Source organism: Xenia sp. Carnegie-2017, unplaced genomic scaffold (genome assembly GCF_021976095.1).
Source record: "Xenia sp. Carnegie-2017 unplaced genomic scaffold, XeniaSp_v1 HiC_scaffold_24, whole genome shotgun sequence".
Taxonomy (NCBI): domain Eukaryota; kingdom Metazoa; phylum Cnidaria; class Anthozoa; order Malacalcyonacea; family Xeniidae; genus Xenia; species Xenia sp. Carnegie-2017.
The window spans coordinates 10,863,189-10,917,332 of NW_025813487.1; the positions used below are offsets into that span (position 1 = coordinate 10,863,189).

Genomic DNA, 54,144 nt, shown 5'->3' on the forward strand with positions numbered 1-54,144 from the left:
ATAAGAATGAATGTATGAAGACTAAATAAGCGGGCTGACTACGCTGGTGCAGGTAGAAGACATTGGCGATTTTGTTTAGAGAGATTTCAAAGATGTCAAAAAGAAAAAAATAACAAATAAACAATAAATATTATTTAAATATGTTAACCTTCGGAATATAGATAGTTTATCAGCACATTCAAGAAACCTGTTAAACGTCGAATAACGATAATTGTGATATCAGTCTTAATCCACATGCATATTTCAGTTGGGCGTACTTGCATAAAAAACATTTTCTAACACGTAATCTCTTGATATCGCGATGGTATATTAACGAAAAGGATGCTACTCTAAGATAATTGAGCAAAATAACTATTCTTTCTGCCTGGTTATTTTAGCATTGGCCAAACTTTAATTTTGTACAGAAAGTAAAGACATATTTTATGAGATAAATCACTTCATCTTTCTGTAAAAGTTGCAAATTTCTTGCACTAGCCAATTCTCCAGACTAGTAGCTAACTTCCATGTATATGTTGTTGGAATTTAAAACTCTTAAATACAACATGCAGCAGAGAGCCAGATACATGAAATTTTTATATTCTAAAAAAGCAAGAATGACTACCAGCAAAAAAGAGAAAAATTGGAAAAAATAAAAAGTCTTTGCTGCTATGGTTTTTAAGATATGAGTGTCCCGGTCATGACACTTACTTATCCGTCGTATTGACTCAATTCACGAATCTAGCATAAAACAAATATATAACCTCCCCTGAAAAAAAGTTAGTAAATTGACCTTTAAATCTTGATTTCTTTAGCCTCATGGCATCAACAAAAAAAAGAAAAATTTATAAAGGAAAACCGCGTAGAAAATTGAGACAATTTTTTCTGGAAGTTTCATTAGAAATGACGGGATAAACTCACAAATGAGAAAGAATTTTAAACATACCTTCGAACTAAATTTGTTTCAATGAAAATCTATAATATTTGTATTCAAAGGATTCGCGAGAGAACCCTCACATACGTTTGCTCCCATTCAAGTGTTTTCTCTCCCATGAAAGTCCTACTTTATCCTCAGTAATCATAAATTATGTAAAATTTGTATAGAGTGTCAAATTTAAAAGGCAGCTTATAAATATATTCCTTCATTCTTTATCCGTTAGCAACGGTAAGCTGTGATATAAGTCCATTTTTTTACACGCGTAGTTTATTCCAAGACAATTTTTGTCCTTATCAAGTAAAAAATATAAATTGTTTGCGATTTCACACATTTTTAAACTGTAGTGCACCTATGACATTAACAACCATAGGATTTTGTGATATCTAAATAGTGAGTTTATAATCTGCCGTTTTTAATTTATATAATCCTTTCTCGCATTCTTTCTCTTTAAATTTAATATTTTTGTTCAATGTTAGCCAGGAGCGGATCCAGAGTGATGCCACTGATGCTAGTGCATCAGTCAGATTTTCAGATATTGCGCAATCTTTGTTATTCCAAGAAACGGTCAAAATTGAAATAAATCGACAAAAATGTATACAGTTAGCCCTGTGCATTTCTAGTGAATTAATTTTGATACTTTTACGTTAAGAAAACCGATATTTATGTATGATTCTAAAATTTAAACGAAATAATACAGAAATGAAAACAGACTCTGTAAAATGGCGCCTTTATCCGACAATATTTAGCAAAATATGACGATTGCTCCGACTAATTTAACAAAAATGTAATTAAAGGCCAAAGATAGCACAGCGGTGAATAAATCCAGAGAGTTCAATGTTTTCACGTCACGTTGGAGCGAAAAGTGCATCAGTGGTGCAACGGTCGTCACTTGTTTCCAACTACCAAAATGACATGACGTCATTCCTTTCGTTCAAATATTCTCGGTTTCCCGTCAGTTTCACTTCGCTGTATGTCCGACAAACTCCTCATTTGAACTGGTAGCGACTATTGAGTTCTATAATAACTGGAGCGGCTATCTCAAGCGTGGCTTTAGATATCGGATGTTGTAAAAAACATGGAGGATTTGAGTTTTTATTTCGTCACAATTTTAGACAATTACCACAAATATAACCACGACCGCACTTATCCCTGAGAACATGGTAACGAGCATCGATGTTCGCCAAATAGCAACAGTATGGCAGACAAATCAATGTACGTGCCTAATGTACGAGACATTAAAGTTAGAACCATTGAACGAAGAGAAGGTCGATACAACCTGAGAGCGTTGCCAAAGTTGGTACATTCAAAAAAACTCACCATACAAGAAAGAACTCTAAAGAAAAGGAGAAACTTCGAAAACTGGTTAAAAACAACAAGAGTTTGGAGAACGTGGCAACTGTAACAACAACACCGAGAAAACAGTGGGGAAAGAAAAACAAACATAATGATTGAGGTGACAGATTGTTTCACTTGCACCATTTATTTAAATAATTGCACGTTGTCCTTGGTTAAATTTTGTGTAAGTGTCCTGTGAAGGCTGTGATCCTATGTAAATGACGTGACGTGTTGTTTATTTTCATAATATCTGTTGTGAAGATCCCTTCTATTTCAAGGGTGCAGATTTTGTTCTATTACTGTTCTATTTAGCTTTTTAAGGAGGGTTGCATGAGTTCTTTTGCTGACAACTCCTCAGTCAGTTAAGTGATGAATGACTTGGTTCATCAAACTAGTCATAAGAAATGTCTTTCTTGTTCCTTAAGCCAACTTGTGAAATTTTGGTGAAAAATGTTATTTACAATAGAACTGTAAATGCGCATTTAATATACACGACAAGTTTTTTTAAAATAGACATGTCATTTGACATCTCATGATGCCATCTTCAGTATCAGTAAAATAATAAGTGGTATAAGGTTTATATAAAAGTAATATGATACATAAATTATAAAAATATAAAGGAAATAAGATAAATTAATGGGGAGCGTCCGAGCGTATTATAAACTAAATACTGTATTGAATTTAAAAACTTGAACATAGAGGTCAGGGTTAGTTTTGTTAAAGTGAAGTGCTTCTTTGATTTTAAGGGAGAATGAGGTGTCGGCAGTGTCAATGATTTTGAAGCAAGAGGGTGAATAGTTGGTTTTACATGAGTGAGATTTAAGAAGGTGTCGGTAGATATGAGAGTTTTTGTCTGTTGTGGTATGTTCCCTGATGGATGGATAATGTGGTATGTCCCTCTCATGGATAAATGGCGCGAAGTTTCGCCAATGTATCGAAAATTACATCCCGCGCAATTGAATTCATATACCACCATAGATTTAATTGAATCAGGGATTGGGTCTTTGAATGAGAAAAGGTTTTTGATTTTGAATGATGTGAAAATTAGTCGAATGTCAATACCTAATGTTTTTAAGTCTGCGTTTGTGTGTGTCGTGAGTAATGTCCGATGTATAGTAATTTGAAGTATAGAGTTGTTATTTTCGAATTTTCATTTGTGTTGGTCGTTGTAGTTGTTTAGCCAGTTTCCTTCATGTGAGCCCATGAAAATGTTAGCAAGTATGGGTGCTAAGGGAGAGCCCATCGTAACACCGTCCGTCTGGTCATAAAATTTTCCATTAAATAAAAAATGCGTCTGTGCTGTTGCTATTGAAAACAGTTGTGTGAGGTCTGTCCTGTTTATACTGAACCTGGGATTGTGAGTGATAATTAGGTCAATTGCTAGGTTGATGGTTTCAGTAAGTGGTATGTGGGTAAAAAGAATCTTTAGTGGAGTGGTCATCTGGTATGAGTGGTGTTAGTAGAGAACTAAGATACTTAGCTAAATTATAATTGTACGAGTTAATTGATGAAACTATCGGTCGTAGTGGAGGCGATTGTTCTGGTTCTCGTTTCTTGTGAAGATTCGGTAATCCATAGAAGCGTGAGGGTTGAGAACCTCTGGGGAACAATTTATCCTCTCTCGACTGGACTATTCTAAACAAAGCTCTGGAAAAAAAACATAACTAAATACCTACAAAAGACAATTACCACACATCGGAAAAAACTAAGTAATCTCACGAGGAACAGAACTCTACCATTCACACACAAGGAGACGCTAACCAATCTATCATTACACAAATCAAAAGACGAAGAACTAGAACTCCTGAAAAATGGCCTTGGGTTCAGCATTAAACCACTACAACTCAACTCAACCGACATTCTGGCAACATTCGAAAAAATCCAGCAAACTATAAAACACAACATTCGCAATCAAGAAGACTAAACGCATCTCAAAACAGAGCTGGCACACATCGCTCACTCGTTCATCTCATCTTATCACCCGACACCAGCTGACCTCAAAAAACATCACATAATTAAAAACATTCGCAACAATCCAAACATTATGATTCTCAAACCGGACAAAGGCAACGGCGTTGTAATCACGGATCGTCAAATGTATCGTAACTCCTCCCTTAAAATAATTAACAGTACAGCAAAGTTTACCCCACTCAAAGAAGACGTCACACTATCACGTGAAGGCAAACTGCAACGACTGTTAAGGAAGCTTCTAAAGAAAGACTCGATTAACAACAAAGTTTATAACGATATCTTCCCCAGAGGTTCTCAACCCTCACGCTTCTATGGATTACCGAAACTTCACAAGAAACGAGAACCAGAACAATCGCCTCCACTACGACCGATAGTTTCATCAATTAACTCGTACAATTATAATTTAGCTAAGTATCTTAGTTCTCTACTAACACCACTCATACCAGATGACCACTCCACTAAAGATTCTTTTTACCCACATACCACTTACTGAAACCATCAACCTAGCAATTGACCTAATTATCACTCACAATCCCAGGTTCAGTACAAACAGACGAAAACATTAAAGTTCATTTTATAAAAATGCAAAACATAACATCATCAGTATAAAAAAATAAAAGTGTAAACAAAAATTTGTTTTGTTAGATTTTTCTGAAAATTCAAAAAATTTCATAAAATTATAAAAAGCCAAAAAAAAGAACAGGAGAAAACGTCCAAATCAACTACATAAACAGTGGCCAATTGTACACGATCACGAAACAAAACCGTAATGCACGTTCTATTTTTCCACACAATATTGTTAGGCGTCAAACGTTATCTCATTGTGTCATTATACTTTTCATATTCTAAGATAACACAGTTCACATAAACATTGCTAAAGGTGTGAAATGTCTCGTTGAAAAAACGACACTCAAACAAAAAATAATAAATAAAAATAGTACGAGTATTGAATATTTCTTCTTTATTCTTTTTTAATGGGATACTTTCAAACTAAAATTTATTTTAAAAGAAAATCTCATATCATTTGCGTTCGAAACGAGTAAACCACCTAGCTGCCTTAGCTCAAAAAGTCTTAATTCGTGGTAATTTCAAACACAAAAAGGATAATTTCAAAAAAATTGATATTGTTTCAGTTTTCATTTTCAGCTGTGATTTAAATTCTTACTTTTTAGACGTAGTTTATTCGAAGACATTTTTTTCTTGGTTAATTTAAAAGAAATGAAAATAGTCTCAACTTAGCACATTTTTTGTTTTAAAACTGTAAAGAACTTACAACATCAATGCTTCATGCAACGTTATGAACTACGCCTTTGTGATATGTGAGTGTTTATATTATGTCATTTTTGACTTGCGTAGGAGTAATTGACTCGCGCTCAATAAATGGGTTCATCCTGTTTTTAACGTAAATCGAATTAATTAATATTAATGAATGAACTAGAATTTAATAAATTTATAACCGATCTGATTGTTAGACCACCTCGTTTACTGAAAAGCGAGCTTTAGCAAGAGAACGACTACGACTACGAGTACAAAGGTTGACCGTGTAAGGGAATGGCACAAGGAAGTTCGTAGTCATTGTTGCGTAGTAAAACGTTGTTTTAGCTGTAAAAAACGAGCTTTTTACAGTGAAAAACACCGCATCTTGAGCAGCTACGGCTCTATTTGTCAATAATAAAATCGAAGAATTGGTAATACTGATGTAGTGAGGGTATTGGACTGCTTAGAGAGAAAATCTTCACTATTTTACCTTTCATCGATGATAAATTAGCAGCACTTTACTGTTTGTGGAAATGGCAAGGAGCTTTTATCATGATACTGAGCTGTGAATATACTTACAATGTTTGTCATGCACGTTGCATGATAAAATCGTTATTTTTTACAACGAAGTCGTCAAAAGAAAAACACTACATAATTCAACAACAACAACATCTCGAATCTTTTATTTTTTAACAACAACTCCCCCCTTCTGTGATAATCCCAAAGTGTCAATCACGTGAAATGCACGCGCTACGTCACAACAAAACAAAATAAAAACAACTGTTCATCACACTCCCGACGTTGATCATATTGATCAATTTATTTCCACGAGTTTTTACTATTTGACTGTCGCAATAGGTCTCCAATCACGGCTGCCGTTCTTCGTTGTCGGGTTTTCATAGAGTTTTCGTCTTTAGACTCAATTCCACTAGTAGTTTTGGGAACCACAATATTTGCTGGAGGCATATTCAACTCAAGTGGTATCAGTTGTTGTATTGGACGACGTAGTTCTGACGATCGACCCTTTGTAGTACTCGCAACACAGACCTTTGCTGCTCGAACAACACCATCCTTACTTACTATGAGCTCGGTAACTCTTGCCAATTTCCACAAAATTCGAGGGGAAAGATCATTTTTTAACACAACAACATCACCGACAGCTATCTTCTCCTTCTGTGCTCCATGAAGTAAGCGTGAAGTCTCTCTGACGCTTAAAAGATATTCCGTTCTCCAACGATTAATAAATTGATCTAACAAACGTTTCTGATATTTCGCCTTTCTGGTTAGAGTTCGATTCGTACTGATGATTTCAAATTGTCGATCACTAGCCGTAAGAGTAATTTGCCGTCCGTAAATTAATTGAGATGGAGTCAGAGGGTAAGAAATTCCTTCTTGGTCATCATAGATATATGTAAGTGGACGATTGTTAATGGTAGCCTCAATTTCTACCAAAATGGTTCTAAGCGCTTCAAAATCCATTGAGGATCGACCGAGAGTTTTCTTTAAACATCTCTTTGTACTTTGTATCATTCGTTCGTAGAATCCTCCTTGCCAAGGTGCCTTTTCAATGATAAATTCCCAATTGACACCCTTGGAAGCCAGTTCGCGTTGTATGTCAGTTGATCTCAGTATATTAGCAACTTCCCTTGAGGCACTTTTGAAGGTCTTGGCATTGTCTGATATTAGTCTAGACGGCAAACCTCTTCGTGAGACAAACCTTCGGAAAGCTTGCAGAAACGATAGCACAGACAAATAACAAACAAGTTCAAGATGAACCGCTCGAGTGGAAGCACAAGTGAACAAACAGATATATACCTTATCCATTCCTTGATTGTTAGTAGCGTATAAGGGGCCTGCAAAGTCAATACCGGTGTTTGAAAAGGGAGGCTCTTCGCTTACTCGACTTGATGGCAAACATGCTTCCTTCGCTGTTGGGAAAGCTTTACCTTCGAATTTCTTGCATTTGATACATCCACGCACAACACCCTTGACGCACTCTCGACCACGCAAGATCCAGTATTTTCCTCGAACGCAATTCAGAGTTTCTCTAATTCCTTCGTGGTGTACTATATTGTGACAGTCGCGTATAATTAATTTCGAAAAGGTATGCTTAGGGGGCAACAAAATGGGCTGTTTTGCACTATCAGGTAACGTAGAGTGGGCAATTCGACCTTCACACCGAATAATCTGATCATCATCGAGAAACAAACCAAGTTGTTGAACTCGTACATTTTTACGACCGGTTCGAATACATTGTAACTCGTCAGAAAACGCGGCTGACTGAATATTTCGGATCCATAATCTCTCAGCTTCGAGTAGCTCATTAGCATTCAACTCAGACGTAACAGAGCATAGTTGCTTTCTTGATTTCTTGATAAACCTTAAAATTTGTGCTGTGACACGAAGTAGTTTGTTCTTCGTACCATATCTATCTTGGTCAATAATCTTCTCCAAGTGGATGCAATTACGGTCAGGAAGCGATGTTAACGTCAAGGAATGTGTTATTGGAAGAGGATTTTGTATTATCTCTGTGTAGCAATGGTCCTCATCCAATTTTGCAGGTTGAAGATCTTCGGGCCAATTTTCTTCAGTATCTTGGAGAAACTGCGGACCATTCCACCAGATTCCAGATTGCACAAGTTCACTTCCGGAACACCCACGAGAAGGCAAGTCGGCTGAGTTTATTACCCCAGGGCAATGTCTCCATTTATAACTACTAGTTAACTTTCTGATTTCGTTTACGCGGTTCTGTACATAAGACTTCCACAGTTTATGATTTCGAATCCAACACAATGTGGTAAATGAATCCGTCCATAAGATAATATCAGTGATACATTTTATTGAAGTCAACGCTTTCACAATCGAATCGACTAATCTTGCTAAGGTAGTTGCGCCTAACAATTCAAGTCGTGGTATGGTCTGTCGTTTGATAGGAGCGACTCTTGTCTTGGCTGCTATTAAATTCACTTCAATTTCACCGTTTTTATGTTCCGTTCGTAGATATACAACTGCGGCAAAGGCAAATTCCGATGCATCGCAAAATCCATGTATCTGATGAATCGGAGATGAATCGTATCCACCATGGAAGTAACAACGCGGTACTCGTATGTCACTTAAAGCCCTTAAGTCGTGAACGAGAGAATTCCAACGTGATAAGGCCTTGCCAGACAGATCTTCATCCCAATTACTGTCAGAAGAGCAGAGGGTTTGAAACAACATCTTCATATTGATAGTAAAGGGTGCAAAAAGGCCAATAGGATCGAATATTTTCGCAGATAGCTTTAAAACTGACCTCTTAGTTGCAGGAAGTGATTTTGCATAATGCACTAGCTCGTCAAGATCATAACACAGCTCGTCACTGTTCTCATCCCAGCTGATTCCTAGAATTTTGATACGGTTCTCTTGCGATGTGGACTTAGGTTGTGGCTCTGTATGAGGCGAAGGAGTTTTTACTAAATTGTCTTCCACCATCGTACTTGATATATGTTTAACATATGATGACCCCTTTTCATTTTCCACCTCAACAAACGGTCGATCTTCATCATTCGCGATAACATTTCGGACATGTTGCGAGTTTGAATGCCATTTTCGAAGCTTGAATCCTCCCTCGCTCATTAATTTTCGAGATCTATGATAGATGTATAGAGCTTCGTCCTCATTAGAAGCTCCTCCAGCGAAATCGTCAACATATAACGACTCGATTAATAAGGAGACTATTTCTGGATCGACATCCCTGTATTTCGAAACGTGGTGACGAATAACAGTAGATAATATTGCAGGACTTGGGGTTAGACCAAATGGTAGGCGTCGGAACTTGTATTCCTTTAGCATCGGTTGAACTTGGTTAATATCGTCAAACCAAAGAAACTTCAGCATCTTTCTGTCTTCGGGAGCAATTTGTATTTGATGAAAAGCCTTTTCGATATCAACAGCAAGCCCAATGGGGAAGCCTCGAAAGTTTATCATAGTGTCAAATAAAAGTGGAACCAAATTTGGTCCCTTTTCAAGGCAATCATTGAGTGACTGCTCTTCCTTAGTAGCTCTTGCCGAACCATCGAAAACCACGCGAAGTTTTGTAGTTTCCTTATCTTCTCGAAGTACGCCATGATGGGGTAGGAAATAACCGGTTTCATGTGCAACAAGAACTGGGTCAATAATTCCTCTTTTCACTTGATCTTTGATAATTGTATCGTATTCTTGCAATAAGGGTTTATCTTTATCGAGACGAGATTTCAACTGTTGTAATCGTTTCAAACACATACCGTAACAGTCTGATTTTGGAATATATTCCCTTTTCCAAGGTAAGTTCACTTCATATCTCCCTTCATCCTCCAGATATTGTATATTCTTCAGAAACTCCTGATCCTGTGATTCGTTGGATTCTTTGATTCCCATTGATTCGATCTCCCAAAACCGTTTCAAGCATTCATGTAATTTGGGTTCTCTCTTGTCAAGCGGAAATTCCTTTGAAAAAGAGTAATCTTCGATGATTAAATTAACGTTTGACAATTTCGAATTAGTTTCACCATCATTCATCTGTCCAGTGATAATCCAGCCAAATTCACTATTAATCGCAACAGGACCACCTTCACCTCTTATAATCTCGCCTGTCATGATATCAAAATAATAATCTGCTCCAATTAGAATGTCGATGTTGCTGTCCGTCTGTCGTCCAGAGAGGATATTGGTATCGGAAAGCTGCAACTCCATCAGATGAGGATAATGATTGAGATCAATTGTCGTTGTTAACGGAGAGCAAATATTTGGGAAGCAAAGAGCTGTTATGATTCGATTTCCATTCTTTCCTTTCAGGGACAAATGAACCAAGTCGCATTTTTGCTTTGTGAAATGTTGGTTGCCAAAGGTATTTAAATTAACAACTTCTTTTCTGATGGGAACTAGTCCAAGCCGGGTTTTTAATGAATTTGTGACATAAGTGCGCTGACTACCGCTGTCCAAAAGCACGCGAACAGGTATAGGAATGGAACCATTCCCACCATTGGCGTATGTAATAGCTGTTTGCAGAAGAACTTGATTACGCGTTTTTGCCGTATTCGTCGTTAAGTAATTATCTCCATCAATCATAGTAGCTGTGCGAACGTTGTTTCCTTCCTTGGTTTCTGGTAGGTTGTTTCCAGTGGGGGAAAGTTTGGGATCATTTGCATTCTTTTGTTGAGGAGGCGTAAAACTTGGCTTAATCACTTCACAAATCGATTGATGATGAGCCCCATGACAACGTCTACAATTCTTCTTTGACTCGCAATTTTTACTGAGATGCCCGATTCGCAGGCATACAAAACAACGATTGTCTCTCCTCAATATACTCTTGCGATCATTCACATCAGTTACTCTATCACACGATGCCGAAAAGTGTGGCTCTTTACAATAAACACATTGAATATGTTTACCTGAAGTATTTTGAGTCGAAAAGGCGTTCACCGTAGGTATTCTGGGTGTTTGGTGCTGACCTCCAGAATTTTTCCATGCTGTGGCTGTGGACTTGATTGCACTCCTTCACTTATCTCCCGTGCCTCGATCTCAGTCTTGATTGTATCCAACAACTCATCAATTTTCCAAACGTCTCCCGACGATTTTCGGGCAATTTGTAGACGAATGTCACTAGGTAATTTAGTCATGATAATCGGGATAAGCATACTACCATATTGTTCAGAAGAAACGCCAAGACTCGATAATCCTCGTACATGAACGCTTACTTTATCGTATATGTATCTTACTTGGCTAGTTCTACCGTTGGCACAAGCTTGAATCTTTAAAATTTCATCCATGTGAGCTGCTATGGTTTGCTGGGTTTCCCGAAGCGATCGTTCAAGATTTTACAGCAGAGTCGTAATTGGCATTAGTTAATGTTAGACCTTTAATGGCCCTCGCTGCGTTTCCCTCGAGAAGCGATTTCAGATAGTTGAATTTGTTTACCTTCGAAATGTTTGGATTACTGTGAATCGCAGAATCATACAGATCCCAAAACGAACTCCACTCCGTAACCTTGCCACCATATTTCGGAAGCTCCAGCTTAGGAAGCTTCGGCATATTTGACTTAAATTGAACCGTCGTCGTAGTGTTGTCACTCGTTACATTTCCTTCGTTTACAAGTTCGATCGTCGCTTGATTACTTGAACCTTCGATTAAACCATAGTTTTCCGTCGCATTTGCCAAATTTTCGTTAGAATTCTCGATACTTTCGTTTTGGCCAGGGTTTGACATGTTCGTCAAATTCGAGTTAGATATGGTATCGTTGACATTCGTATCAACGAGACTGTCATTCTTAGCGCATTTAATATACCTTTCGATTTTTCGTTTTATACTCATAACTCTATCAGAAATTTCTGCCGAGTCCTCGATTTCACCTTGTATTTCATTAACATCACACGTGTTCAATATTTCTTCGTCGAGTTCACTTAATATTTTTAGTTTCCTTTCGAGTTGTTGTGCGATGATTTCGCTACGTTCTACAAGGTCATCATGTGGTGGCTGTGATAACAATTCAACTGACTCTTTCTCGAGTTTTGTACACACTCCGCGATGTCCTCTTCTTCTAGCACGAAGCCTTTCCAATTTTTCCTTGTCTTCAGTCGACATTTTCGTAAGAAACGAATATGGGCGACTTTATTTCGTTAAAGCCGCCCCACGTTGGGCGCCATGTCATGCACTTTGCATGATAAATCGTTTCCTTTAATTTTAACGCAAGCAAAAAAAGGGAACATATTTATTTTAACGAAGTCGTCGCAAGAAGCAAAACAACACATAATTCAACAACAACAACATCTCGAATCTTTTATTTTTTAACAACAACTCCCCCCTTCTGTGATAATCCCAAAGTGTCAATCACGTGAAATGCACGCGCTACGTCACAACAAAACAAAATAAAAACAACTGTTCATCACAATGTTTGTAATAGGACCATTGCGTCAGAACCATTGTGTTAGAACCATAGAACACATTTCTCTATAGCTATGTAATTCTTCAAATTTCTGGAAACGTTGAAATTTTGTGTTGAAAGATTTTGGTCGTTTAAATAGAATGATATATCTTCAGCCTCAATGACTATATTCAATAACTCAGAAAAAGCAATATTTTGGCGCGGTTTTTTTTTGCAAAATTTTAGTCAAAGCTAATTATTGTTTGTGTGAAAAACACATGAATACGCGAAAATTTAGCGATATGAAAAATTAATTTTTTGAAAAATGGCAAATATAGTTACAAAAGACTGGCACTGTCAACAAAACACGGCATCAAATCCCCCTCCGTACCCTCCCCCTTTCTCCCCTGATCATTCCAGTTCATTACATTTCAATATTATATAAAACAAAATAAAACAGATGTTGTCTTGATATTCAAGATGATACAAGAGGTCTTAGATTGTGTAATACTTCGTCTTTATTCCAAAGACATCATCAGACTAATAGTTTACAAAGCAGGCTGTGAAACTTTTATATGTTACGAAGCGGAAGTGACAGTTACGTAATTGAGAGAGCTACAAGACTTATTAATTAGGGAGTATTTTTCAATTTAAAATAGACATAATTTCTTTCGAACCTTTCAACCGCAAAACTACTTGGATCAATTCTTTATTTTTTCGCGCATTTAAGATTTGTTCTAACTAAGCATTATTCAACAAACAAATTCAAACACTTAAGTCTTTTATGTCATGGAATGGTTTCCCTCTTAAAGTCCGGAAATTCTTGATTCACTTACTCAAAACTAAAATTACAGCCATAAATAGCCCCCTAAACAAAATACTGACAACGACCTCCGTAAAATTTTTATTAGAATACCATATCTAGGCAAACAGGGTGAACATTAGTTTTCAATCTTCTTCGTAAAATTCGCCGTAGCTTAAAAATCCCCATGAAACCTATAGCTACATATATGAAACAAAAAAGACATCAATTTTCTGTCCCAAAAAGGACAAAATTCCGAAACTCTCCAAATCAATGTTGTATATGAATTTTAAATGTCCTGGCTGTGGTCAAACGTGCATAGACAAAACTGAACAAAACTTACACACAAGACTAACCCAACATGCTTCTAATTACAACAATTCTAGTGCTATCTCGCAACATTTACTCATTTGTCCAGACGCCAACTACATCTCACACCTTTTCTCACTTGACGTTGACTCCGACCCTTATCTTACACGCGTGCGATTTAATCGTTGTAATCTGATTCCAAGTAGCAGCAAAATCTTATATCGCTGTAATAAATTAATAATAGTCCTAACCAACTTCTCATCTTAGAAGCGCTTTTGATAAAATACAATATGCCACAACTTAATAGGGGTCTCGAAGTCTGTAAGAAATTATGTCTATTTTAAATTTAAAAATACTCCCTAAATGTTGAGCCTTGTAGCTCTGTCAATTACGTAACTGTCACTTCCGCTTCTAAACATATAAAAGTTTCACAGCCTGCTTTGTTAATTATTAGTCTGATAATGTCTTTGGAATAAAGACGAAATCTTACACACTCTGTTGTCTAAAACTCTTGTATCATCTTGAATATCAAGAAAACGAGATGTCTTTATTCGCAATCTGTTTTATTTTGTTTTATTTAAAATTGTCTGCTTGTCCAATATTATATAGATCAGTAGTATTGTCGAATTGAATGCAGGCATGAAACCTGTGCTACCTACACACTTAACAATTATAATTTATTAGTCTTGACCACTCAATGGCCTTGAAACTATGTTAAATGAAAACTTTCATTGGTTTATGCAATTACCTGAAGAAATATTGGAGAAAATCCTAAGCTATTTATGGTTGAAGTTTGATCAAAATAGTGCACGACTTGTGTGCACAACATGGAACCGACTGCTTTTGCAAATCCGTGCAAGGAGAGATCAAATATTCTTGAAATCTGTCGAAATTGGAAATGTTTATTGGAAGAAGTACACCAATGCTTCTCGTATCAATCCTGCCCCACGTTTTTCGCACGCCTCGTGTGTTTTAAATGATAAACTTTGTGTGTTTGGTGGATGTTCGTCTTCAGATACAGTATATAACGACTTTTATGTGTTTTCATTATCTGAACGAAAATGGTCAAAGCTTATCACTTCCGGCTATACGCCACTACCCCGCGAATGTGCGACCTTGGTTAGTTTCTGCAACATGGAATGCAGTTATGTTGTTTTATTTGGTGGCTGCTGTCAGCCACCCAGGTCACTGATGACTGCAAACGGACGATTCTACAATGATCTGCACATTTTGAACTTTGCAGAAAAAAAATGGTTACCGATAATGGATGGTGCATTGAGGCCCTTCGCGCGAGCTGGACATTCGTGTTCTATGGTGGGTGAAAACATGGTGATATTCGGAGGTGCACAAGCTGAAAGGAGGTACAAACATACAAACAAAGACAATTTTTAAATGGTAACTAGAACCATGCAGAGAGGTATTGTATTGTTAATGTGTAGACATACCTAACACACAATGCCCTCATTTAGCAAGTCAAAATTCAGCTTTGTTCTTCAATAGATAATCACTCTATTTTCATTTCAATCAAATCAATGTGTACATTTCAAGAGAAATCATGGCAAGTATTGTAAAAAAGGTGAATTCTTTCCAGGAATAACTCACTGCACTGGGTCAGGTTTATCGACAAGGAAATGTGCTAATAAACTATTATTGTTAATATGGCACAGTGGTAATCTCAGAAAGAATCACTGGAGAAAATCAAAATATTTGTCATAACAGACAGCAGTTTCTGCAAATTATATTTTTGGTTATTTGATAAACTCTCTGTTTGTTCTTCATAACATACCACAATTATGATTTCTAATAAACTTGTCATCTTAATTGTTAGGTAACTGAAACAATTGTTTCATTTGTCCACTTATTATGTGATTATATCATCATTTATTGCACTTTACATCCTTAGATATTCTGATGTTTGCTTATTCAATATAAATAAGAAGAGGTGGTATTTCCCTACTATTACTGGAGCAGGACCTACTGAGCGTTTTGGACATACACAGGTACTTCCATTAACAATGAAGATTACATATATATTGGCTTCAACATTGAACATGTTTATTTATATTTCTGAAATGAAAGTTGTGCTTTCATAGTTACAATATGTTCAGTAGTGTAGCCAGCTGGGCCAGATTAACTAAAAGGAAAGAGTTATAGTTTGATTCAATAATAAAGTGCTCATTACAACAAAAGCTTAATAAAAATACATTCCTTGACTTAACTGCAAATATCAGTATAAACTACAGCCTTAAGAAGTACCATGTTCTCCAATGTACGCACGTTCAGTGAACTAGACCCAGGCACAGCACCTCACAGTCAAACACAAAATATTCAAACTTTCAGGCTGACTGCCCAAGGCCTCCACACATGTTAGTCCTGCACTGGTAGGCAACCCACAAGTTTTGGTCCTGCTATGTAAAATTTCGATCATTTATATTATTAATTTTTTAAGAAGTCTATTGTTTTTACAGTTATTGAACACAGAACAATTACATAGAAGGACCAAATTTGATAGATGCCTTATTCAACCTTTCATGTGGTGTAAGTGATGTTATATTGAACAGGACACATATTGACTGGTTTTGTCTACACATGCTAACAAACACACAACAAATACACAACATTCCTATCAAGTTTCCTCAAACTAATAAAACATGTCAATACTGAACCCTATGAAACAATTGTCACTTAATGACTGGGACCAAAGGAAACAGTGTGTTGTGTTTACCAGAGACCACCATTGTTTCCCCAGGCAAAGCTGAGGGAAAAAGGAGTGACAAGGGAAACAATGTGATTGAGGGTCAAAGAAGCACATTGTTTCCTAAGGTGTCAATAAGTGTTCTATTATATGCCAATTTTAAAATGGAAAATCGATAACAACGTAAATAAACGAAATATTGTCTTTCGTAAAAGAATATATTTCGTAGAAAGAATATGTATTAGCATAGTGTTAAAGAAATTACTTTGGAGAAATTCCCGCGCTTTTTTTATCAAGATCAGCCGCTGACCAAAGTTTGACCAAAGTTTGACCAAAGTTTGCACGTGATGACGAACGTGATTTTTTATTATATACCTGTATATAACGTATTTTCTCTATCGAGCAATCGGGCTACTCTCCACTCAAAACTTCTCTGGATAAGTCTTGTCGAAGGAATTGATCTCCTAATGCCAAGAAAAACTTGACATTCATTACCAAACAGAACGCCCATATATATGTATATACTCAATCTTGAGAAAGAAGAAATCCCCAAAACCTTCATTGTAAAGTAATAAAATACAAAATCGTGGCCAGAGATTTGCCAGGCGGAAAGCGAGTTTTCAATATGAACATAATAGCCCAACATAAGACTTTTAAAAAAGCCATCACAATAATAAAATAAAGAAAGATAAAAGGTCTTTTTAATAATTACGTTTCATCTTTAACTTAAGACATCTTCAGATTATTTGGGATAAATTATATACATAAGGTTTTAAATACAAGCATATATTACAGGGTGTTAAATTACATGTGAGAGGAGTAGGAAGTTTAGATGACGGAATGAAATGAGAAGGGCGGTATATTAAAGAAGGTGAAGGGGGATTGAGTTTCCTTGGGTGTTAAGAGAGGGTTTAAGTTTGGATATAAGAAGGCTTTCATGAATCATAAGGTCATAATTGTCGGAGGAGGAAGAGAGAATTGAGAAGTCATTAAAATCGGAGAGTGAGATGTATTTCTTATATGGGAAAGAATTGCAGATGGTGGTGGACATAAGGAAGGTTTCCCTGTTAAGGGAGAGATTCCCAAGTGTTCCGATATTCTGGTGTGTAAATGACGCGTGGTTTGACACACATACGATGCGGAGCAGCAATGACACTTGCTCATTGCTGCTCCGCATCGGGGAGTTGTTCAAGGTTAACAATTTTCGAACAACTTGACTATAGCTAGTATATTCAACACTAAACTGTCCTCAAACCGACACAAAATACAAATCTTACTTCATTAAACATAAAACAAAACAACAATCTATGACACAGGCACACAGCAATGGTAATTTACGTAATACTGTGCATTGACTTTCCACAAACTTGTACCAAATGCACAAATTAAGACTAAATGAATCTCCAAAACCATTAAAGTTTTGTAATCATGACCTGCAGAGCACACACTAGAATGCGGCTGTTTACTATGTTAGCTGTCACGTCTTTATCAAATTTAGTGAAAATGTGTTTGTATATGCGTTGCTAAGCTATATTTACAATTTTAGGTTACTGTGAGCGATGAAAACATATTGATAATTGGAGGCTGTGGGTATAGAAATACGGTAAGACAGCGCAACCATTCTTGACTTAGTTACTTACGTAAGATACTAGCTCAATCTGATGGTGATAGCTTTGTTCATTGTTTTCACTAAATGTGTATTTATGTTTACACTTTTTTCATGTTCACTGGTTTAACCCATTCCTCTACCTTTCAAACGTTTTTTTCCTCGCTGAAAAACTTACCACAACGACCATTTATATCACTACATTTCAACTCCACTTTTTTACAGGGGCAGATAAATGCTCATTTCACAGGAGGGTGCAGATTTTCCCAGGGGGGTGTGCATCGTTATTATAGCTGTAGTTGGAAGGGCTTTGAGCTATTGTGGATTTTTAGTCTTACAGACGAGTGAACTTGCGTAGTGAAAGTGTTATTACTTTTTAAATATATTTAGCTATATATATATTTTGTTAAAGTGCCCATAACATCAAAAATTTTTCGCGAAATGAAATCTAGGCATAATTTCTAGTATTTTCGCGAAAACAGAAATTCATTTTATCAAATCTTTCAACTTTTATCGTGATTTATATTTGGTATTTGATGGCCCACGGACGTCGTATTTTGTAACAGCAAATCAACTGTCTCTAGCTTTGTTTTTGACATCATGCAAGGGAGTCCGGAGTCGGCAATGTTCTAATGTTATTTGCGGTAGACGAAGTGTGATAAAATTTGACGGCTAATTCATAATTTTTTTCTGATTTTCAATGGAATTTCGTGATAGTCATATTCTTTATAAGTAATACAAACTTATTGCAAAGTTCTAAAGGCGGATTTCCACTTGAGAAAATAATCGCGCGAATCGACTTTATGCGAAGCAAAGTACTTCGATATTCTGACGTTTCATTTTCACACGAAATATTTGGGGTGCGTTTAAAAATGGCGGCAGTCAACAGTCGAAGGCTACTTTTGTTAAGAAATCATTATTTGCGCTTACTGTCGATTCGAAGACGACAAAAGCGAATTTATAAATATAAAAAAAGGTTTTGGGTTCGTCGAGTGTACGAAGAAAGGCAGTAAATGGAGAATTCCATCTTCTTCTAAAAGATCTTATTCAATACGACCATGAATTTTTCTTTCAATGTTTTCGAATGTCTCCGTCGATTTTTGAAGACTTTTTGTCGTGGATAGCACCACAAATTCAGAAAAAGGATATTAGAAATAGAGATTCAATAGGTCCCAGGGAAAGACTTTGTGTTTGCCTGCGCTATCTTATGACAGGAGATGCTTATATGACAATTGCTACCAGTTACAGAATTAGTCCGGCAGTTAAATATGAAAAGTTTTTATTATCCATCTTCAGATTAAAAAGTGCGATGAATTTACATTGATTTTCTGATAAAAATGTTTTCAATCATGCTCCATCTTTTTACATTATATATTTATCATACTATACTAAGAATTACATGTTAACTTTATTATATATTTTTACAAGATCTAGCAATAAAAGATTGTTTATGACGTTTAGTCCGAGATAAAGTACTATAAGTTTTACTATTACGCAGCTCGTGCGAATTTTCTTTTTGGACAAGGTACTAAAAATTTGCATGAATGATCAAGTTCCACTATAATCCTTTTGAACTCTTTGGTAGTTGCTAGTTCACGCTTGCTTTTCAAAGGTATCAAGTAGTTTTTGTCTAGTTGTAAAATTCTTAGACTTCGTGTTTGTACACGTTCATTTTCTTGCTGTAAAAAATGTGGAAGTCCTGCCCAAACAGCCGATGTATACTCTAATACTGGTCTTATTTTTGATGTATATGTTAATAATCCAACATATTAATCCTAACACGGTTTTTTACATGCACATGAAAAACATGTGACTTGGACGAGATTTGAACTCGCACCTTCGGGATACTAGTCCGCCGCTCTACCTGTTGAGCTACCAAGCCCACAGGGATTGGAGTCGAGTCAAATCTTTTAAACTGCGTATGGACGAGAGATTCTCGCCACTATAGCAGTTTACTGGATGGCACCGTGTTTCGACATTATTCCAAAGCCGGCGAGAATCTCTCGTCCATAAGTAGTTTAAAAGAGATTTGACTCGTCTACAATCTCTGTGGGCTTGGTAGCTCAACAGGTAGAGCGGCGGACTAGTATCCCGAAGGTGCGAGTTTAAATCTCGTCCAAGTCACATGTTTTTCATGTGCATGTAAAACCGTGTTAGAATTTATATTATGTATATAATCCAACAACTGAAGGTAATTGACACTTCCTACAATGTCGAAGATGACATAATCTTTATTTGCCTTGCACGTAATTTGATGTACATGTTCAGTAGTTGTTGGATAGTTCGTGAGATGTTCGTGATAATAAACTGAAGACAACCACCACAGACGGTAGCGACAATAATAATGGTCTAGCAGCATATATGCGAGACGGAGCTTTCGCTAATAAAAATCGTTAGCAGGCTACAATCAGCATATAAAAAAATGCTTACACGCGTTAAAAATGATACAAAATCAACGAATTTGTTCGGTGAACGTAAGCGAGTGGTTATAGTAATCTGCGTTATACAACAAGGTCATCTGAATAATAAACAATGTAGCACTTTCTCAAAGTATTTTGATAAACTGATGTTAGCGATCCTTTTATTTCAAACGGCCTGCATACGATTTACTTTCTTTTCATCATGCAACATTGAAAAACGGGGCTTGTAATCTTCAGGCTCCAAATCCTCGAAACGTACACTTTAGCCTTCCAAATGGTTAAAAGACGCGTTTTGTTTCGCCTTTATATCAAAGTCAACTGATATTCTTCGCCGCCCCTTGCCTTTCGTCGCTTGTCGTTTAGGCACAATCTTTGTCAATTTAACAGCCACACAACTATTTGCCATCCGCAAATGTTATTTGTTTCTTATCAAAGTATTGAACGCAAAAGTATGTAAAGAATAATGTAAATATAGACTATAGTCGATGACTCCCTTGGATGACGTCAAAAAACTTACTCGTTTCAGGCTTCTAGCTACCACGGACCTGATCCAGTCAAAAGTCGCTTTTTGCTAAATTTAAAGCGCGATAAAAACTGAAAAACTTGACCAATTGAATTTTTGTTTTCGCAATAATACTAGAAACAATGCCAAGATTCCATTTTGGAAAAAAATTTTGACGTTATTGTCACTTTGATTTGTTTGAGAAGTTATAGATGCTAAATTGTTTACTTGAATAAAAATTCATCACATACGTATTTATATTTCCCAGGAGTTTTCAGACGTTTGGCTTCTTAACGTTAACTGTTGGACGTGGCATGAAGTTGCTGTGAATGACAAAATTTACGAAGCGCCACAACTGTGGTCTCATCCTGCCGTCATGGTCAATACGACTGTCGTGGTTTTCTCCAGGCCCAAACGACCCACCAAGCGCAGCGCTGCCTTATACCTTCAAACTCCTCAAACGCCAATGCTAATGTACTTACTGGATTGTTGCGAGTTGGAAACTAGCCACAGCTGTCGTTGGAAGAATGTGCTAAGCAGCCGCAATCAATCCATTCCAACGACGTCCTTGCATTCGGTAGATGTTGGCGACAACATGATTCTAATTTTTGGTGGACTTGAGGACAGGGAGACCATCCAGACAACCCATAATGCCCTCATTATGGTGTCACCATTTTGGTGAATTGGAAACTTAAATGGTTGTGATATTATGGTGATTTGGTTGGTAATAATAGATTACTTCGTGGTTTGTTCGTTTGTACGATTTTTATGCACTAGTTGAGAAGAATTGAAAATCGTATGTGCAATCAGACGCTGGGAATTTTAGGCATATGATTTTTTTTCACAGTTTTGTTGCGCGTAAATTTGAATACCCGAGTGATAATCGTTTATATTGGGATGGCGATGATATAATTGATACAGGGATAGCGATGATATACGTAGTTCATATAGGGATAGTGATGATGTACGTAGTTGATGTAGGGATAGTGATGATAAATGGTGGAGCCATAGCACAGAGTGATAATGGAACTGAAACTTGCATTGGTAGGATGGTAGGATGGTGGAGCCATAGCACAGAGTGATAATTAAACAGAAAGGTGACAGAATTGTGCCCAGCTTCCTCATGGCAGCCATTATTCCAGCAAGATACTTAAGCTTTTTCACTTGTTTCTAACCACTGCAATAACATGACGTCTTTCGTCTTAAGGAAATCGACAACATTTCAACTTTAGAAATGGTTGATCATTTTAGTGGTTGGGAATATATAAAACCCTAAATATATTGCAGGAATAATGGCAGCCGATATGCGTAGCACAGCATGCGTGAGGGCAAAACATCAAAGGCTCCGACACGAGTGACCTTCTGCATATTCCATATTCTGTGACGATTGAAAATTTTAATCACAATAATAGTCCTCCATTTTCTTTTTGCTCTAGTTTCACTTCCATTTTTAATTTTTCTCTTATATTTTGACGTCCGTTTCTACTTCTTTTTCTTTTTCTCTGCTTTTTTTCTATTATGAAAAATAATGTATGCTCGATGTGTTTTAAAATACTCCCAAAATAGGTATTGTCAAGGTGTTTGGTTGGAATCCAATCAAAGACGAAAAACATTTCATCTGAAACACCTGTTTCATTTGCTTTGTCTCAACGACGATGCCTTTGATCTTTATGATGTGATAAATTCACAGTAACAAATACAATTAGCTACAAACCTCAAAAGTATGAGCTAAATCTCTTAAATGATTTCATCCATTATTTATGTTGGTAGAATTGTATTTCTTTGTACATCCTTGAGTAACGACTCAATCTATATTTCTGTTAAAATTTTTAAGTTTTCTGAGAGTAGTTACAAAATGCTTTGATTGCTGAAAAACGTGTTGTTAAAATTCCCCCTTCGAAGTAGTTTATTTGAAATATCAAATATATGTTGCAAGTTTTGCATGAAGTGTATTGGTTCATCAAAATGACCACATAAAACTAAATTCCCTCAAAGTAAACTGCGATAGGCATTCTATAAAAAATTCTACGTAAGATTCAAGAACCAAAACACTTTAAGTACGTATGACACTAAGCGTTTTGTTGTTATAGAATCTATAATATAGATAGAAAATCTCCTTTAGTCACATATTAGAATTCTTCCTTTCTCGTTTTAGCAATTAGTTTGCTTGTTTATTTTTGAAACCATTAAAGTTTCTGTATCATGTAAATCAGTGAATTTGTTGTCCTTCGTTTCCCTAATACCATATTCGATACCTTTCCAGCTAACAATGTAGCCTTACCCATCCATGGAAGTTTGATAAACACAGGGCACTCAGCTGGTCAGAAGCCTGTTCTGCTCATTTTTTTGTGGATGAGAAAAGTTTATCAAGCATTTTTCCGGCTATCCATTTGAGAGAAATATCTTTTTCAAAACGCATAATTTTACAGACAAATGTAAACAAACTTCATAAAGCAGACAGCAAAACGCAAAAAAAGCGAAATAAAAAACCATTTGCGAATGTGAGTCGAAGGAAAAATACTCGGAAAACAATTTAACTATCGAGACAATACAATTTGAAACGATTTATTTTTTACTGACGAAAACTAGAAAGTGAAAACCAACCCGTACAAAACGGCAAAGACGACAAAGAAAGCAAGCTTCGTTTCAGGTCATTGCCATGTAATAAACCTTTTAATAACCTTACTTTCTGAGTGTTTACTTAGAAATATCGATCACAAATATCTTTACAAAAAAACTTCGCTCGGATGTTTCTCCCTAAAGACCTCGAGCTCGGTTAATAAGGGCTTATTAATTGCTTTGTTTGAATGATGCATGTAATCAATTATCTTAGATATTAAATATAACCTAAAAGTTAAAATGGCTGAGGTTGCAATGTGAATAACTGGCAACCAACGATGACAAAATCTTTCATATTCATCATTTCAATGTATTCAACATTGTGATAGATCCACTTCTAAACCACGCTTTGCATGCAATTTTCATTGATATTTTTCAGTTTACCTCTACTTCAAAGCAAAAATGAAAGGATGACATTTTATGGTCAGCTACACGTTGTGTACAAGTGCTCTTGTCCTCGTGAAAATAGGGTCATTTATATATTTGTGTGTTGAGAAAATAAACTTCATAAGCCGACGTCTTTTTTCAGATTCAACGATATCAAGTCTGTGGCTCTTGCTTTAATTCTACCTTGGTATCGACGGGAAAAAGAAAAGTAATGATCGGTTTCTTGCAAGTTCTCGCTCTTGTTTCGTTGTTTGTCGGTTTATTTCAGCCGATAAAAGGTTTGTGAAACTTTGTGATGAACTTTTTCTTAATTTTTGCCTTTACTGTGAATTTGTACAACTCATCTTGCTGTAGTTACTTGCTTGTTATCTGTTTGTATGGGGCATTTTTATAAATTAAAAATTTATTCTAAAAATTTTAATGGCTGATCAATTCATAGACAATCATTGATAGACAATCATTTTTTACCTAGCGAAAAGTGTTAAAAAGGTAGCTGATAACTGATTGTTTTGAAAACGCTCTGGTGCCATGAAGAATAAACATTACAAAACCAATTCATGGTTTACACGGAATATAATTGTCAACCACGTATTTTGTAACATATGCAAAGTTTACTTTTTGCCGCCCACTTGCTAACGCTTATTTATCATCACGTTTGAATACTTTTTAAACGAAAACATGTAAAATTCCCCGAGGTTAATTGTTCTTTCAAAGTTGAAGACCAACTTAAATCGATCTTTTGAGACAGAGGGGAGGCAAACATATTCTCACTCAATACATGCAACTTTGAACTTTGATTTTCTGAAAGGTACCCAAAATACTCTAGACATGGCGACGGTGTTTATATGCCATAGAATTTTGGCAGGTTTGCAACACCATAGAATCATGAAATCTAAAAACTTAACAAGTAAAAATTTTAAACATGAAAGCCGTTTTTATCTGCGTATAGCCAATTAAGTCTTCTGCATATGTTGAATAACTTTCAAATAAATAATTCAACATTGCCGCTTTCCAGCTAGGTCGTGCGAGATATCTAGTGGTGAACGCTTTGAGTGTGGTAATAACGTGAAGAAAGAGGAAAAATGTCCAAGAATATGCTGCTTCGACCAAACAGCTTATCCCTCATGTTATTTTAAAAAAAAAGGTACTGAAGATTTAAAAAGCACAATCAAACTGTACGGCAAATTTTCAAAATTTATTGTACGTATGCATAGTCTGATGTGACAAATACCGCAAAATATTTGACTCAAGAAAGTGAAAACTATTCACTATCAATCATTACGAATTAATTAATTTTATTGATTTGTGATGTTCAGCGGCCATATAGGACAAATAATATAGATGTTTTGGCTCATTCTTTTGATTGCGCGTATAGCTTCACTATCTTATACCTTAAATAAGTTAAATTCACTAAAGCGAAATAACTTTAACTGTTTTTACCGGGTGAAAACAACTATACAATCTGTGTATTTTGTAAAAATGGAATCAATGATTTTGCTGGAATATAAATATCGTAGTGGAGTACTCGAACTTCCTGTATTCAAACTTCCTGTACTCAAACTTGCTTGCTTGAGTAGTCTGTAAAATTTTTAAAAAATGAAATCGAAATTTTTTTCTGAATTTTAAGGACGTCCCTTGCTATAAGTTAGAAGTTTCAATATCAAGGAAAGTTTTCTGACTATTTTAGACTACTTGTATTTTCCTTAAGTGTATTTGGGTTTATAATTGTGGTGATTTCTTCTTTAGATTATGGTCCAATTCAGCATGCTAATGGACTTTGCATCAACTTGCAAGATTTTCGCGGTGGCCTCATTTGGTCACGTGACTGCACTTCGAGAAATGCTTTCTTCCTAGTATCAAATGACTATCCGCCACAACACGTGGCAACTGGGAAATGTGTTTTACCCACTAGTAAGTTCGAGTTAACTCGCCTAGTTAAGTTAACTGCAATATTTTGAGTGACTCACTCATGAAAACTATCTGAAATAGTCAAATAAACTTTTCAGCGAGAATTTGAGTCGTTTGCTTTTCGATGCATTTTCTGTGAATAGAAGGTTTCATTTGAAGTAGGCAATTGAAGTAATTTTTTTCGCAATCGTTAAACTCTGCATGCGATTGACTTTTGTCTTAATGCTGGCATACATAGTTGGATTATGGTTTTATACATTTTTCACATTACGGTAAGTAAGATTCAAAGAAATTCAAATGGATGGTTTGATTAATTCAACTTACAGCGTTTTCTCAAAATCGTGGCCAGAAATTTGCCAGGCGGCAAGCGAATTTTCATCATGAACATATAGGTTATTATGTTCATAACGGCAATGTTTTATTGAGCAATTATTTATTGATGCCTGTATCCATAATTGTTTATTTCGTCTTTATTTTTGATGAACCGAAACGAGAATAACTTTCCAATATTTGTATTTTATAATATTTTTTGAAAAACAGGATACAACTATATACTTAATACTTGAAAATTGTAGATGTCATACCTTTGCTGTTTTTAGATGGCGATCGAGTCTTTCTGATCCTGGTGATAATAATCTCATGATAGCAAATCCTCTCCATTATTGTGCTCAAAAGATAGGAAGATACCTACCAACTGAGAATGGAAATTTGAAGTTCTATTATAATGAGGAACCATACGACATATGCTTAGGTAGTTTATCTGTAGACAAAAATAAGTGGGAGCCGAATGAAGATGAAAAAGTTTCCATTTGAAAGAAGGTCTGTGCTGTTGATAACTCGTGTAAATTTAAATATGGTAAGTTATATACATTAAAGTGAGCTGTTAACTTATTCTTGATGTGTGTTTAGGATACGGAAGAAATCTTTCTTTGTGCACACCTTTTCAAAATTCGTCAGAAATTGATTATTATCAAACTGTGGAGTAATCAGCAACCATTTCTTATATACTGAGTTCATGCATATATATAACTCAGTCGAACTACCAGTTAATATACAAACCAAAAAGTATACCATATAGTCAACAGTATCGTGTTTTTGAACGCAGAAATGCTGTCAATGAACAGTTGCGTGCAGGCAGCGCATTTGAAATTATACTGTTAATATTGTTTTTTCTACCAGAATTCAGGAAAGGGAATTTCAGAGCTTGTTAACTTATAAATTTTCCGGGAAGCATGCCCTCCGAGTACCTGCGGTACTCGGCTCCATAATCTCAGGTCTTAAACCCTCATTTCTAAGTGTTATATTTTTATGGCGCGTTATTAGTTGAAACCAAATGCCTCCGTTCAAAACAGTTCATCAATTGATAACATTTACTTCCATGCAATTTCATAACCAATGGCATTGTTATGGAAAAGTTATAAATTTATAATCAACGGTTATAAGATATGTTCATGTATGGGTTATTCATACAATAAGGCCGAAATACGGGTTGGAAATCAGATAAGGAATTCATTACTTACAGATTTATGACCACGTCATGCCTCATAGTATATGATTAATTGTCTTCTTAATTTTAAAACTGTTTTTCAAATCCTTCTTGTCATAAACCTATATCATATTAATCCTTTAGTTTCATGGTAATTTTTCTCATTGTGTGGTAGGAAATAAGGCGCACACAGCGTAAAAGTTGTGCGAAAGATGATCAACAAAACTTGATTTTTGAATACGTTCATTTGATTTTCGTTGCAGTGCAAGAAAGAATGTTTTATGAGTTCGGAAAAATGAGCATTCATTGCAAGAAAGAATGCTCTAGCTCAAAGATCGAAGTACTATCAGCAGAATATGGTATTTTGATGAGTGGACGACCATACAGAATAGCCTCAGCAGAGAAAGACTGCTTATCAACATCAGTGTTCAATGTTGTGCAAAAACGCTGCAATGGAAAGAGCCAATGCTCTTTCAAAGTTGAAAAAAAGGCATTCTTATCTCAACCATCCCGCTGCAGCAAAACACCAACTCTACTTGTGTACTTCACTTGCACCACGGGCATGCCAGTATCAGGTATGAAAGGAAATTTCTTGTAATGAGAAACAGTTCACAAGAAAACAGTGAAAATGTTAAAAGCACACTATAAAATTATAAAACAATCGAATCTTAAATATCATCAAAATATTATAAACATTTCCAGCCATACAGGTCATTGTATCATAAGGTTATCCATAAAACTTTTCGGTTTTGCTTTTTCTTGTTTTTGCGGGAACAAAACAACATACGTCCGAATGATTTTATAATCTTCAGTCACTTCAACATTTTACATTAATTCATTGATGTTCTTTTTTTCAACTATGAAATTTTTTCAGTAACTATCTGGAATACGTCATATATGCATTCCTGCATGTAACATAACTCATATTTTCTCATTAGGAACATATACATTTATCCAAATTGTTTACCTGTATGAATAATGCCCGATATAAACATAACGTCTTTTTCAATTGAATAGTCGTTTTTCTTCGAAAAAATTATCCACTAAATTTGTATCTGTGTTAAATGTATTGTCTTTCATAGTCTCAATGAAGTTTTCAATTTTTTCTTAAGCTTTGATTAACATAAGAAAGGTTAATCAAAATCCACTTTCAGTAATATTTTACTTTTTATTCCCGCATGTCTTTAAAATATTTCAGTGTTTTCAGACACCTTTCAATCAAGTGGAAGGAAATCATCAACTACCTTCGATGTTTATATTGGTGGCCTTCAGAAGGATGACGCGTAAGTCATTGTTTAGTACGGCGATAATATTTTAAGTCAAGCGCCTAATTAATTCTTTTCGCTCAGAAATTTTTTGTCGCTTCTCTATGTTTAGATACATTCAAATAATTGTTTCAAGGCTTGCAACTAGTAACAAACCGGATAGCTATCCAAGTGAAAACCTTAAAGCTTACGAAGCAAATGCTTCCACTAAGCAACATACATACATTGCGGCTGAGTTCGATGTCGAAACTTTTAAAAGCAACCTTTTTACCATTGGAGACGGAAAAACTTACAGTCGCTCGGCTATAGGGAAAGCAAGATCTGTTTTGTACGAAAATGCTGAGCTTCATCCGGATACATTTTATTCTGTTTTTCAAAGAAGATTCAGGAATAATGTAAGTCACTCTAATTTTCATAGTGTATTTAATACATTATCAAACCTATCATACAATAGTGCAAAGTTTACTAGATACATCTAGTCTACATGTCCTCGTACATCCTTCGTTTTGTCGACCATTCCAATGAGTCTTGTTTCACATATATATATTTTGCTTGTTTGGTGCAAGTGAACTGATGAATTGACGTGTACTTAATTCACATCATATGCTTTTTATGCATATATTATTTCCTATATGTACAGGGTTCGCATTACAACTTTTATTGGATAGACGTGATAAAGACCGAAAAATATTTCCACGGTAAAACAACTAGGCAAGCTGATATCAAGAATAATGTTGGTAAGAAAATCATTCTTTTTGACATTGTTTGACTAAAAATCGAATGCTTTGAGGGTAAAATATCGTATTTTGAAGAGTAAAAACTTTCTTAAATGAAAGGCAACGCATCCCACAATGAACAACGATAATGTTGAAACTTGACAGTGAACTCTAAAACAACTGGAAGGCTAACTCAATGTAACTATAGGTGTACTAGATAGCTAGTGCAGTGCTGACACGGACGCAGCTCAAATGGCAATGAGAAATGGCTAAGATGGCCATACATGAATTATACAACATGGCAGAACAGTAGCAATGAAAATTTATTGCTACGAGTGAGGCAAACCGATATTTACGACTAAAATCTGCTTCTTCTGATATACAATTTCAAAGAAAACAGTCTTTGTTTGACTTTTAAAATGTTTGATAAGATTTTCAAACTTTCCTTGCTTTTATAGATCAAGTATACAAATGCAATTTATGTTGTATAATTATAAAACAACACAAAACCCAATCCCCTAGATTTCTTACTACCGTGTGAGGTGAGGCAAAAACGCCATCTTGAAAAGTGGCAAAAACAAAAACTCGCAATCAAAAATAAGTTAAAAGAAAGTCTAAAAAACCAATTCAAAAACCAAACTTATTGGCTTATATACGTTTACTGGTTTTCCATCATTTTCACTAACTTAATGCTGAGTATAATAAAAGGACAACTGTCAAGAGATCATTTAATTGTTAGGTTTTTTTGTGCTTTCAATGTAGTGAAGTCAACTTTTAAAGGAATCAAAAGTACATGGTCTTGGTGGTATTGGTATTTGATTTTAGCAACATTGATCGTGGGAATTTTTACTGGAATTTTTCTTACTTCCTTTTTCGTCGTTCGCTTTCGTCAACGACGGTTAAGTAAAAAAATGCAGAAGCAACAATCCTCAAACGAAGAAAACAAGAGCAGGAGGAATACAAACTCTATAGAATACTTGGAACCATCAAACAACGATAATGGAGAACATTATCAAACGTTCATGCGATGTCATGGCGCAAATGAAGCAACTTATGAAGAAGTGGACTTAACAATGATGAAAAACGGAGAAAGTTACGAATCAATGACAGAAAATAATGGCATCTTTGATGAAACCTATCAAGGACTGGAAGCTTCAGATATGAGCAAAGAAAGTCATTACCAGTCATTAATGGTGGAAGTAAGGAATGAAGACATGAAGAAGGAACCCAGTTATGAAGAAATGCTTAGACTTCGTTCTTATGTGAACATTCAACATGTCGAGAATGGTTTAGTCAGTAATGTTTAGTATACTTCCTTTCCTCTTCTTTACGTTATTCCTTTCTACTTTTCAATTTTTAAAACTTTAGTGAAAATAAAAACACTAAAGTTTCTTAATGAACATTATTTAACTATTGCTATTGATGATCCTCTGACCATACATGTAGGTTTTTTTCTGCTTTGCATGTTTCTTGCAGACGTTGACATGTTGTTTGAAGCTAATTTGGTTTATATATAATATAGATATATACATAGCACTCCGTTTAATAAGAAGTATTTTTAACAGAATGTGAAGTATAGATATGTTATTTACCGGCTGTGAGATCCTTACGGAAAAAATATTTTTACAAGGTCTGAAAATCGAAACGAGGCAGAAGATAGTGTCAAATGTTGTCATTTGTTGACAATACTGGGCGTTAAAGATTGTTGATTATTTATTTTAAATTGAACAGCCTAGACTTTATGTCAGCAATATAGAAAAGCATTTTTATTACTTTAGCAAAACTCGGTATGAGCAATCTTTTTTTATCATTGAATAATCATATTCTTTTAAAGTGTTGGTGCAAAGAACATTTTGTAATTTTAAAGTATAATGCCATTCAGTACAAACAGTAACAACTACGGACAATAAATTTGCAGTTCTTGGTATTTTCGATCTTTCTACAGTGTAACAACAAAAATTCTTACATGATGACGAGCAGAGCAGTCTTTTATGTCGTTATTTTTAACTGCAAAAACTCTAAAATGCTAGTTTGAAATACTTCAAATACCTACGCGAGTTCTTACCATTGAGTTCTATTAAATTACTTGGAGGGGAAAAGAGATCTGGACACGGGTATCAAAAACATGGATGCCACAAGGAAATTTTGGGTGAAAAACTTCCACTTGAAAAATTATTTTTATCATTCACTCACCCCTGTGACTGAGCTTAAATTGAGAACTAAGCAACTGAGTACTTGTATGTAAACTGTAAAAGACAAATTTTTCGGGGTTTGGTGGTCAAGTTCTTTTTATTTCGAAACGTGGCTGTGAAGTACTTGAGCTGTTTATCGAATCAGTGCAAAATTGAGGATTTGATGGACACGTATTCATACGATGAAAAAGGTAATGACTCTTTTGAGTTTTGATGAATTTTGGCTTGGTTTGCCAAATCCCGATTGCTCGTTATATGACAGTTGTGTCGTCTACTTTCTTGTTCAGCCATCTAGATTCTAGGCTCAACTTTCTTTATTTTTGCTGAGGATTGTTGCATCTAAATCATAACTAGCTGGATTTTTTCCCATTATATTACTATGCAAATTTTTACTATACCTGAAGTGAAAGTAATAGTGATACGTATGTTTATAAGTTTTGTGTTATGATATAAATTGATGACAAACCATAAAAAATGAAAATAAAAGATTTATTACACGAATCATTGAGTTTTCGTTTTGTATTTTTCTTTGATACAGGATTACACCATTTACTAATTTTAATACTAAACCTCAACACAAATTGTGTTGTTTTGATCGTCATGTTAATCGTCATCTTGAAAAGTCGGCTCTTTCGCTTCATTTGGAAAGCTACATTTTTTTTAATGAATTACAAAAAATTCAACAAAAGCCATTGAAATTAAAGATATATCATTAAATGATAAAAGATAAATTAAGATGAGAAAAATACTAAAGAAAATGAAGCGAAAAAAGCTATTGCAAAAAAGCGATAAAGCAAATGTAAAAAAGCGACAACAAAAAGCGACGGCGCTGAATTGTAAAAGCAATAAGTACAATCACAAAAATTATAGTCGTTCTTTCTTACCGGTGCATTGAAAACTTATCATTTGCTGCACTATTTTGGCAACCAGGTACCGCACAATATTTTCGCATTTTATAAAGAAAGTTTTGAAATATAAAAGTTTCTGTTACAACGGCGCAATAAAAATATCAAAGTTAAAATATTCCGGGGGAGTGCAAAACTTTTCATTGAATGAGGCACGTCATTTTTCACCCAAATTTACCATGTTTGGTATGGTGGCATCCATGTTTTAGATACTCGGCCGCGCGTTAATAAAGTATAGTAACTTGGATGTAGATTTCCGTCCAAGTAATTAGTATACAGGTCAGTGGTTCTTACCTATACATTTTGTTAAGTATGACGTCCTCAATGAGGAAACTTTGGTTTTTGTATAACGTCATAAATCTGTGATTCGCTTACGAAAATTCCTGGAACCACCCCAGGTTAATAAGAACTAATATTTAATTTCTTTGTAGAAAAATCTCTTTAATTCATTTATAAAAGTTTTAGCTAACGTTTAGTTATAATATCGAAAACATCAAGGGTATAGGTGAAACATGTCTAAATATTTACGAGAACATTCTACCAAGCTTTTAAATTTACATTTAGTTGCTAAGTCTTCAGCCTTCTTTAAAAAGCGAACGGCCTCATTGCGTAGTCTCTCCACCTCTTGAAAATCAGCTTTTTGAGAACGTCGATAAAAGAGCATTGATCGCGCAAGATGATAGTGACATTCACGATATTCTGTGAGGGGATAACCTTTGTTGATCAACTCGTCAACGGCATTTAAACTTTCTTTAGCTATCTCCAAATCCTTGTTACTTATTTTAATTTCTGGTTTGGTGCAAACCATGAAAGAAGATTGTAGATGCAAAAAAGCAAGATTAATGTGTGCCTTCTGCTTTTGATCAAATTTCGATAAATCGCAATATTCTGTATCGTCAAGATTCATGATTGCTTTTTCAGAAAAAGTAGTACCCATTTTAATCAAATTTTGAAACTGCTCCGGCTCGGTTACGTGCTGTAGAAGAATGGTGATTACGGCAGCAAGACTGCAAAATATTCACCGACAACAATACCACGTGGGAGTCGATCAACAATTGCTAAGCCTTTGTTAGCTTCTTCGTAACTATTCTTAATGTTACCCCGACATCGTTGAATACAAGACTTTAAAAGATACAAACGAGCTTCATTAATATTTGCATCAACTGTAGATTTACTCAAAAGTGATTCATAGTCTTTAATCCCATCTTTCACGCGGTCAAAACGCCCAAGTTTGTAATGGGCAGTTATTTCATTCGAAATAACAACCAGTTTAATCATTTTGCAGTTGGAATTCTCTACTTCTAGCTTTTCCTTTTCCACCCAAAATTCATCCCACGAGCCAGAATTAATTGATCGTATCAATAATCCATTCACATGATGAAATAAATCACGATTACGTTCAGAGCTCCAATTAGTTCGATCAATGCCAGAAGTTGGAAAATAAGAAAATGAGTCTTTTCGAAAAAATCTTTCTGTCCATGTTACCAAATCCATTCTTTTTACAACATCATTGACAATGTGGTAGCTTTCTGGTTCCCCAACAGAGACCCCACCAGCACAATGAGCAACAACAATAACAATAACATACGTTGACTCCATCAACTTGCTATTTTCGTCAACTACGCCACGAAAGTATATGTCCCAATGGACTCCCCGGGAAGGCTTCATTTGAAGAGAAAACCAAACCATTTCGTGGATTTTTTCGGTAACGTGTTCAGCAATATTTTTTTTTTCCTTTGCTGTCACTCGTTCTCCATGAATTTCCCGTGAATCGTCATTAACACCTACATAAATTGCTCCACCGCGATAGTTTGCAAACGCTGAAATAGTTTCCAGAAGTTTGTTACCAACAAGTCTATCTGCCAAGCTGGTGCTATTGGTTGACTCCCGCTTGAATCGTTTAAACTGAACTTCATATGATTCAAACATACAGATTTTAGATCCGTATATAAATGATTCCTGCACAACTGGCAAATCGTATCTTGTTGTCGTACTGGAATTTTTCGCAAATACAGCTTCTCGAGCAAGTACCAACGATTGACCTGATATCTTGTAGATTTGTGAAGGCGAAGGAAGAAACATCTTGTAATCCACAGTCACTAAATCATGGAACTTTTCGACAGAGATGCATATTTCTTGAAGAGAAACATTGAATTTGATTTTGACGAGCATAAACATTTTACCAAGAAGTTCTTCAATCCATTGCTCCACGATTTTTATCTTTTTCTCAATTTCTTCATCACCTACAGCATTGCCATCACATTGTATTACAAACTGGCCGCCATTAGTGTTTAGTAAAGCACAGACACTTGATACTACGATGTGTTTGCTCAGCTTCGAAGCAGTACAACGTAAAATCACAGCTTTTCCTTGACGCGATTTTTGCATGTCTTTTAGCCAGGTCCTATTGGAAAAACATTTAGTACATCAGTAAAATAAATAAAACATGAACGGTCAAACATGTATTTTCAATATTACTATGATTTTTTAAAAAAATGATATTTATTTTACCATTTTTGATACTAGTGATTAAAAGCCATCATTAGCATAACATGAACGACTGAGTTGTTTAAGGACAGCAACAAAATATTGCGAGTTGAAGAACGAAAGCATGCTTTTTGTATATGCACAAATTTCTCAACTGTACCGTCTAGCTCTAACTCGCTTTGTTACTCGCTCTCTATCGATAGAGAAAAGGTTCATTGCGTAGCAACTTTTATAAACATTCAGAAAAAACTGTGGTTGTTGTTTTGATTTTATTCTTTGTATTGTTTTGTTATACTTGAATTCTACTAACCATGCATGCATCTGTGGAGTTCATTGTTCACGTAAAACTGCGCTATGCTTGTTTTAATTAAAAAGAGGTTTATTTTGGCCTTCACTGCTTTTAGCCAATCAGGCCAAAGCATTATACTCTTCTACAATGCATCTATGCTTTTATAAGGCCCGTTGAAACGATCCGATTTGTCGGAAATAGAACGCGCATGGCAATAGAACTTCTCTATTTTCAACCATCAAGATCAAAGGAAGCCGACTAATCAAATTGTATAAATTTGAAAAGGACTTGGAAACAAGAACAAAAATACAAAAAATATCTCGATAAATGTACTGGATAACACAAATGGCTGTTCACACGACTATAAATATCCAAAAGAATTTAAATATAGGTATCAACAAAATCATCTGACCATCGGAACAAGCAACCAAAAAGTCGGAACTGAAACGGGCCTTTACAGTGCGACTAAAGACGGGCAAGGGTTAACGATTAGATGTTGACAGTTCATTTCGAAGAGTACATAATTTTCTTACGTTTTATCTGATTTTTTGATTAATACGATGATCTTCTTCGTGAATTGTGTAGAATGTAAAACAGTTCAAAAGACATTTCGCAACAAACATTCAAAATTTATAATAAAAACAAAATTTGAACACTATCTAAATGTGAGATGACAGAGAGGAAGTGAGACATTTACTTTCAACAGATTTCAGTTTGCCCCAATGAAGATATTGTCTCTAACCATAGTACACAATCTCTGAAATTTAATAGTCACATATTGTAGTTTACATCAGAGAACGTGGACTCTAGGAGAATGGTAACTTAAGAGAGTCACGGTTTTTCTGCTTGATGGAAAATGTGAAAATATGGGCATGAAAACGTATCGAGAATTATGCCTTCAAATTCGTACTCCTCGACAAGTCACAATCGATCAAAGTAAACCAAATATAATCACCGGACAATAAGGTATACAAAGGTGTTTTAACAAATAGCACTTTCAAAATAAGTACGTTCGTTACTGTATATTGTACAATAGACTCCGACTCGGTCACATACGTCTCACAACTAACTTGCTTCTCTCACTCTCACTCAACTATCACTCCATTTTCTTTACGTCATTTACTGATATTTCGTACACGATACAGACTAATAATGAATGATGTTCTTATAAATTTCCGACGCACACGAAACAAGCAGTGTGAAATTGCTTGATTGCTTGATCGCTTGATCTTTAATTGCTTGGGTTGCAAATTTTGAATGGTTGTTATGCAAGATCTTATGAAATATTTTGCTTTCTACTGAATTGTAAAAGAATATCGTTGTAGTAATCAATAAATCTTCATTACAGGAAAGAAAATTGAAAATCTACCGGTCAAAATGTAGTCAAATTCAGCCTGTAAACACCTTTTCCCCGTCAAAGTCTACCATCAAACCCTATTTGTCAAAATTTACTCGCCGCAGCCTGAACGTCAAAATTTACCCGTCAAAATCTACGTGTCAACATCAACTCATCAACATCAACCATTGACATCACGCGCCAACATTTTAACGTTCGAAATCTACTTGTAAAAATCCATACCCGTCAAAATCTACACATATTTCACCTAACCAAACACGAGCAAATTATTTGCTGTGTGACATACAAATATAACAACGAAACATAGCACACGATCATTCAAGAGTGACATTAATATTTAATTTCAACGACGTGTCTTTGTATCAAAGTTAAAGACACTTTCGAAAGATTTCCTTTTAAATAATATATCTAGTTTTCTTATTAACAGATTATATTTCATAATAGTGACAAATTTTATACGATTTGCCAATAAAATTACATAACTATAAACGGCATAACACATAACATTAATATAGCTTTATGAACATTATTTAGCAGATATTTTATATATTTCGACGTAATTCTTGTAAATTCAGATGACAGCTCTTACCTTTGACAAAAATTATCACCAAATGATTCTTCGAATCGTTAAACGCAAGCCTTAATCGAGAGTTGTTTATTATGGCGTACATTCCGGGTGAAAAGGAGCATTGTATATTGCACAATATATGTGCATATTCACATTGTCTGTTCACATGTCGTTATGTCATTTAAGATATTAATCCTAACACGGTTCTATATGCACATGAAAAACATGTGACTTGGGCGAGATTTGAACTCGTTATGTCATGTGATGATGTAAACTGGCTTTATTTAATTAACATAGCATTATGTCAGTCGAGATAGTTTGAACTATAAGTCTGATGATGTCTTTGGAATAAAGAAGAAATATTACACCATCTTTTGTTTCAAACTCTTGTAATATCTTGAATATCAAGAAAACGAGATGTCCCTCTTCGGAATTTGTTTTATTTTGTAAATGGATATATGATAAGGAAGTTAGGAAGTAAAATAAAGAGAATTAAAAGAGGTTAAGTGGAATGGAGTTTCCTTGCACATTAAGTGAAGGCTTGTATTTATTGATTAGAAGGCTTGTATTTATTGATTAGAAGGCTTTCATGAATGGAGAGTTCATAAGAATCGTTAGAAGAGGAGATTATTTTAAAGTCGTCTAAGTTGGGTGTGTCCAGTTGCGTTAATGTGAGCAAAAATGCTCGATAACGCAGGGTGGGAAACTTGGTTGCCTGTAAGGGGGGGATATTCCCAAATGCCCCGAAAATCTGGTGTGTAGATGACGTGTGGTTTGACCCACATACGAAGCGTTGCAGCTTCGACACTTGAATAAATAAACTACACCAGATCTCAGAGGTTTGGGAATTTTGTCCTTAAAGGGGAAGAAAGAAGAGATACGTTGGGAAGGGCGGAAATAAAATTTAATGGATATATGTGGGAAGGCTGCAGCACAAAGGCTATTGATTTGTGTGCGAATTTGAAGGGAGTGTATGCCGGTGAAAGGAAGACAAAAATAGATAGGCATTTTGTGAGCAATCAAGACAGGTGGTTTGGGGGCAAAGGTGTTGTTAAGGAAGCGACGTGTAATTTGGTCAATTATACGTGAAGGAAAACCGTTTTTGGTGAGTGACTTTCTGGTAAATTCTAGTTGTGTATGAAAATTTTCGTAAGTATAACAAAGGTTGAAGATGCGGTGAAGTAAGCAGGAGACTAGTGAAAGTTTGTAAGTAAGTGGGATGAAGCTGTGGAAGTTGGTGAAGAGGCCAGTGAAAGTAGGTTTGCGGTAGACGGAAGTGGTGAATTTTCCATTAGTGCGAGAGATATCAATGTCAAGAAATGAGAGCTTTCTGTTTTGTTCGACTTCAGCTGTGAAAGTGATGTTATGGTGTTGTCGGTTCAGATAGTCAAGAAAGAGAGGGACGTGATCGGAGGAATGAAAAAGTAAAAAACAGTCGTCAACGTAGCATCGGTAAAGTAGTAGTTTGAATGAAGAAGGACATTTATTAAGCCAGGATTGTTCGTGAAAGGACATGAATATATCAGCAAAGAGAGGGCCCAATAGACTGCCTATATCCACACCATAAATTTGCTGGTACATTTTCCCGTTAAAGATAAAGTGACAGTTCTTAACAGCTAGAGAGAGTAGTTTTTCAAATTCTGTTGCAGTGAGTCCGTTGAAGTACTGGTGGTTGTTAAAAGTGCTTTTGGATATTATGTGGATGGTTTCGTCGACAGGTATGTTAGTAAATAGAGACACGACATCAAACTAGCAAGGACAACATTACTGGAGTTGATATCGCAATTAAGGATTTCTTCAACAAAGGAGAAAGAGTCTTTGATGATAAGGTTGCTTATAGTGAAGGGTTTAAGGAGTGGGATGAAAAACTTTGCTAGTTTATACGAATAGTGATTAATGGAGGAAAGAATTGGTCTGGAGGGATTTACATTTATGTATTTTAGGAAGACCATACAATATACCTATTCGTGAATCAGTGGAGTAATGTTCTTTGTAAGTTTCTTGGCCGATAGATTTAGCATCTTTCAACTTTTTTAATAAAGACTTCTCTTGATTTTCTCATTGCAAAGTGACTTTAACTGGATCTCCATTAAGAGGTTGAAACTTTGTAGTGTCAGATAAGAGTGTGTCCATTTTCTTTATGTAGTCGTCTTTGTTAAGTATTACGATGCCGTTTCCTTTGTCACGTTTAGTGATGAGGATAGTTCTGTCGTTTTTTAAGTTATTTAAAATGTTCAAGTCTTCTTGTGAATAAAGGAAAGGTGGTGGGCTGTAACTTCGGAAACCTGAGTCGGCAATGTCTTTTAATTTGCATTTGATCGGGTCTGGAAAAAATCCGGATGAATCATTAACAGGTTCTCGTTTGAGACGGTTGTAGATTTTTTCAAAGGGTGTTAGGAAGGTGCAAATGTTTAACTTTTTCGGTGGGATGGAAATTACAATTTGTTTTTGGTCTACTTCTATGGCTCTAATCAGAACTTTATGTTGGGCATTAATTTTTACATGTTTGTAGATGTAGATCGTCCAGGTTGGTATAGTCCTGAGAGGGAATGTTTTTGTTGTTGTTGACTGACGTTTCGACAACCTTAGTGGTAGTCATCTTCAGAGTCAAATGTGGAGTAAGCGTCCGGTTAGCCGTATTTGTTATCTGGTTCTTACGTCATTGTATTGTGTGTACAGTAAATATGTATTGTCATTGTGAATTAGTGTGAAGTTAAATAATTCTATTTTTAGTTGTGATGTGTGATTTAGATGTGATGTTTTAGTTGTAATGTGTGGGTGTCAATTGTGTATTGTCATTGTGAGTTAGTGTGAAGTCTAATGTTTTTTGTTGATCGTTTGTTTGTATTGCGAATAAGTCGATTGTAAGGCGCCGGTAATTGCTGTGATCTGTTCAGGGGGGTTTGTTCCAAGTTGGTATACCAACTTTCTAATGTAAGCCGTTGTCTATAGTCAGTACTGTAGGTAATGCATTTTGCCGAGTCCCAGTCAATGTTGTACTTTGTGATTCGGTGATGTTCGGCAATGTGATTAGTTTTGTCTTGTTTCTTAGTAGCTCGTTTGTGTTCAGTAAGTCTTATTTTTAAGTTCCTGCCAGTTTCCCCGATATAGGAGGCGTGGCAGTCGGAGCAGTTTATTTTGTAAACTGCACCTTGTCGTTCGTTGTGTTGTTCTTTGTCCTTTATGTTCGTTAGTATTTGTCGTAACGTTGTGATTGGTTTATGTGCGACACGTATGTTGTATGGTCGTAAGATACGCAAGATAGTCTCAGACGTACCTTTGATGTAAGGTATCGTTGCTGTTGACACTGTGTTGTTCGTTTTGTTGGGCTCGTTGGGTTTGTAAGTGTTGCGTTTGATAAAGTCAGAGTTATAGTTGTTTTTTTCAAAAACACGTTTGAGATAGTTGTTTTCGTTGTGTAGAGCGTCCGGTGAATCACATATGATTTGTGCACGTCTTGTTAATGTTCTGATTGTGGTGGCTTTGTGTGATGTAGGGTTGTAAGATGATTGGTCTAGTAGTCGGTCAGTATGTGTTGGCTTGCGATAAACTGTTGTTCGTAGTTTTTGATTGTCATGTTTTACCAAACAGTCGCGAAAAGGAAGAGTTCCGTTTTCTTTGACATCTTTGGTAAATTGTATGTGGCTGTTTTGTTTGTTGATGTGAGTGTGAAAGTCGTCAATCTCGTCTGCATGTAGTGCTGCGATTGTGTCATCTACGCAGCGAAACCAAAAAGGTAGTGCATGTTTGTAAGTTGTAAGCGCTCGTTCCTCTATATAGATTGCATTACAATTTCAGCAACTACAACAGAAACAGGTGAGCCCATTGCTGTCCCATGTAATTGTTTGTAGTGTTTACCTTTGATCTGGAAGTAAGTCGAGGTGAGACAGAGCTCCAGTAGCTCCATAATGTCTTCTGTCGGTAATGGCAGTACGTCCGTGGTGTCTGTAATGAGGGTTTTTTGCACAAGTAAGTGCCAGATTAAGAGGAATACTGGTGAACAGTGATTTCATATCAAAAGACACTAGTATATAGTTGTCCGGTATTTGTATAGTGCTCAGTTTTTTTAATGAAAGTTTCAGTGGATTGTAGCTTGTGTTTTGATTTGTTCGCAAGTGGTTGCAGTATGTCAGTCAAGTACATTGAGAGTTCGTAAGTAGGCGAACCACAGAATGATACAATTGGTCGCATGGGTATTTGTGGTTTGTGAAGTTTTGGTAGTCCGTATAGTCTGGGTGGTCGTGGTACTGAACATCTGAGTCGATAGTAAATACGTTCAGATATAATGTTAGATTTTCTCATAGAGAAGATCTTGCTGTTAAATTTGCGTACTAGTGATGGTGTTGGGTCTCGTTTGAGTTATTCGCACGTTTGTCTGTCGTTAACAAGGGTGTCCATTTTGTTGAAGTAATCATTCCTGTCCATGACCACAGTCACGCGTCACTTGTCTACTGGTAAAATGACGATGTTGTTGTCGTGTTTTAGTCGTTTGAGTGCTTGTTGTTCGTTCTTTGTCAAGTTGTTGTCACGTATAAAGGACGATTGTAAAGTGGAGGCTATCCTGCTTCTGATCTCGTCTTTGGTTGTCTCTGACAAGTCTCCTTGATACGCTTGGACAACCTCGACAATTGATACTATCGTCTCAGTCGGGATTCGTCTATGTGTTATGGATTTTTAGTTCGTAAGATAGTAGTCGCGTTTCAGTTTCGTCTAATGAGCGGGAGAAATAGTCCTCACCAGTTATCGTCATGTTTATGTCTTGTACGTGTTTTAGTTTGTTTTAAACGTTCAAGTTTTGTTGTTGTTTTATTTGGTGTTGTGTGTCTGTCTTGTTTGCTCATTTCTCTGCAATAGTTTGTATCGTAGAAAGTAAAGTATCACTTACTGTCGTTGGTATGAGTTCCTTCAGTTTATTCAGTCTTTGTTCTTGTTGTTTGATGTAATAGTTGATTCGTCCGTGACAGTCGTTAATCCGTGCTCATATCAGTCGTCTGCTGGTAGATTTGACAATCTGAATAGCCTCTTGTGTGTTCATCGGGGACTTAACTCTAAGTCCTGCCGGAACGAGACCAAAATCCTTGCAGCGGTGGTTGAACCAGAGTTGTTAGCGCATGCGTCTGACGTTGCTTGCAAAACGTATGTAGTCGTTAGCAAGTTGTTCGCTCTGTCGTCCAAATGATCGTAATAAAGTAAATGGTTTGAACCCGGGAGTATCCTTACATGTTTGTAAATGTCGATCGTCCAGTAATGTTGTTCTTGCTAGTTTTGATGTCGTATCCCCATTTACTAACATACCTGTCGACGAAACCATCCACATAATATCCAAAAGCATTTTTAACAACCACCAGTACTTCAACGGACTCACTGCAACAGAATTTGAAAAACTACTCTCTCTAGCTGTTAAGAACTGTCACTTTATCTTTAACGGTAAAATGTACCAGAAAATTGTTGGTGTGGCTATGGGCAGTCCATTGGGCCTTCTCTTTGCTGATATATTGTCCTTTCACGAACATTCCTGGCTTAATAAATGTCCTTCTTCATTCAAACTACTACTTTACCGACGCTACGTTGACGACTGTTTTTAACTTTTTCATTCCTCCGATCACGTCCCTCTCTTTCTTGACTATCTGAACCGACAACACCATAACATCACTTTCACAGCTGAAGTCGAACAAAACAGAAAGCTCTCATTTCTTGACATTAATATCTCTCGCATTAATGGAAACTTCACCACTTCCGTCTACAGCAAACCTACTTTCACTGGCCTCTTCACTAACTTCCACAGCTTCATCCCACTTACTTACAAACTTTCACTAGTTTCCTGCTTACTTCACCGCATCTTCAACCTTTGTTCTACTTACGAAAATTTTCATACACAACTATAATTTACCAGAAAGTCACTCACCCAAAACGGTTTTCCTTCCCGTATAATTGACCAAATTACACGTCGCTTCCTTAACAACGCCTTTGCCCCCAAAACACCTGTCTTGACTGCTCACAAAATGCCTATCTATTTTTGTCTTCCTTTCACCGGCATACACTCCCTTCAAATTTGCACACAAATCAATGGCCTATGTGCTGCAGCCTTCCCACATATATCTATTAAATTTATTTTCCGCCCTTCCCAACGTATCTCTTCTTACTTCCCCTTTAAGGACAAAATTCCCAAACCTTTGAAATCTGGTGTAGTCTATTTATTCAAGTGTCGAAGCTGCAACGCTTCGTATGTGGGTTAAACCACACGTCATCTACACACCAGATTTTCAGAGCACTTGGGAATATCCCCCCTTACAGGCAACCAAGTTTCCCACCCTGCATTATCGAGCATTTTTGCTCACATTAACGCAACTGGACACACCCCCAACTTAGACGACTTTAAAATAATATCCTCTTCTAACGATTCTTATGAACTTTCCATTCATGAAAGCCTTCTAATCAATAAATACAAGCCTTCACTTAATGTGCAAGGAAACTCCATTCCACTTAACCTCTTTTAATTTCCATTTATTTTACTTCCTAACTTCCTTATCATATATCCATTTGACACCGCCTCCTTTAGTAGTAATTTAACACCTTTTTGTAAATATAATATCTTGTCTTAACATCCTATTTATTATTTGTCTGAAGATGTCTTGAGTAAAGACGAAACGTTACAATAAATTTAATTTTACAATTTGTTTTTTGGTCTATTTCTATGGCTCTAATCAGAACTTTATGTTGGGCATTAATTTTTATTACACGAATCCGATTTCCGCTCGGCAAGTCTCTCGCTACTATAATATAATAATGTGTCAACATTATATTATTTCATTTTAATGGAGTGCATTTTTCACTCTTAAAGCCTAAACCTATATATGAAATCTTGCACGCATAAGTATAACACGTTAACATTCACTGCTGCATGTCTAATGATGATAATGTTGACGCTGCTCCGTACACTGGCAGGCTCCAAATGCACACAGTATGGCGGAAATTAGTAATCAGATGTTGTGTATGTGACCTTCTTTGAGACATTAGTGCAAACTGAAAATAAAAAAAACGCATCAGAAGCTTCTAAGAAAATTTTCTCGACCATATTTGCTTTTCTCTTAAACGAGCTGAACAAGTCGTGGGCTAATGAAGTCATTTTCATCTAAGAACGGATACTCCCGTTATTGTTTTTCTAAGATGAAGTCACTAATTGCTGATGCTTGCCATAATCAGCACCTTGATATGATCAAATGTGCTTTCACATTGCAAGAACTCACTCTGGAAATAAAGTACCGCCTCGTTTCTCCACAACACAAAAGCTGTAAGAATACTTCAACAACTTTGGTTTTAAAGCAGCTGAAGTGGTTTCAATGTTGGGTATAAGTTAGTCCACTTCGAAATTTTATCTCAATGGGAAAATAGGTGACTCAGGGCTGGAAGTGACGTCTATAGGAGAACACGCTCGCTTCGTAAACTATAAACTCCGTACTACTATAAAATTTTAGTGGAGAATAGCATCCGAACAGTTCCATTTTCTAAACGCTCATTGTTTACTTTAAACATGTCTTGTTAAAGCTATATCATCAATGCATATGTTCTTCAATGTACGTCACTTCCGGCGCTTAGTCATCTACTTCTAGCCCAAAAAGTCCACAAAGATACATCTGGGTCCTTTGAAATATGTTTCAAATGTTCTTAAGATTGATTTAACTATCTGAGGAAGTCATTTCCCTCATCCTGACATTGGCACTTTAAAAAATTTGAATTAAGTATGAAGTGAGTTTATAATGTATAACTTGCAGCGCCACACTTCTAATATGCAAGCATATTAAAAAAAAACGTAAGAGCTCACATAATAATCACAAATTTATTGTAAATCATCAATAGAAAAAATAATAACAAAGAGACCACAAAAGGTGTATAAAAAGTACATGACATAAAATTAATGTTCTTTCACCATCTAGCTATATTACATGGGTTTCATGGGAATTGATTCCTTTTCACAAACTATTTCTGCGTTGTTTTTTACATCATCAAATGAAGTTGACATATCAAAGCAGAACATTCCTGATGGTTCAATAACTATATGTACTGTTTTTTTCAACTAATAATGTCTCATGCCATGACTCATTAACCTCACTTGCTTGCTCTATACCTATAGAAATATCTACCGTACACCTTTTAGAAATCTTAACGTTTGGTTATAATGCGTATAGTGATGACTGAACCATTAACGTACAGGATATAGGTGAAACATGTTTAAATGCTGACGAGAGCATTCCATCAAGCTTTTAAATTTACAGTTGGTGGCTAAGCCTTCAGCTTTCTTTGCAAAACGTACGGCTTCATTGCGTAATCTCTCCATTTCTTGAGAATCAGCGTTTTGTGAGCGTCGGTAGAAGAGCATCGATCGCGCAAGATGATACTGACATTCACGATAATCTGTCAGGGGATAACCTTCGTTTATCAATTTGTTTACAGTATTTAAACTTTCGTTAGCCTGTTCCAAATCCTGGCTGCTTACATGAATTTCTGGTTTAGTGCAAACCATAAAAGAAGATTGCAGAAGCAAAAAAGCAAGATTAATGTGCGCCTTCTGTTTCTGATCAAATTTCGATAAATTGCAATATTCTGCATCGTCAAGATTCTTGATTGCTATTCTAGAAAATGTAGTTGACTTTTCAGTTAAATTATGTCGCTGCCTTGGCTCAGTTTCGTACTGTAGAAGAATGGTGATTACGGAAACAAGATTGCAATAATATTCACCAACTACAATACCAGGTGGTAGTTGATCAACAATTGTCAAACCTTTGTCAGCTTCTTCGTAACTCTTTTTAATGTTACCACGGCATCGTTGAATACAAGACTTTAAAAGATACAAACGAGCTTCGTGAATGTTTGCATCAACTGTAGATTTACTCAACAGTGATTCATAGTCTTTAATCCCATTTTCTACAAGGTCAAAGCGCCCAAGTTTGTAATGAGCAGTTATTTCATTCGAAATAACGACAAATTTGGTCATGTTGCAGTTAGAATTTTCTAATTCTAGCTTTTTCTTTCCTCCCCCAAACGCATCCCACGAACCTGCATTAATTGATCGTATCAACCTTCCATTCATGCAATGAAATAAATTACGGTTCCGTTCAGAGCTCCAATTTGGTCGATCAATGCCATGATCCATGACCAATGATTCTTTTTGAAAAAATCTTTCTCTCCATGTTTTCAAATCCATTCTTGTTACAACATCATTGACAATGTGGTAGCTTTCTGGTTCCCCAACAGAGACCCCACCAGTACAACGAGCAACAACAATAACAATAACATACGTCGACTCCATCAATTTTCCACGTTCGTCAACAACGGCACGAAAATATATGTCCCAATGGACGCCATAGGAAGGCTTCGTTTGAAGAGAAAACCAAACCATTTTGTTGATTTTTTCTGTAACTTTTTCGACAATCTTCTCCTTTTCCTTTGTTGTCACTCGTTCTCCATGAATTTCCCGTGAATCGTCATCAACCCCTACATAAATTGCTCCACCGCCATAGTTAGCAAACGCTGAAATAGTTTCCAGAAGTTTGTTACCAACAAGTCTATCTGCCAAGCTGGTGCTCTTGGTTGATTCCGACTTCAATTGCTTGAACTGAACTTCATATGATTCAAGCATGGGGATTTTAGATCCGTATATAAATGATTCCTGCACACTTGGCAAATCGTATCTTGTTGTTGTACTGGAATTTTTCGCAAATACAGCTTCTCGAGCAAGTACCAACGATTGACCTGATATTTTGCAGATTTGCGTAGGTGAAGGAAGAAACATCTTATAATCTACCGTCACTAAATCATGGAACTTTTCGACATAGATGCATATTTCTTGAAGAGTAACATTAAATTTGATTTTGACGAACATAAACATTTTACCAAGAAGTACTTCAATCCATTGCTCAATCGTTCTCATCTTTTTGTCTATTTCTTTATCACTTGCAGCTTTATCATCACATTGTATCACAAACTGGCCGCCATCACTGTTTAGCAAAGCAGAGACATTTGATACGACGATGTGCTTGTTAATCTTCGAAAAATTGCAACGTAAAATCACAGCTGTTCTTTCAGAAGACTTTTGCATGTCTTTTAATTTCTTCCTATTACAAAACACACATACATTACTTAAAATTAGATTAGAAAAATTAATGTTAAAGGAACGATCAAACATGAATTTTCATTATTGACTTTTATGAGAAACTTGATAATACTATTACTGTATTTCTAATGATTGTTTAAGCAATAGAAAAAATTTAAGTGTTTTCCAGAGAGCTTGAGAAAAAGGAGAAATTGCGTGGCAAGCACACACGAATGGCGAGTGTTTCTAAGCAATTTCGAGTTCTTTCCAAACTTTCACAAGTGTTTCTACAACTCAATAGAAACAACTAAATATTTTTCTTTTATAAAACAGCCTTTTAAAAACAATTTAAAAAGATAAATTTATTGGTTTTAATGGCATGTTTGTGTTCTGTTTTTGCCGTTTAAATTTCCCCGCGAAAATTACGCTCCCTTCGAGAATTATGAGAGGAAAATTCTCGTATTCCTATAGAGTTATGGAAACTCAAGTTTTTCGAGCATTCAAGCATAATTGTGAAATTTTCATTTTATAGTAATTTGATTATTTATTTATATACCTATTCATTTAATTATATATATTTGAAAACGCGGTAGCTCTTTAGGGCTTGTATAGGCACCTATTTTTCAAGACGTCGTTATCAGCAGGGTAGCCAGCCTCCAGATTTACTTCTGCTGTGTAAATTCTCAAAAATTAACATTCTTCATTTGTTTGGAAACCTATTGTTCTCACAGTCACAGAACACAAAAATATTTGCGCAGCGGAAGTGGAAAGTTGGGCTGACGACGCTACTACCGTTATTTACTTGATATTATCTTTTGAAGGCAATGGAAGAAAAGAAGTGAAAATGTGGATTTCTTATTTTGGTCATTTTGGATTCTTTGAGCAAATGCTACCAACAAGGAATTTTGTACTATGTAGTGGAAGTTTGTCCTACGAGCAGCGAACTCTATAACAACTGGAAGGCTAACTAAGCTGCCATCTTTGAAGCCAACATGATCGCCGCCGTTAAAGTTATGGAAGCGAAATACATCACTTCAAAATTGCCGGGTTTTTTTCACAAAACAGGTCTCTCTTGGAACCAGTATAATGGCTAAAAACCTTTAACCATTTTTGGATTTAATAAGAAATAGAGTTTGAAAGACATTTGTAGATGTTAAAGCCGGTTTTTTGAAAGATGAAAGCTAACATTGCTTTGGCACGTTATAATATGCGTTATAACTTGAATACTAAACTAACACCTCTCGTTTTTTTTTAATTCAAAGGATGTAAAATACATGGGTCTACCCATATAATATTGTTTGAATCTTTAAAAGTGAAGCTGTCAGGACGAAAAACACCGTTTTTCGGTAATTTTTTGTTTCAGCAAGCAAAATTAGCTCTCTCCAGTCCTTTTTTAAAGGACATGACGTAAAAAAAACCGTTTGTTTTTGAAAAACCGTTACGCCAAATTATGGTGTGATCATTAGCTGCAACATAAAAGAGACAATTTAAAAAAAAAGGGTCAATACTCACTTAAAAATGAAGACAAAAACGCAAATGACACTACACAGTCATGGATTTTGAAATACTTAAGTAAGAATTATAAAGTAATACCAGTACATAAAATATTATTTTTGTCGTATGTTATAAAATCATCACATTATCACAAATAAATATCAAGAAATACTAATTATTTATAAAATAAAAACAATAAAACGCGTGCGGTGATCGTGAAAACAGATCTGAGCGCAACCAATCAAATCAACCAAAACAATCAATCAATCAGTCAAAGAGAATTTGCGAATCGAATAATAAACGGGAAAAACTAATTTTACAATTAATATATGATACACTTTACGGATAAACTTTGGATAAATGATCTAACATTGCTCGTTCTATAATCATTTTCAAACCCTGGTTCATACCACTGAGGATGAGTGCTACTTTTTTGACTTTATGTACAGCAGGTCATAATAGGATTATTTGTCATGTTGTACCCCCTGGCTATTTATTTATAAGCATGAACTTGTTGATAAAATGCAACTCAATGCTCAAATTTGCATGCATGTGAAATGTCCCTGACGTTTTTCAGGAAAGGGAGAATTCATTGACAGAAACCACGTATGTCCAAAACTCAAATTTGAAATCATCACTTCCACACATTGCAAACGGTTTTGAAAAAAATAAAATATTTTTCACGTTAGCATTAAGCAAGTCTAGGCATGTTCATATAAATTTAGCCTTCCTGTTGTATTAGAGTTCATTAACTACGAATGGAGGTTGTGTTGTGGGTGTGACCCTATTTTTAATGTGCCTGTCAAATAGATGCTAATATTTGCTTATAACAAGTGATAGACACTGTGTCATAAACTAATATTAGCATTCCAAAAATTTTGTCAACAATAAACGTTCATTATATACTCAACTACTTCGCTGCTCCTCCGTCAATGTCATGCTGCGTCCCTGCTTCGTAGCACGCGATCAATTGAAGACACTAACTTAATTATACTTAATTGTAACAACGTACAAAAGTTTACTAAGAATACTATGACTTTGTATTTGTTTTATTTTTATATCTTAATTGCGTCTGTTGCAGAAAAAAAAATTTCAAGCATGTCCATGATAACATGCAAGTGCTGTACGTTTATTTTCTAAAGAAGGAAGCCTTATATTCAGCATTATCACACAATGTCATTTTCATGCAATAATGCCAAGTGATTTATTTCATTAGTGGGCACTGAGGCTGAGCGATACATAGCACGTGAATACTGCGTGGGCACTAAGGCTGAGAGATACATACCACGTGCCACGCGATCATTCAAGAGTGACTTGTCGTTCATTTTAAACGACGTAATAAAGTTAAAAATAATGACGAAAGATTTCCTCTCTGATCACCTTTCAAACAATCTTATTAAATAACAAATCAAAGCAACTTTAAAAGATTGACAAATCACAAATTTTAACGAGTTGCTAATGAAATTACATAACTGTCTACAAACGGCATAATATCATATAACACAATATAGCTTCATTAACATTATTCTACAGATTTCGTATATTTTGAAGAAATTCTTGTAAATTCAGATGTTCTGGCACCTACCCTTGACAAAGAATTGCAACCAAATGATTCTTCGAATCGTTTAATGTAAGCGATCACCTAGAGCAGTTTATTGAGTCCATTGAGAGTTGTTTATTACACTAGATGTACTTCAATCATATAAAGGGGAAACCATAACGCCCCTTCCACATCCTTGTTGATATGACGTAGTTTTATTTTAATGTATGATATAAGTTGACGCAATAGTACCAAGATTATGTCGCTCTTATATTAACCGTACGCGAGGTTTTAATAGGAAATTTCAGTGTGTATAAATAGCGAGAATTTGATTAAACGCGTGATACACGTAATAAATCAAACTCACTTTCCCAGTGTTATTCCTCCAACTCGCAACAAGAGTTTTTATTTCAAATTTTGAAATGCGTACACCTCATGGATGAAGACTTCTTTAAAAGCCGACTCCATTGAATTGATGACTCTTTGAAATGACTACTTTTTAAAATAACGAGTCCTACGAAATGTCGACTTTTTAAATGTTGACTCCCATGAAATGAAGAGTTTAAAAGGACCTGTTCGCAGGAAATTTCTTCCTTCGTTCCATTCGATCAGACCCATTGAGCTCTATAAGACCTGGAGGGGCAAAGGGGCCTGGGCCTCGTGGTCAAAAACCTTGGCGGTAATGGCGGATTTTGGTGGTCAAAACTTCCACTTTAAAAATTTTTTTCAATATTCACTCCCTCCTGATTTCTGATACTGTTTGTATGAACGAAAACAAGTGAGAAAAAAAAACAATTACGATACCGACAGCATATCATGTGAAAATAATGCTTTAGCATTGCGTGAAAAACACAGTACAGACACACATCAAAATAAAGAAAATCGACGGTAGAGAAGCGCATATTTTGGATGTAACATTTAAGTTATTTTATGATATTTTAGCCTTTTAAAAGTGAAAATCAAACGGCATTCTTTACTAGACCTGTCAATCTCGTCAAACTTATACATTATTTCATGCTTTTGTGTGTTTGACTGTTTGTAAACAGTTTGGTGCACCTATTTTTCTTGCTTCAAATGGATAAATCTGTGTAAAAATGCTCCTAAGGAAGCGAGAAAATGTTTGCTTCAGTCCTACGACATAAGTCAACTGAAAATTTACCATGGATAAGTATAAGTGTATTGTCATTACCTGATAAATCTACTGAAAACGCATAAAGAAAGTATGTTGAACTAGAAGAGCTACAAAAAAGAAAAAAATTCAAAACACCATGACACTGTTGCTTGATAATTTGTATTTTGTAAACAGTTTGGCAGAATCTTGGATCTATTACTGAACAGAACTACATTAATTTTCCATTGAAATTACAAACTTGGAAACTAAAGTGCATTGGTTTCTCTGACAAAAACACTGTCTATTGCTGCATGAAGGCAAAATAGTTATTTGACAGTGTAGCTGAAGAAATTTATCAAGTTCTATAGATATTATTGTGCATTACTTACAGTTTTTTGAATTGTGTAATATATGTCATGAACAAGATATAATTTTTCAAAAATGCTAACCCCCTTGAGCACTACTATTCTGTTTTGCTTAAACAACTTACAGCTACCAATACTAATTATTTATATGTACAAACTAACATTTGGGAATTAAATGATAAACAACTTGTTAAATCTTTGTATTTTACATCAAGCCTTTGAATTAGTTCCTTTTATCTCTTGGTAAAAAAATATTAATGAAAGACTTACAAATCAAGTTTCTCAAAAATAGTATTTTGTACAAAGAAACTAAATAATTGGAAAGGTCACATGTTGAAGACAGACTTTGCTTCTTTGACTAGGTTGCTTGACCATGAGCAAATTTAAATTTGTTTACAATTTGTTCAAAGAATTCTTTTTATTGATTTCTACTAATTCTTCATAAGACACAAAGAATTTCTTTGCCATCTATTTTTGCTTCTTCTACATTCAACTTCATTGTAACCAATGCATCCGATGTGAATTTGTGGATCACCTGGAATCATACCAAGTATGGATTTAATGAGATGAGACAATAATATGTTTAATTTTTCATGCATATTAATGATATAATCATAAGCTACTGTTGAACAAAAATTTCAAGGTAGAAACAAATCTTAGCACATTGTTCAACACACTACTTTCATCTTGGTTTTGAAGTAGTAACCTGTTCACTATAACAATACTTCATTTACAGAAACGCTAAGTAGTACTTTAAAACTGTTTGCATAAATCCAACTTTCCAATCCCATTATAATTGTCTACACAATACAGTCAGTCAAATTGAGCAGGCAAACAGTTTAGTTATTTTTAATATACAACATATACCATAGTTCTCATTAATTTTGAATGGCACTGCATCCAATTTCAAAACAATTCTGTTGTAAACTTTCCCTTCATCTTTTAAAAAAAAAACATGAACAAATTATGCCCCATTTTTGGGAGGTAAACTCAATTCAAATCAGGAGAGTTAAGCTTGATGCCTTGATCATGATACAAGATGGATGCAAAACTTGATAAAAATTGACAGCTTCGCCACGTCTGGCGAGCGATTAAGTGAAGAACAAACAAGACTGGACCAAAATAACTTTAAATTAAAACTTAGTAGTAGAAACACTCTTCAAGTATCGTGTTAAAAACAAAATAGTAAAACTAATACTGTGCTACTTACTGGAGTCAAAAAATGTTCCCTTTTCTGTCGCTATTTCAGCATCCGCAAACCACAAAAGTTGGCAGTTTAATAAATAAAGTTTTAAAAAAGTGTTTATGTTAGGAAAATAAATAGTTTTGATATTTTCTATACTCGCAATCGTGGTGGTCAAATCAGGGTGGGCGACAAAAATTTTATTTCACGAGCCCGCGTCTCTCCGCTGACTTTGACCACCAAAATCCGCCATGTTTTTGACCACGCAGCCGCGCGCTGATAATTTGTAGTAATTTGGTTGACGTTTCCCCTCCAGGTCTTATAGAACTCAATGATCAGACCCCTGAGCAGATCGATCTCTCTGCTTGACAACATCTAGCATAAACAGTATAGTTTTCGATGAACACAAATTGTGCGTCCTTTGGCGCAGTGCGCACTGGCTATTTAAAACATGGTTCGGGAAAAAGGGAAAGGAAATGAGGAATAAGAATGATCGGGGAATAGACGGGGGGGAATGACAGGAATATATACAAGAGAATAGACATGGCTATTAAAAATATCAATACTCATAATCCAGCTGCAATAATTATGCATGGATTAGTCAACTATTTACAGATACCGCGAGCTTTTGAACCGGGGAGTCCCCTGCCGTAACCGGTTGTTCCCCTGTTTTCTTCCAATCCCATTCTTTTCCCCTATGGGTGTGCATGTTACGTCAAATATAAAAGAAGCTTTATCAATGCTGTGGTGGGCACCAGTCGTCGTGGAGGAACCACATTGTTTGATAATTCCCTCGTAATTAGTTGCAATCCAAGAGTTTCCCGTCATAGCCGTACTTTATTAACCCGTTCATGTCGCATTATCTCTTATTCTGGTCACTATGCTCTTGTGCTTCCAGTTTCGGCAACTCAACTTTAAAAGGAATCAAATGTATATTGTATTGGTATTCGACTGTAGCAGCGTGGATAGTGGGAATTTTTATTGGATTTTTGGTTTTATGTTTGATCGTCCTTTGCTTTCGTAAACGACGGTTAAGTAAGAAACTGCAGAAGCAATGATCCTCAACATTCACCGTTCAATACAAATAATGTGTAACCGTAAATCCTGTGTCCCCAAGAGCAGGTGATAGCCGGGAGGGCACATTGTTATATACACGTTAATATTTATATATATATATAGTTACAAAGTAATAATTATCATAGAATGTGAAGTATGGAAAATTTGTCACACTGTTATTATTTCTTCTTGACTTACAAGTTTCATTCAAGTAATATGTACGGTTGTTATTTCTACTTAACTTTTTTTGTACTTTAAGTAACTTCAATTTCCTGTTTGATCAACTTTCTATTCCTCTGATTGCGAATGAAAATCTTATTTTTTAATCACCGGCATTTTAAGTTATATGTGTCGGAACTTATGTATATAAGTAATAGATAATTGTTATTTGATACTAAGAACTTATGGAACAACGGAAATTGGAACTTATGTTAAACTT

General features: G+C 35.6%; 5 protein-coding genes and 1 non-coding gene across 7 annotated transcripts; 2 read left to right on the forward strand and 4 right to left on the reverse strand.

The window, feature by feature from the left end:
• Positions 1 to 6,295: 6,295 nt before the first annotated feature.
• Positions 6,296 to 10,951, reverse strand: LOC124452129. Its single transcript, XM_047002718.1, has one exon. The coding sequence runs from the start codon at positions 10,559 to 10,561 to the stop codon at positions 6,296 to 6,298; it is 4,266 nt and encodes a 1,421-aa protein (XP_046858674.1). The 5' UTR covers positions 10,562 to 10,951.
• A 3,191-nt stretch (positions 10,952 to 14,142) lies between these two features.
• Positions 14,143 to 22,896, forward strand: LOC124451450 (F-box only protein 42-like). 2 transcript variants are annotated; one of them, XM_047002062.1, is made up of 5 exons: positions 14,266 to 14,583; positions 14,708 to 14,825; positions 15,368 to 15,464; positions 17,706 to 17,762; positions 20,956 to 22,896. In XM_047002062.1, the coding sequence occupies exons 1-5, from the start codon at positions 14,526 to 14,528 to the stop codon at positions 21,367 to 21,369; spliced, it is 744 nt and encodes a 247-aa protein (XP_046858018.1). In that variant the 5' UTR covers positions 14,266 to 14,525; the 3' UTR covers positions 21,370 to 22,896. The 2 variants fall into 2 exon arrangements, with proteins under 2 accessions (XP_046858017.1, XP_046858018.1); XM_047002061.1 differs by having other exon boundaries at positions 14,143 to 14,825.
• Positions 19,576 to 19,647, reverse strand: Trnat-agu. The gene has a single exon. It is a non-coding gene; the product is annotated as a tRNA-Thr (tRNA).
• Positions 22,897 to 23,799: 903 nt separating the features above from the next.
• LOC124452130 lies at positions 23,800 to 30,917 on the forward strand. The gene is made up of 9 exons (XM_047002719.1): positions 23,800 to 23,971; positions 24,709 to 24,837; positions 25,440 to 25,608; positions 26,201 to 26,352; positions 27,351 to 27,662; positions 28,286 to 28,370; positions 28,465 to 28,747; positions 28,993 to 29,089; positions 29,831 to 30,917. Exons 1-9 carry the CDS (start codon positions 23,905 to 23,907, stop codon positions 30,373 to 30,375), a joined length of 1,839 nt encoding a protein of 612 aa, XP_046858675.1. The 5' UTR covers positions 23,800 to 23,904; the 3' UTR covers positions 30,376 to 30,917.
• A 1,668-nt stretch (positions 30,918 to 32,585) lies between these two features.
• LOC124451324 (schlafen family member 5-like) lies at positions 32,586 to 37,056 on the reverse strand. The gene is made up of 2 exons (XM_047001939.1): positions 36,888 to 37,056; positions 32,586 to 34,569 (listed from the first exon to the last, which is right to left on the reverse strand). The coding sequence occupies exon 2, from the start codon at positions 34,551 to 34,553 to the stop codon at positions 33,159 to 33,161; it is 1,395 nt and encodes a 464-aa protein (XP_046857895.1). The 5' UTR covers positions 34,554 to 34,569; positions 36,888 to 37,056; the 3' UTR covers positions 32,586 to 33,158.
• Positions 37,057 to 44,689: 7,633 nt separating this feature from the next.
• On the reverse strand, positions 44,690 to 50,607 carry LOC124451438. The gene is made up of 2 exons (XM_047002054.1): positions 50,036 to 50,607; positions 44,690 to 46,978 (listed from the first exon to the last, which is right to left on the reverse strand). Exon 2 carries the CDS (start codon positions 46,960 to 46,962, stop codon positions 45,067 to 45,069), a length of 1,896 nt encoding a protein of 631 aa, XP_046858010.1. The 5' UTR covers positions 46,963 to 46,978; positions 50,036 to 50,607; the 3' UTR covers positions 44,690 to 45,066.
• Positions 50,608 to 54,144: the final 3,537 nt, after the last annotated feature.

Coding starts and splice junctions, on each gene's coding strand:
- LOC124452129 (XM_047002718.1), bottom strand. CDS start 10,561: ATGATTGATGGAGATAATTACTTAACGACGAATACGGCAAAAACGCGT.
- LOC124451450 (XM_047002061.1), top strand. CDS start 14,176: ATGTTAAATGAAAACTTTCATTGGTTTATGCAATTACCTGAAGAAATA. Junction 15,465..17,705: donor AGCGTTTTGGACATACACAG/GTACTTCCATTA, acceptor TTACAATTTTAG/GTTACTGTGAGCGATGAAAA. Junction 17,763..20,955: donor GCTGTGGGTATAGAAATACG/GTAAGACAGCGC, acceptor TATATTTCCCAG/GAGTTTTCAGACGTTTGGCT.
- LOC124452130 (XM_047002719.1), top strand. CDS start 23,905: ATGATCGGTTTCTTGCAAGTTCTCGCTCTTGTTTCGTTGTTTGTCGGT. Junction 23,972..24,708: donor TTTATTTCAGCCGATAAAAG/GTTTGTGAAACT, acceptor GCCGCTTTCCAG/CTAGGTCGTGCGAGATATCT. Junction 28,748..28,992: donor AAAGAAGATTCAGGAATAAT/GTAAGTCACTCT, acceptor CTATATGTACAG/GGTTCGCATTACAACTTTTA.
- LOC124451324 (XM_047001939.1), bottom strand. CDS start 34,553: ATGCAAAAATCGCGTCAAGGAAAAGCTGTGATTTTACGTTGTACTGCT.
- LOC124451438 (XM_047002054.1), bottom strand. CDS start 46,962: ATGCAAAAGTCTTCTGAAAGAACAGCTGTGATTTTACGTTGCAATTTT.